The sequence below is a fragment of the Schistocerca gregaria genome, chromosome 8, assembly GCF_023897955.1.
Source record: "Schistocerca gregaria isolate iqSchGreg1 chromosome 8, iqSchGreg1.2, whole genome shotgun sequence".
In the NCBI taxonomy this organism is placed as follows: domain Eukaryota; kingdom Metazoa; phylum Arthropoda; class Insecta; order Orthoptera; family Acrididae; genus Schistocerca; species Schistocerca gregaria.
The window spans coordinates 47,972,902-48,044,990 of NC_064927.1; positions in this window are offsets into that span (position 1 = coordinate 47,972,902).

A 72,089-nucleotide genomic window follows, 5' to 3' on the forward strand; every position below is an offset into this window, starting at 1 on the left:
AAGCATGAACTACCAGCAGACAAAGGAATTGGGATAACGAATGAGAAAGAGAGTGGCGTTTCTTTACCACCACATTGCTCTCACAGACTTGAGCCGCTTGATGTTTGTTTTATGAAGCCTTTAAGCCTTCGTTATAGTGATGAGCTTCGAAAATGGCTACGAAGCCACGCAGGGAAAGTCGTAACTATCTTTCAAATTTCCATGCTTTTTGGTTCAGCTTTCGTCTAAAATGCACTGGCCCACGGACCTATCCATATTCAAGATGCAAACTGCATCCCGGCAGACACAACTGACAGCGGACTAGATAGGCCGTCAGATAAAGAGGTTATTATATCTGAACAATTGGAACTGCCTCCACCTAGCACACCAGCTAAAAAAGACGACGCCAACGGGCTGGATAATCAAGCGGAAGGGGTTTCAGCGAATTGTAACAATGATTTGCCGCCTAAGAATGACAATGTTATTGAGGCTAATTGTTCTAATCTTGGGTGCTCTTTGATGACAACTGACAACACCTCATTTCATATTTCACTTGAAATTCTGATGCCCTTGCCGAAAGTTAACGAAACCAAGAAAAGAGCGAAAAGGAAGATTCACCGTACAAAAAAAGAGTTAGAAGCCATTATTAAGGAAAAATAGAAAGAGAACTTTACCAAAGAAGGAAGTGCAAAGAAAAAACTATTTGCGAAAGAGAATATAATTAAGAAGTCAAAAAAGAAACAAAAGGCCTGAAGATAAATGGAAAAAAGGAGAGAGAATACAATACTGACGGGAGTAATTGTGAGGAAAGTTCACACTGTGAATGTTTATATTGTGATGGGTTATATTCAAAATCAGTTGAAGGTTGGATCGCTTATCCACGTGCAAAAAATGGATACACGATTCTTGTGCAGGAATAGTTAGCTAAGATTATGAGTGTCTCCTCGTGTGTGAATTTTGTAAACAGCCTTAAGAAAAGGATACAATACATGAAAACTGTAGTTTGACATTAATATTCACTTTAAACTAAACAAATATCGAGAAAGGCAATATTTTCTGCATTTGCGTTAATTTTATACGTTTTTGTAATCACTTGTACTTAGCACCCCATTCTGAAACGTGCACGCGGCAGAATGGGGCAAATGACATACATCTCTATTTTTGAGTGAAAAAATGTTGTTCTATTATTTTATGGCAATGTTCTTGTATATTTGTGATTAATACATCATAATGTGTTCATATAACAATTGGTAACTCTCTTATTTATCACTTTTGTACATTTAATCAAAGTTTTCAACTTTGTACCCCATTCTACCCCGGGTTCCCCTATGTGTCGGATAAGAAAGATAAAAATACAATCGCTACTCGTTTCTTTAACGACAATTTAAGCTGCGCTCTCGGGGTCCTCCCATCGTTCATCACGACATATTCCGAAAAAAAATCATAGTTAACGAACATTACAAATGGCGCTAGAAAGGAAGACAATAACAGGTGACATTTAATAAGGCCACTGATATCCTTCTAAACGCAAACTAATGACCGTCATGCTGAACGTCATGGGTCACGGCGGGCAGGCGGAATCGAAATATGACCTTTACGCACGATCGCTTCTTCCTGTCAAGTTGTGCCATTAATTTCTGTGCTCTCTAACCTGATTTCGTATATCCCCATCAGCTATTCGATCTAAACTGTTTTAGCGTTGTTCTACACCACCACACTTCGAAAGTTTCTAGTCCTCTCCTGTTTGAAGAACCACTGATTCGCAATATATTTATTCCCAAGAGCAGAATGAAAATAAGATTTTTTCTATTGGTGATTGTACCTGTTTGATCTACACTTAGTGCGAATATAAAAGCATTTTAGTCCAAATCCTTATTTAAAAGTCCTAAAAGGCAGCTTACTATGTGACACATGCTCTGTGACAGCTGTTCTTTGAGCTGATAAACCAAGGGACATTTTTTCCCGTTGCTTTGAGATTTCACCTATTGACTACATTGTTTCTTGTCTTGCAGTCATTTGTTTGCCATGGTAAAAACTATCAGGGGTGTTTCTTGTTTCTGAACAAAACAAAGGCCAAGATCTAGCCACAAAGTTTTCGAGAGAAATTCTAGAAGACTTGCAAGAAATAAAAATAGTGAATATCATGAAACAAATTTTTGTTTTTGTACGGCATGCATACTATTGGAAAGGAACGAAAAGCTTTACAAGCCATGTAAAAAACTAAAAAGAAAACTTTACAGTGCGCTGCTTTCAATCCTCGGGAGAGAAATCTATGACACATGCAGTGAAAGATACTATGAATTTAAATGAGTGCATGTACGTCGTTAAGTGCAATACAACTTTAAATTTTCCGTAACTTTTCTAACTAAATGTAACTTTCCTCTCAAACCATTTGTCCCAGCACCATGGTATTCTAACAGTCAGTTGTCTTACTCGAGTTCATGAACAGTCTAGGGGCATGAAAGTGGAGCAGTGGTTGGAAAGGGAGTGAGACAGGGTTATAGTCTATCCCCAATGTTATTCACTCTGTTTGTTGAGCAAACAGTAAAGGAAACAAAAGAAAAATTCTGAGTAGGAATTAAAATACATGGAGAAGCTTTATTATAAAGAACTCTGTGGTCTTTTTATTTTTGAAATTTGCCCACAAAACCTGCCTTTAAAAACTTTTTCAAAAATTTCACTAATAATGTATTATTCATGAAAAATAGTCAACTTGTTGGAAAATAGTGGAAATGTATGTAAGAAATGTTTTGTGTTTACCGTTAATATAACACAGCTTGAGATTAGGGACGTGGAAATAGATCAATTTCACAAGATGGAGATAGAAGATAGCTTCTCCCCGTGAAATTTGTCTTTAAAAACAAATGAATATTTTCAGATCAACAGCTCATTGCATGCACTCATTACTAGAAACATGAATAATCTCCACAAAAATTTGGAAGTTAATTACTTTGGTGCAAGAAAGTGTCCATCATTCAGGAAAACGAATTTTCAATAACTTGTCAGCAGCCATAAAAATTTACTACTGACAAAATTCAGTTTAAGAGCAGCCTAAAGAACTTATTAAACCATCTCCTCCGACACCATTAATGAATTGAATTTTTTAGTAGAACTAGGGCGTGCGCGATTGAGAGTGAGTGAGTGAGTGAGAAAGAAAGAAAGAGAGAGAGAGAGAGAGAGAGAGAGAGAGAGAGAGAGAGAGAGAGAGTGAGGGGGGTGGAGGGTGTCAAATAGTACGAGTACGATCAGAAGTACGTCTAAATTTTCATCCCTCATTTCACGTCCATGATCAATCCACTTGCGATCTGTGGAAGGTAAATTAGCATATTAGTTTCCCACTGAGCATCTCCTCATTATGGATCAACTACATATAGTACAATCTAACCGTCTTGTCTGTCTCATTTCTGTTGAAGGGTACACATGAGACAGATGCCTTCTTATTGTTGTTGTTGTGGTCTTCAGTCCAGAGACTGGTTTGATGCAGCTCTCCATGCTACTGTATCATGTGCAAGCTTTATCTCCCAATACCCACTGCAACCTACATCCTTCTGAATCTGCTTAGTGTATTCATCTCCTGGTCTCCCTCCTCGATCTTTACCTTTCGCGTTGCCCTCCAATACTAAATTGGTGATCCCCTGATGCCTCAGAACGTGTCCTACCAACCGATTCCTTCTTATAGTCAAGTTGCGCCACAAAGTTCTTTTCTCCCCAATACTATTTAATACCTCGTCATTAGTTCTACCCATCTGATCTTCAGCATTCTTCTGTAGCATCATATTTCTAAAGCCTCTATTCTCTTCTTATCCATACTATCGTCCATGATTCACTTCCATACATGGCTACACTCCATACAAATACTCGCTAAGACACTTCCTGATACCTAAAGCTATTCTCGATGATAACAAGTTTCTCTTCTTCAGAAACACTTTCCTTGCCATTGCCAGTAAACAATTTATATCCTCTCTACTTCGACCGTCATCAGTTATTTTGCTCCCCAAATAGCAAAGCTCCTTTACTACTTTAAGTGTCTCAATTCCTAATCTAATTCCTTCAGCATCACCAAACATAATTCGACTACATTCCATTATCCTCGTTTTGCTTTTATTGATGCTCATCTTATATCATTATTTCAGGACACTTCATTCCATTCAGCTGCTCTTCCAGGTCCTTTGCTGTCTCTGACAGAATTATAAAGTCATGAGCGAACCTCAAGGTTTCAATTTCTTCTACGTAGATTTTAATTCCCACTTCGATTTCTTCTTTTTTTCCTTGACTGGTTGCTCAATAAACAGATTGAATGACATCGGCGATAGACTAGAACCCCTTCTCAATCCCTTCCCAACCACTGCTTCCCTTTCATGCCCCTTGACTCTTGTAACTCCCATCTGGTATCTGTACAAATTGTAAATGGCCTTTCGCTACCTGCATTTTACCACTGCCACCTTCAGAATTTGAAACAGTATTCCAGTCAACATTCTCTAAGTCGACAAATGCTAGAAACGTAGGTGTACATTTCCTTAATCTAGCTCTTAAGAGAAGTCGTAGGGTCAGTTTTGCATCATGTGTTCCAGTATTTCTACGGAATCCAAACTGGTATTCCCCGAGGTCGGCTTCTACCAGTTTTTCCATTCGTCTGTAAAGAATTGGCGTTAGTATTTTGCGCCTGTGACTTACTAAACAAATAGTTCGGTAATTTTCACATCTGTCAACAACTGCTTTCTTGGAGATTGGAATTATTACATTCTTCTTGAAGTCTGACGGTATTTCGCCTGTCTCATACATCTTGCTCATCAGATGGTAGAGTTTTGTCAGGGCTTGCTCTCCCACGGGTGTCAGTAGTTATAATGGAATGTTGTCTACTCCCGGGGCCTTGTTGCGGCTTAGGTCTTTCACTGCTCTGTCAAACTCTTCACGCAGTATACCTTCTCTTATTTCATCTTCATCTACATGCTCTTACATTTCTATATTCTGTCTTCAAATACATTGCCCTTGTATAGATCCTCTATATAATCCTTCCACCTTTCTGCTTTCCCTTCTTTGCTTATAACAGGGTTTCCATCGGAGCTCTTGATATGCATACAAGTGGATCTATTTTCTCCAAAGTTTTATTTATTTATTTTTCCGTGGGACCAAATTAAGTAGAAATCTTCATGGTCATAGAACGAGTCAATACATGAAATTATAACACGATAGTAGAAACAGATAGATGAACTATAAAAACATATTCAGGCAACAAGTCGTAAGTTTAAATAAAGAAACTCAACAACATAACACTGAAATTTGCTTAATTTTTAGCTCTTCCAGGAGCTCCTCGACAGAATAGAAGGAGTGAGCCATGAGGAAACTCTTCAGTTTAGACAAAAGATTTTGGGCTACTGCTAAGATTTTTGAGTTCTTGTGGTAGCTTATTGAAAATGGATGCAGCAGAATACTGCACTCCTTTCTGCACAAGAGTCAAGGAAGTGCATTCCACATACAGATTTGATTTGTGCCTAGTATTAACTGGTTGAAAGCTGCTAACTGTTGGGAATACGCTAACACTGCTAACAACAAACAACATTAAAGAAAATATATGCTGTGACAGCAATGTCAGAATTCCCAGACTATTGAATAGGGGTCAACAAGAGGTTCTCGAACTTACACCCCATATGGCTCGATCAGCCCGTTTTGAGCCAAAAATACCATTTTTGAATCAGAAGAATTAGCCAAAAAATAATACCATACGACATAAGCGTATGAAAATATGCGAAGTAGACTATTTTCCATGTTGAACTGTCACTTCTTTCAGATACTGTTCTAATGGTAACTAAAGCAGCATTTAGTTTCTGAACAAGATCCTAAACATGGGCTTTCCACAACGGCTTACTATCTATCCGATCGCCTAGGAACTTGAACTGTTTCGTCTCGCTTATAACATGCCCATTCTGTCTGATCAAAATATCGGTCCTTGTTGAATTGTGAATTAGAAACTGTAAAAACTGAGTCTTACTGTGATTTAGCATCAAATTGTTATCCACAAGCCACGAACTTATTTCATGAACTACATTATTTGATACTGTTTCAATATTACACACAAGATCCTTCACTGCCAAGCTTGTGTCATCAGCAAACAGAAATATTTTTGAATCACCTGTAATACTAGAAGGCATATCATTTATATAAGTAAGAAACAGCAATGGCCCCAGAACCGACCCTTGGTGAATGCCCCTCTTAACAGAGTCCCATTGCGAATGATTATCACTACCTCTCTCAATATTGCGGAGGATTACCTTCTGCTTTCTGATCTTAAAGTAAGAGGCGAACCAATTGTATGCTACTCCCTTACTCCATAATGGTCCAACTTGTGCAGTAATATTTTGTGGTCAACACAGTCAAAAGCCTTCGTTACATCAAAGAAAACACCTAGAGTTCAAAGCTGCCTGCCAACCTGTATCCTGGTAAAAGAAGCCTCTGAATTATCTCCTTATTTATACAGTGCTCAAATATACCAATAATTTCAGAGTCAACACCTATAAGCAGTTCACTAACTTTATCTCTAATACCTTGTATATTTTGATGAAATATACTAATTCTCTTATTACTTGGATACTTAAGCTTTGTCAAAAGTGGATCTTTTGTTAGAGAGACTTCCCTTAAGCAGGAGTACCTATCAGCTGACTTCAATCTAAAAAAGGTGCAGCTGTAACATCCACTACTGCAGGAATTTTCCCATGAGTGATCCCACCATCCCGATCTATGCTGTCACTTTAATTTTCATGTAGGCTGTGTCTATCTTACCCATGGTGATTTGCGCGTCTACATCTTTACATTTGTCCTCTAGCCAACCCTGCTTAGCCATTTTGCACTTCATGTCGATCTCATTTTTGAGACGTTTGTATTCCTTTTTGCCTGCTTCATTTACTGCATTTTTATATTTTCTCCTTTCATCAATTTAATTCAATATCTCTTCTGTTACCCAAGGATTGCTACTAGCCCTCGTCCTTTTACTTACTTGATCCTCTGCTGCCTTCACTACAACATCCCTCAAAGCTACCCATTCTTCTTCTACTGTATTTCTTTCCCCCATTCCTGTCAATTGTTCCCTTATGCTCTCCCTGAAACTCTGTACAACCTCTGGTTCTTTCAGTTTATCCAGGTCCCATCTCCGTAATTTCCCACATTTTTGCAGTTTCTTCAGTTGTAATCTACAGTTCATAACCAATCGATTGTGGTCAGAGTACACATTTGCCCCTGGAAATGTCTTACAATTTAATACCTGGTTTCTAAATCTCTGTCTTACCATTATATAATCTATCTAAAATCTTGCAGTATCTCCAGGTCTCTTCCACGTATACAACGTTTTTTCACGATTCTTGAACCAAGTGTTAGCTATGATTAAGTTATGCTCTGGGCAAGAACCTACCACGCGGCTTCCTCTTTCATTTCTTACCACCATTCCATATTCACCTACTACGTTTCCTTTTCTTCCTTTTTCTACTATCAAATTCTAATCACTTGTGACTATTGAATTTTCTTTTCCCTTCACTATCTGAATAATTTCTTTTATCTCATCACACATTTCTTCAATTTCTTCCTCATCTGCGGACTACTTTTAAGACTGTGGTAGGTGTGGGCTTCGTGTCTATCTTGGCCACAATAACGCTTTCACTATGCTGCTTGTAGTAGCTTACCCGCATTCGAATTTTTTTATTCATAATGCGTTAGATTCATATTAGCCTTCCTAATACTTAAATCTATATTCGATGTTAACAATGACACCGGTGGATAGACTATCATGAAATTACTGACCGTCGATAAAGTCACGAATATGACCGACATGCTATTGGGCCTTTCACAGGGAAAGGTTTTTCGCCGCAAAAAGCGGGAAACTGGAATCCATCAAACAAGTAAAAAATATATATTCAGAGACAAAAAACATACACCCCAATAGTCTGGGATTTCTGTATTACGTAACACAATTTTTGTGATTGTATCTTGCAGCTTTAGTTATTTTTAATTAAAAGAGATTTAAAAAGGACAGAAAGAGCGTTTTAGACTACGCTACAGTCTTGACTTCGTAATCACTTTCGTTGACTTCGGCAACTCTCAATCAAAATCGCCAACCTAATCGAGACAATGCGCTACGATACAGCCGAGATCATGACAAGAGAATGGGCTACATCAAACTAGAAGTAATTTTATATAGATAAGGATCTCAATGACCTGTGTACGTCTAATATAAAAGATCTCCGAACCATTCTCCTCAAATAGATCGCAATCTTCACTTCACCTTTAACTGTTACTGTTTCAGAATTAAAAACTGAATTCAAAGAAAATTTGGCTACCAGTCACACTAAGAGAAAAATAGAAATAATAAAACTGAGAATGTGAAACAGGTTAGCAATAACCATAAACTGGAGATTCTACAGAAAATAAAATTGAGAAAGGAAATTATTAATAATATCGACCGTTTAGAAACTCTAGGCTACGAAAGGGATGAAACCACATATAGAATAATTGGTGGAAAAGTTAGTGTGTTTTAAGATTAAATCCAAACAAGAATTAGAGAAAAATATATCGAAGCTAGGCTTATATTACGAAAAATTGCTAAATCTCGAGACAAATTGTGTCCTCCAGTATTAGATGAAGTGTTTGTGCCCCTAGTACGGATAAAACAGGAGCTGCAGCATCAACAGAAACTTCGGATATGTGTTTCATATTTCATCCAAGCCTACAGTCTATAAATACTAAAACAAAATACCACTACAGGGAAACTACCTACGAATAAGTTCTTGGTAAAGAAACACAGGACGCAAATACGTATGTAGGCTTAATATGCAATACAACTGTGTTTAAAAAACGTTATAGTTGCCTTGGACTAACGACGAATGAATATCAATATAACCTGTACAGACTGTACGATTTCCAAAGCTGTTATCCATGAAAGAGCTAAACGACGTTTTGTGAACAAAACACAATTTAAGACCGAATCAACTAATAAAATTATCTGACAATAGGCACTGTTGAAATTTTGTGCCAGACCAGGATTACCACCCGAGTCTCCTGGTTACTAGGGAGAGGCAATGATCACTGTGTCCGAATTACGCAGTGGTCAACATAATAGCACGAACTGCCCGACCATGCCGTTCGTCAGATCCAAATTTCTCAATTTCTCCATAGACTGTTAATGCAGTGCTCCTTGAACATTATCCTCCTCGCCTTAATTAAACAGACACACAATATATACAAACTTGGCCTTACTAACATTGCAGACACCGTCTATGCAACACACGTCACACTTCAAAGAATTTACCAATACATTGCATTGTTTACTATCGACCACGAATCAAGTAACGTAAAAAGCACTGCGTCTACTGAGATCATGATTCAGAGTTTAAAAAAAATATGTCGCCTACGTATTATAGTTGCTGCCGAAAGAGGAGAATCACTATTTTCCCACAAACGGAAATATAGTTAAAATTACGCTTCTAATACGGCTAGTTGCGGCGGTTACTAAAATTTGTAGTGAAAGCTACATAGTGAACTCCCCCCTCCCCCACCAGAAACGTAGTTTTCGTCGCTGGTGTGCGACTTTTGTACACAGCCAGAGAAAGTGTGTTAAATATGGCGCGGGCGGAAACACTAGGCTACGCTACAAGGCAATCTGCTCACACAACGTTTACTCGGCATTCATAATCGTTGGCGTAAACATCTCTCAATCAATCCTAGATCTCGGGCTACACTGCCCATCCGCCTGTCATCACAACCACAATTTCAGTGTGTGTGTGTGTGTGTGTGTGTGTGTGTGTGTGTGTGTGTGTGTGTGTGTGGTGGGGGGTGGGGGGGGAAATTTCCTGTATCTCTCTCTAGGCAAAACTGTCAGTTATTGTAGATTGATTGTCAGTCTCAACTACAAGATTTACTAATGATAAACACTATTGAGGCCGCTCATAATTTTAGAATAGTCCTCTTCGTCTTACTTGGCATAAATTGTTCGCTGGCGTCCCAGCAGCTAGCTCCCTCAGTGTCTGCTTCTGCCATCGCACCACGCCAGTCTGTTGTTGTCCTAGCAGACAGAACGCACCGCACATCCGACTCCTTGGGGACCACTCACTGGCCAGTTAGCAACTGAGCCGAACACTGTTTACATCGTTAAAGGAAAACTATGCAAAGATGTACACTCCAATGACACGACTGAGTAGTACACACACACACACACATACACACACACACACACACACACACACACACACACACACACAGTACTATCTGTGGAATGTCCATCGACACGCGCAGAACTAAATTCTTCTCGCGAACGTACAGCGTCTCCGAAAAAAATCTCATGACTATATTCCGGCGTTACGGCCAGGTTCTCATTCAAATGAGCAAAAAAGGTTACATTTTTTTTTTTGAGACAATGAAAATACATTCGAAGGATCTGTTTGGGAATTACGAGTGATCATACTATGAGCTTTATTTTAGATTTTCAGTAAAAAAAAAATAATGGCGCCCGTAATGATGATTTGATCACGCAGACTGCGTGCAACGTGGACCCTCACATGTTACCTGAACTCAAAAATGGATAACATCAGTTGATACTAAATTACATCTCTGAAATTAAAAATGGAAAACATCAGTCGATATTACATAAAATTTATGGGAGAGCTTACCTAACCGCAATGAAACAACCGTAAATTTAACGATAAGGTGCTAATTCGAACTTTGAGTTCGATTTTTTGGGGGTTTATTTCACTCCTTATGCCTTCACAAAAATTAGTTAATATTAATCAATGTCATATATTATAGGTATAAGCTCCTAAGAAAAGTGTTTACTTTTCTGGGTCAGAGGTAGCAGTTAAGAGATTGAACCATTTTTAGTTAATGCTGCATGCCGTTCCGAGAATATCGTTTCTCCAAAAAAAAAAGTTCAACGTCTAGGGAAACTTTTTAGTTATATTATTTCTTCGATTTGCATGAGCTAAGTGTTACATTTTTAATGTCGATGAACACGAATCTGAAGTTAGATGTTCAATATTTAAAACGGCTACTCCAATACGGAGGGCAAAGGATTATGTTTTGACCAATTTTTACCAAAAATGTATTTTCGTTATTTACGTTTAGTCTGCAATTCAAGGAGTACTTATCAACCCCTCCTCTAGCTGGAATTGTTCCTAGATAGCAACTCCCTGTTCTTCTTGGCAGGAAAAGCCGATCTGTCTAACTTGGATATGCAGCACTCGTTATTCGTCAGTGTTTTCGGCGAGTATGTTTGCATGCATTATGCAGTATGAATCATTTTGTGCACGTGCGTCACGGGACGAACTTTGATCTACATCTATATGGATACTCTGCAAATAACATTTAAGTGCCTGGCAAAGGGTTCTTCGAATCCCCTTCACAACTGATAGTTAATTGAAACCCTCAGCTGCCGACAGGTGTTGATATACTTCGATGAGGACAGCTAAAAATGTGTGCCCTGACCGGGACTCGAACCCGGGATCTCCTGCTTACATAGCAGACGCTCTATCCATTTTTTTTAATCTCATTTTGTTCGTTTTTGTTCGTTGAATCTGATCGTGGCGGACGTCGTAAGACACCCTTTTAAATTCGTTGTTGATCTATTAACTCAGTTTTTTTGTTACAGAGGGCAGCTAACCCTCTCACCGAACACACACGCTGAGCCACCGTGCCGGCTACTCTGCAAATCACATTTAAGTGCCTGGCAAATCCATTTGAGCCACCGAGGACACAGATGAATACCGCGACTGCAGGCATTTATCCCTTACACGCTTCCCGTGAGACTCTCATTCCCAACCGTCCACAGTCCACAAACGTAATGTACGTAATAGGTATTTGCCCATCCACTCAATACTGGCCCACACTAAGGTGACGATTCCCGTAAGATTTCGGGCAATCTGTGCGCATTTGCACAGACGAAGGTCAATGGCTGGGTAGCGTTTAACCATATATATGAAGATAGTAACTGTTCTCGAAAGAACAGGCGCCACTGACGACCGGGCAGCTTCTCTAGAATACATGATAGAACGGCATATGTGGCCAAGCGGTTCTAGGCGCTTTAGTCGGGAGCCGCGCGACCGCTACGGCCGCAGGTTCAAATCCTGCCTCGAACATGGATTTGTATGATTTCCTTAGGTTAGTTAAGTTTAAGTCGTTCTAAGTTCTTGGTGACTGATGACCTCAGATGTTAAGTCCCATAGTGCTCAGAGCCATTTGAACCATCAGTCCCTGTGCTTACACACTACTTACATTACCTTATGCTAAGGGCAACAAACACACACAGCGATGCCCGACGGAGAACTCGAACCTCCAACGGGGGGAACCGCGCGAACCGTGACAAGGCGTTTGAGACATGGCGGTTACCCAGCGCGGCTCATTGCAGTCGTGACACTGCTTCAAACAATGGGCTGTAGAAACTTTTGTAAAGCACGGATTAAAAGAAAAACCTTTCCGTTCCAAGAGTCTGGACAAGTACACCTTTAATGCAACTACAAAGAAATTGAATTTTTGAACGTTTTGAATGAGAACCTGTCCTTGTGGAACACCATTGATAAAATGTCACAGGTTTCACATGTGGATTAACACTTTCTAATCAATATCCGGAATGAGCAGGGCTTAAAACTTTGAAGCGTTAAATTTCAAGGGCCGTACTCTTGTTCGCAAATTGTTTCACAGCGGAAATTTCCCTAGTGTGTTTTTTTTTTTTTCTTTGCTATAGGGAAAGAATGGAAGCAATGTGAGGAGGGGGAGGGGAGTAATTTTGCATCTCCCACCTTGGAATCTTAGTACAGAATTTTTATACATTGCGAGATTCTCAGCCACTTGCAGAAGTGATTTCCCGTGAGTCTGCAAAACTTTTCCTTTAGGCAATCGTGATAACTATATGGTTCGGTTCCTGCTGCATGACATGTCTAGGAGTTTAAACTGACCAACTCATTTGCATAAAGAGCTAGCTTATCATCCGCTTCTTTACTTGCGTAGACCGTTTATGGTCCGCAAAGAATTTTTTTCTTTAATCGTTTTTTTATGTCTTTTATAAACTGCAACACTTTTTAAACTTAACGCCAATGAAGCATGGTCTTTTAGTAATGACCAGAAAGCAATGCCGACAGCTGGAGTCGAAGGTTTTTGTTAATCAAGCCGTTCGTATTCTTGTGGTGATATCTCCATAGAATCTTCCATTCCGCAACACATATTTCTTTTCTATAATTGAGGAGTGAAATACCGGTTTTCATAGCTGCAGAATTAAAATATTTTAATATAACGCAATAAATATTTCATTAAAATTTTCATCTCCTTAGTAACGAAGTTCCAAAACCACTGAAACACATAGTTTTTAAAAATTCTAACAGAGGAGCCGAATACGAATTGTCAGTTATATTTAGTAATGCTTTCATAATGAACCATTTTCAGAAACATCTCACATACAAACATGATTTCTTCTATTTAGAACCAAGGAGCTAAATTCAAATCTTCATCCATTTAATTCTAAAAATGCTTTCATAGTGAAATATATCATAAAACTTTTCATCCCCTATTTCACTCTATTAGTGAGTTAAATTTCCAAAAGCAAGGAAACACACATTTTTTACATCCAACCGAGAAGTAAATACATATTTTCATAGATGTAGCTTTAAAAATGCTTTAGTAGTTGTTTAATAATGATTTATTTTCAAAAAACCTTCACTAATTATTTTATCCCCCCAATGGAAGAATTTCGGAATATGCTAAAAACCTGTTTTTTTTTTTGTTTCTAACTGAGAAACCAAATGTCAATTTTCATAGTTTTGTAGTTCTAACTTCAACAGTGAGATAGGGACATATTTAAAAAAAAAACCTTTCAACACATATTTCACCCCCTTAGGAGTGGAATTTCGAAAAATCTCTTCTTAAATGGTGCTTTCAGCGTAATATTTACACCTTCATCAAATTTCAAGTCCGTATACTGGGTATGTTGGGCTGGAAGGCGATGAGTCAGTGAATACATGTGCCCCTATTGCACCTCATTGGAGGTTATAGTTCCAAAAATAGTGAAACACGTATTTTTCAATAACAGAATTTTCATAGATTTAGCTTTAAAAATTCTTTCACACTGAATTATTTTCATAAAACATTTCATTCTATATTCCACCTCCTTACGGGTTGAATGTATCAAAAGCAGTGAGACATGTATTTTTTTAATTTTTACTTCAACCGAGAAGCCAAATTCAGGTTTAAATAGATTTAGCTTTAAAAATGCTTTCGTAATTAAATATTTCATGAAACATTTCAACCTCTATGTAATGGGATTGTGGTAGTGACACACCAAAATCACAATAGTAATCCGTTGTAGTTGCTACATATTTTATTACAATCAAATCATTATAAAATCACAATCACAAAAATACAAGAGACTGCCTTATAAGGCCAGATCAGTTGGACAAATAATAAATAAATTTCTTTATGCGGAACAAGACCCGTTAAACTTGAAATTTGGATATGACTAGGTAAATATACTTAGGTAAAGCTTTACTTAAATAGTACAAATGTCCATAGAATGCACAGCAGAACTCTCATTACTTCCAATCAGCAGAGAAACAGATTAAGCCTAACAACACAGATTTTTTAACAAAACTATATACAAATAATTAAAACAAGTAAGGAGGTGCTTTAATTTTAACCAAACCGACCTTCAAATTTACTTACTCAGATGATTAATCAACAATATTCTTAGAATGATAACAACTAGAACATGACCATAGGACAATACCCTTAAAATAAGGTTGCTTCAATATTTCGTGTGAATTGGCGATAGACGCGAGCAGACCAAGGATTCAAATCAATACGAGTGATCCACGAGACAGGGAGTGACATAGAAATATACACAACTTGGCAATGAAATTGAACTTTGGATGCTATAGTTCTCCACCGGAAAGGTGGAATCACGCAAAAGTGACAACATAACCCAAGATGTAAAGGAGAGGACATGGCCTTAAATATCTCTCTGCCCCCGTGGTGCTGTGCTCCCAGTAAGCTAGCGTCGACCGCTGCCAATTATCTCTAACACAACACACATCAAGGGCAGACAGTTTTCTGAGACATAAACTATACAACCTTATCCGGAGAACAGGTGAGCACTACAACTGAATTGAAACAAATGAGCCTCCGTGAGTTACTTGGCAAGTAAACTTTGATTAATAAGTTCGCTAAAAGTCATGCCGAAGTTAAGATGACAAGATTTATCTCCAGGTTCGGCATATTAGTGGCAGAGACAATGAATTGGCGACGCTCTTAGCCGTATGTTCGCGGGAGAGTCTGGGGAAGGCAAGGGCCACGTGGAGCCGGATCTTGGGGTGAATTTCCTTCGAGACACCCGGTTTCTTCTGCGACTAAGCCGGCAAACAGGCTGTGGACCCCAGGTGGGGACCGAATAGGCAGCAGTAGGCGGATGGCGACGTCGGTACTGGCTGTTGCCTTCGGGGGGGGGGGGGGGGGGGGGGGTGGAGACAACGGTGGTGAAGTGAAGGTCTGTATTCCACAGGAACGAGTTAGCATGACATATCCACGATTCGGTGGTCGGGGGTCATTTGGCGTTATACAAGACCTAGAACCGAGTTCGGGAACACATGTATTGGCCAAACCTATATCGCGATGTTGGGTGATTTGTTGGCAGCTGTGTCCAGTGTAAGCGTGGTAAGCCCGTTGTGGGGCCACGCAGAGAACTACTACAGTCGCTTAGGGAGCAGTGTCCTCTGGATCGCGAGTCAAAGATCGAAACAACGGTTGATGAAAACTGGCGCCATAAACGCAACAGGTCACCCTATTTCATCCCCTTACGGGTTGAACTTCCAAAAACACCAAAACAAGTATTTTCTTATTTGTAACCTTGAAGTCAATTACCAATTTTCGTAGATGTAGCCTTAAAAATACTTTCATAGTTCTTCCATAATTATTTATTTCAAAATAAAATGATCACCCACTATTTCACTTCATAGAGGTTAAATTCCTAATAATAATGGAACACATATTTCTCTATTTCTGACCTAGAAATGCCTAGCTTCAAAATTACCTTAATAGCTACATGTTTCAAAAATCCTATCATTTCCTTTGTCTCCCCCTTAGAGGTGGAATTTCGAAATATGCAGTATAAGCGGTATAAGATCAACACCCTTTCCAAATCTCAAGGTTTATTTTCCTTGGCGGTCTGGACTGTGTGAATTTCATAGTAATAGGGCTACACACACACACACACACACCCCTAGCAATGCCACCACCACCTCCTGGGGAAATTTCTGCAGACGCCCTTGTTCCACTGCAGTCATATTTTGCCGACGACCTACATTTAGCAGCGTGGGAGGGATAGTGTCGTGCAACAGACAGTATACTCAGTAGACAACGAACTGTTCGTTGTGAATTCAGCGACATACGAACCGAGACTGACACAGAAGGTGCTGAAGGTGAAGCACACTAGACTCGTGTCTACCACGGCTTCAAATAGTATCGATTTACCATGAACGGAAGCTCCGAAAAATGAGGAAGTAATTTTACAGCAAATTCAGTACCGATGGAGAGGATATACAACGTAAAACATTTCTATAAAATTTCAGAATTAATGAAACATTCCACTCAAGTCACGCGGCAGAACACGCAATGGATATGCTTGCACTTAAGACGGAAGGCCCCACGTGCTTACGCAGGCTTACGACAGATCGCAAAATTCGGCAGTAGGCGTAAGCCAACCTCGTGTGCTGCCATCTGTTGTTGATGCCAGGCATCAAGGTCTCAGTAGTACGGCCATGCACTGGAGAGTAGTTGCTTTGTAAGCACTCCGTCTTCAGGCCACGAGTGGCCTACTGGGACGGGACCATCCGACCGCTGTGTCATCATCTGTGGAGTATGCGAACAGGAGGGGCTGGGTCAGCACACTGCTGTCCCAGTCGTTATGGTAGTTTTCTTTGACCGGAGCCGCTACTATTCGGTCGAGTAGCTCCTCGATTGGCATCACGAGGCTGAGTGCACCCCGAAAAATGGCAAGAGCGCATGGCGGCCTGGATGACCACCCATCCAAGTGCCGACCACGTCCGACAACGCACTTAACTTCGGTGATCTCACGTGAACCGATGCAACCTCCGGGGCAAGGCCGTTGCCGCAGATATTTTAGAGTAGTTGCTAACGTTTCATAATTATCTAGTTTACGGGGAAAATGTAAAAAAGGTGATTGTCACCGAAGCTACAACTAATCTGAATTTCTGGTTAGTTATCAAGTGGTCTTGTATGCGAGCCTGAATTTTTCAACCCATGCGGTGGGAATGATTCAAACCCGTCATGTTCTTCTTATGAGGTGTTCTATGTATTTTGCACACAATGATCGTTTGTAATTGTGTTGAGTTACTACCTTGATAAACTTTTGGATGGCGCACGTATCATAACCGAGATCTGCGCTTGCGCTTAATGGCTGAAGGTGAATTAGCGTAATGAGTAGTATCGAATGTTATAGTAACATGTTTGTAAATTATTTCAGGTATATTACGTTAGTTGTGTAATATTATCCGTATACCAGTACCGTATGCGGGCCAATTACGTTAGTCATGGAATACTATCCGTATAAGACTATGTTTCCTTGATGTGCCGGAATTTGAATCAATTTTGGAATCCACGAAAGAATTGGAAATTTTCCTTTACACAGCTTTCCATATAATTTCTATTACAGTGATTCAGTCTTGTCTGTCACTCGACTTTTCTGACCGTGAAATAAATTCTATCGCTCAGGTGCTTATTACCTCTTCGTGTTTCCATTTGCCGATATTGCGCATAAACACTTACATATCTCAAAGTTGCTATGGGCAATGATGGAACGACACACTTTTCTATGGCGACACTGCAGTTTAGAGATAGAAAAACCGATCAGTTAAAACGATATGGGTATTTTAGTTCTGAATAACCGATGTCTTTCGGTATTTGTTTGCTCTCGGTTATAACAAGCATCTTTTTATTTTTTCCAGATAACCATGTAAAAACAGATATATCAATTAGACACAGCAGCCGTAGTAAAATTTTTCGTTTTCAAATAAACCTTTATTTTAAAAAAGACGAGTAATTTTTATTCATAAGATTTCCATAGCTCTGAAATACTGCGTTATTACAGAAAAAAATGGGAAAAGTGATGTATGCCACTTTAATAACACTGCTGACAGAAACGAGCAACAAATGGATTGGTCGAGCATTGCCGAGACAATATTGTGCCTGTTATACAAGCAGTGCGCGAGACTGGACGCAGTTTCTCGCTGTTGTCGAACGTCAGTTGTAACACAGAATGGCACCATCTGGAAGTCTGGAAGTATTTTACGATATGCGGTACGAGTGAAGCACAATGATCGATTTGGTCGACTTGCGACATCATACAAGGAAAAAAGTTAAAATTTTCGGGATAAAAATAGAAAGTGCCTGATCTGCTGCCTGTGTCTACGTAGTATGCCGTTATCTGCTTGTAGCCCTTGAAAAAAGAGAAATTAAAACGAAAAAGAGAGTTCTCCAGCCGCAGTTTTCACCCTTTATCGCTGGACTATACGTAACGCCCGCATAGTGCTCTGATAACCGATTACAATATAATTTTTGACCAGAGCTTCTAAAAACTAAAATCAGTAGGAGAATATTGGCAGTTTTCTGTAGTACAGAAGCACTCGCCATATTTTGAGAGAAGCAGCGAACAGCGGACAAAGTTTTATTTGACTATTTAATTTAAATTATGTCCGAAAGAACAGACACCATATCCATATAAGTATATGGTTCTGGCAATACGAGCCATGACCTTCTTGTGTGAAGATGCACACGTATTCCCCGAACTGTTACGGGACTTGGTAAGAATGTCTTCCACGAGTAATGAATGTGTTGGTGTGGGACACTACGAATGTAGTGTGTGGACATACAAGGTGAGCATGTGAGTCTCGCGGGAGACATGCGCGAGATAGTCCCTGCAGTCACTCTATCGTCTGTGCCCTCGGTGGCTCAGATGGACAGAGCGTCTGCCATGTAAGCAGGAGATCCCGGGCTTTAGTCCCAGACGGGGCACACATTGTCACCTGTCCCCGTTGATATATATCGGCACCCGTGAGCAGCTGACGGTATTAATATAATTCTAATTTCGTTCTGGACGGCTGCAGGTCATCATAAAAGTATTCAATTTAACGTGTTGATTCCATTTATCAAGAAACTGAGAAAGTCAATTTTTTTTAAATCTTTGTTTGATTTCTACGTTTACTAGAGGAAATAATGTAAATAAAAAGACTGAAAATCGGTTACTACAAGAACTGGTATTGTGACGGGCTTTAACAATTAGGTTAAAGTGAGCCGAAAACCAGTTGCTTCAGCGATAACCGACATTCCCACTTGAGTATGCGTGGTAAGATTAACGCGCAAGGACATCTAGAACAGTTTCTCAGAAAGGTTAGCCGGCCGCGGTGGTCTCGCGGTTCTAGGAGCACAGTCCGGAACCATGCGACTGCTACGGTCACAGGTTCGAATCCTGCCTCGTGCATGGATGTGTGTGATGTCGTTAAGAATGTTAGGTTTAAGTAGTTCTAAGTTCTAGGGGACTAATGACCACAGCAGTTGAGTCCCATAGTGCTCAGAGCCATTTGAACCACTTCAGAAAGGTTACTGCAGCTCTGATGTTCTCAGAATGAACGGGCCAGCCATTGGCGTCCTCGAGGGGGAGCGGTAGGGGAAGGGGAGGAGGTGGGGAGGGGAGGAGAGGCAAAGGGGCACTTTCACCCATCGCCCCCAACCCTCCCTGGAATCTGGAGTAAAGAGTTTTCATTCGTTACAGTATATTCATACTCTTCCAGATAAGAATTCTCCACAATACTGCTAAACCTTAGCTTTGACCAGTTGTAGCGCTTATAGAGTTAGGGTCTTGTAGCTTGATGCACCTCGTAACTGACCAGCTGATTTGTACACAGAGTGATAGTTTCAGAATTATGCACTCCAGCCCCGACGCGCCTCCCGCCATCCCCTCCACTGGAAATATTTCTGCAGACTCCAGACTGCCACTGTCCATATATTTTGATAACATCCTGGTTTTAATAGCATCGAAGGAACAGCATTGTGCAGTAAAGGGAAGACCTTGCACAGAACACACCATTTACATTGAAACTCATCACTTAGTAGATGGTGAAGTACTCTGAAGCTAACCAGATAGAAACAGAACCTCCTGGCACTGTATCTGACCCAAAATCTAATCTTACACTAATCTCTTGTATCTACCTACCACGCCCTCAAAAAGCCACCGATTTACTATTAAAAACACAATGATGAACGGTATTTACAATTTTTACAGGAAAAAAATGGATGACAAAATAAAGGTTTTTCAAAAAAAACGCTGGTGGACAATATTGGGCTTTTTTATGTTCATAGATGACTAGCGGAAAAGCCTGGCGTTGACCAGGCATTTATTTACAGCACTGCGTCCACGTCCGTACTATGCAGCGTCTGGCCTTGTCCTGAGTTTTTATGGTGTATCCCCTGAAACATGTGTCGTACAATGATATAATTTTGTAGGTACATTCAGCGTCATATGCGGATACTGTCTGCGTAATTTATTGCGAATATAGTATCAAAGAAGTAACAAATTTAAATGTCGCGAATGCTGTGATGCCCACACACTTGGGTGCAACTAATGTACACGGGATGCTTGGCACCATCATTATGGCTACCATCACCTGTGATCGAAATTGAACCAGCTGTGTCGACGTAGTGAAAATATAAATGTGTATAACATGGTAAACGTCCATTCTTTCGAGCCATCAGACCTGATCTACGATCAAAAATATCATGTAAAAGTGGTAGGGGCAACGGCCTTGCAACAGTGGATACACCGGTTCCCGTCAGATCACTGAAGTTTATCACTGTCGGGCGTGGTCGGCACTTGGATGGGTGACCATCCGGGCCGCCATGCGCTGTTGCCATTTTTCGGGTTGCACTCAGCCTTGCGATGCCAATTGAGGAACTACTCGACAGAATTGTAGCGGCTCCAGTCAAAGGAAACTACCACAACGAGTGGGAGAGCCAGCTCCTCCTCCACCCTCAGTGAGGATGACGTGGCGGTCGATGGTCCTGATTGGCCACTTGTGGCCTGAAGACAGAGAGCTTTTTTAAAGTAGTGCTCCCTACATGAAACTGACAGTCTAAGCTCAGGGACTGTCCACGGTAAATGCTGCATTGGACCTTTGAATACTATTAAAATAACGGTTTGAGTTCTCTTTAATTGTCCAGTCATCTGAAGTGAGTCCTTATTACAGTGCGCTGAAAAATAGATTTTACGTTAATGGTGGATAAATTTTATATTAATGGCGGCTAATTAACTTTACCCTAATGACACACAAGGTCAATGCCGTTCTATCACGTAAAGTATTCTCAGATCGAAATGTTTAGCATTACAAAATCTCCAATGTAGATTCATCATACCGCAATTATAATTCTCAAAATAAATGGAGCTTCGTTCAATGCATATTTAAATGCATCTTTCAGAACAATAACAAAATTATCATTAGATCATCATTATCAGTGGCCAGAGTATTCCTATTATTTCGTCTATCAAAAACCGCGTCTCACTATGGCTTCTTCAGTACGCTGTTTTGTTTTCCACTGCTGATAATAGAAACGAACTGGCAGATGTGGCATCGTAGATGTCCAGTAAGCGTATCTTAATGGAAATAAACCGTCTGGAACATTTACCCTTGAACGTCCCTGGAATGGGATTTCATGGAACGTTATTACTTTCCTGTGTCCATTTCTATCACACCAGCTGATCGCCACGACTGGGGAGGGGGAGGAGGGGGTGGGGTGAAAGTTGGCAGCACTTTGAGTGGCAGAAAAACCGAAGAAAACGTAACGTTTTCGTCATTTGTTTGACGTAGTGCCAGTTCGTCACATCGGACGCTTTGCTCTCGGAAACGTTTACTTTCATCGTCTGGCAATCAATGTCGCCTGCTGAGGTATCCAGTCGCACCACTCTGTACGAAATAGGTTCTAATCTGATGCAGTCGACAAGTAAAGTCGAAGCATATCGTCACCTCGAAATACATCGACACCTCGAAATAAATCAATACCTCGAAATAAACCGCCACCTCGAAATAAATCTCAAACCCAGAAATAAATCGACTCCATGATATAAATCGAAACCTCGATATAATTCGACTCGTCCATACCAAGCGATACACAGATGTGAGTCGATATCTCGAAATAGAGATGCATTTAAACTTACCAAATGGATCGTTATCTCGAAATTATAGACGTCTCGAGGTAAACCGACGATCGAAGCACATCGATATGTCGACATATATCGATACCTCATAACATAAAACTATCTCTAAAAATAGCGATATCTAGAAATTTATGGCTTACTTGAGATATAGATATATCTCGAAATATATCGATATCTCGAAAAGAATAGCTATATGAAGAGCAGCTACATTTGGAAATATATCGATACTTCGAAATATATAGACAACCCAATTTATGTCAGTATATTAAAATTAATCGATATCTCGGCATAAATGGACGGTTCAAAATCAATCTATGTCTCAAAATTAGTCGACCCCATGAACACGATAGGTATCTCGAAATAAATCGACATCTCGATATAAATGTGTGCCATGAAATAAATAGATATAACGAAATGAATCGATAATGCGAAATGTATGGATGTCTCAAAATAAATCTGACCTGTAAGAAAACGATTCTCGAAATAAATAGATATATCAAAATATATCGCTATCTCGATAAAAACCGATATCTAGTGGTCGGATATATGTTTCAAGATGACATGACATATCAGTATATTTAGATATACATGAAAATACTTTAGATTTTCAATATATCGATAGATTTCTAGACCTCGGGAAGAAAATAGCCGATCCGACCTCGGGGAAAAACGCTACCTCGGGGAAAAACGCCGAACTCGGGGAAAAATGCCGACCACAGGAAAAACGCCGATCGCGGGAAAAACGCCGACCTTCGGAAAAGCGCCGACCTCGGGAAAAATCCAGTTCCATTAATTTACACAGACAATAATCTCAGTCACCATTAGCTTCTCAAAATGCAACAAAATTTCTGGTATTTATCACCTAACACAAAAAGTGGTCATGACAGAAAAGTCCCATTCTTTAGAAAGTTTAGAATGAGATGTTCTAAATATTAGAGATAATCCATTTACAATAATCTACTAGTACTGCACAATGAGAGGAGACTGTCAACCTCAGCACTTTGAAATAGTGCACAGCCAGGAAGACAGAGGTTGCATTACTGTTTCTAATCCTCCGGTGCTTGAGATTCAGAATCCAGAACTGCCTCGAATGAGAACAGCTGGACTGAATGTCCTGCACCAGTATAGAACTAACTCTGGAACTCCACAGAAAATCACAAGGCACAATTATTTCACATCATTCTCAGCCAACTACAGAAGCCTCTAATGGACGTACAACGTCGTAATCTCCTTCACCAGTGAAAGATCTTAGTAGCTATTGAGTCAAGAGTAGGTGGCACATTAAAAATTTGTTGTTCAAAGCTAATTTCAGGGTATATGGGAATACTCAGTGGACATCTTTAACCATCATATTTTACTGTCTAAGATATGTCGACTTTCCAGACTATTAGTATAAGCAGAGCTTGGTCTTTCCCATTCCGAGTTTGTTTAGAATGTATCAAGGGAATCACATCCACTGGGCATTTAGAGCAACATGCTTTAAACAATATGAGCAAGCAGTAGACACAGAAACAGAATTTGACATTCCTCTCAGAAACGGTTACCTTCATCGTCTGCAAACTTATGTTGCGTGCTGCGGTATGAGGAGGCACTAATAGCAACAATGTAGAACACATATGAATATTATAAGTTGATGTAATAGGCCAGTAAGAAGGAGTACAATTCAAGTTTTAGTTATCGATTATTGAATTGTTTTGCCATCTTTGGTGCCTTGGACACGAGCTAGGACCTTACGATTTTGTCTGAAAGAAGGACTAGCAACCACGTTGCACGGGAGAATGTAAAACGTGTTCAAATGTAGTAAAAAGCTGAGACATCTTCCCGTTTTCGTCATCTGCTATCGAATGGACTTAATGCCAGATAGTCACATCGTCCGCTCTTCTCAAAGAAACGGTTACACTTTTCGTGTGCAAAACTATGTCGCTTGCTGCGGAGTGCGGAGAAACTAAAAGCACCATAGTAGAACTCAGAAAAAGCTTCTAAGTTGATGTATCAGCCTGTAAGATGCAGTACAATTCATGTTTTAGTTATCGATTATTGACTTTTTAGCCGGCTTTTTTGCCTTGGACATCAGGTAGGACCTTACGATTTTGCCTGAAGGGAGGACTAGCAGCCACGTTGCACGAGAGAATGTGTAAAGTGTTCATATGTAGTAAAAACCTCAGAAATCGGACCGATTTCGTCATTTGATATCAAATACACTTAATGCCAGATCGTCACATCTTCCGCTCTCTCTCTATGAAACAGTTACACTTTTCGTCTGCAAAGCTATGTCGCGTGCTGCGGTATGCGGAGACACTAAAAGCACCATAGCAGAACTGAGAAGAAGCTTCTAAGTTGATGTAATAGCCACTAAGAAGCAGAAGAATTCAAGTTTTAGTTATCGATTATTGACTTTTTAGCCGGCTTTGGTGCCGAGGACATGAACTACGACCTGAAGCTTTTGCCTGAAGGGAAGACTAGCAGCCACGTTGCACGGAAGAATGTGCAAAGTGTTCATATGTAGTAAAAACCTCAGAAATCGGACTGATTTCGTCATTTGATATCAAATACACTTAATGCCAGATCGTCACATCTTCCGCTCTCTCTATGAAACAGTTACTCTTTTCGTCTGCAAAGCTATGTCGCGTGCTGCGGTATGCGGAGACACTAAAAGCACCATAGTAGAAATCAGAAGAAGCTTCTAAGTTGATGTAATAGCAACTAAGAAGCAGTAAAAATCAAGTTTTTGTTATCGATTATTGACTTTTTAGACGGCTTTGGTGATTTGGACATGAGCTAGGACCTTATTATTTTGCCTGAAGGGAGGACTAGCAGCCACGTTGCACGCGAGAATGTGGAAAGAGTTCATGTGTAGTAAAAACCTGAGAAATCCGCCCGTTATCGTCATTTGCTGTTAAAACGACTTAATGCCACATCGTCACATCGTCCCATCGTCCCATCTACTCAATGAAACGGTTACACTTTTCGTCTGCAAAGCTATGTCGCGTGTCGCAGTATGCGGTGACACTAAAAGCACCATAGTAGAACTCAGAAGAAGCTTCTAAGTTGATGTAATAGCCACTACGAAGCAGTACAATTCAAGTTTTTGTTATTGATTATTGACTTTTTAGCAGGCTTTGTTGCCTTGACATGAGGTAGGACCTTAAGATTGTGCCTGAAGGTAGGACTAGAAGCCACGTTGCACGGGAGAATGTGAAAAGTGTTCATATGTAGTAGAAATCTCAGAAATCCGACCGCTTTGGTCATTTGCTATGAAATCCACTTAATGCCAGATCGTCATATCGTCCGCTCTTCTCAATGAAACAGTTACACTTTTCCTCTGCAAAGCTATGTCGCGTGCTGCGGCATCCGCGGACACTAAACGCACCATAGTAATACTCAGAAGAAGCTAAGTCGATGTAATAGCCAGTAAGAAGCAGTACAAATCAAGTTTTTTTATGGGTTATTGACTTTATAGCCGGCTTTGGTGTCTTGGATATGAGCTAGGAATTTAAGATTTTGCCTGAAGGGAGGACTAGCAGCCACGTTGCACGAGTGAATGTGAAAAGTGTTCATATGTAGTAAAAACCTGAGAAATCCGCCCGTTTTCGTCATTTGCTATCAAATCGACTTAATCCCAGATCGTCACATCGTCCGCTCTTTTCTATGAAACGGTTACACTTTACGTCTGCAAGGCTATGTCGCGTGTTGCGGTATGCGGAGATACTAAAAGCACCATAGTAGAACTCAGAAGAAGCTTCTAAGTTGGATTAATAGCCAGTAAGGAGCAGTACAAATGAAGCATTTGTTATCGCTTATTGACTTTTTAGCCGGCTTTGGTGCCTTGGATATGAGCTATGACCTTAAGATTGTGCCTGAAGGGAGGACTAGCAGCCACGTTGCACGGAAGAATGTGAAAAGTGTTCACATGTAGTAAAAACCTGAGAAATCCGCCCGTTTTCGTCATTTGCTATAGAATCAACTTAACGCCAGATCGTCACATCGTCCGCTCTTCTTTATGAAACGGTTAAACTTTTGGTCTGCAAAGATACGTCGCGTGCTGCGGTATGCGGAGACACTAAAAGCACCATAGTAGAACTCAGAAGAAGCTTCTAAGTTAATGTAATAGCCAGTAAGAAGCAGTACAAATCAAGTTTTTGCTATCGGTTATTGACTTTTTAGCCGGCTTTGGTGCCTTGGACATGAGCTGTGACCTTAAGCTTTTGCCTGAAGGGAGGACTAGCAGCCACGTTGCAAGGAAGAATGTGAAATGTGTTCATATGTAGTAAAAACCTGAGAAATCCGCCCCTTTTCGTCATTTGCTATCGAATCGACTTCATGCCAGATCGTCATAACGTCCGCTCTTCTCTACGAAACGGTTAAACTTTTCGTCTGCAAAGCTATGCCGCGTGCTGCGGTATGTGGAGACACTAAAAGCACCATAGCAGAACTCAGAAGAAGCTTCTAAGTTGATGTAATAGCCAGTAAGAAGCAGTACAAATCAAGTTTTTGTTATCAGTTATTGACATTTTAGCCGGCTTTGGTGCCTTGACATGAGCTAGGAATTTAAGAATTTGCCTGAAGGGAGGACTAGCAGCCACGTTGCAAGGGAGAATGTGAAAAAGTGTTCATATGTAGTAAAAACCTGAGAAATTACCCTGTTTTCTTCATTTGCTATCGAATCGACTTAATGCCAGATCGACAAATCGTCCGCTCTTCTTTATGAAACGGTTACACTTTTCGTCTGCAAAGCTATGTCGCGTGCTGCGGTATGCGGAGACACTAAAAGCACTATAGTAGAACTCAGAAGAAGCTTCTAAATTGATGTAATAGCCAGTAAGAAGCAGTACAAATCAAGTTTTTGCTATCGATTATTGATTTTTAGCCGGCTTTGGTGCCTTGGACGTGATTTAGGACCTTATGATTTCCTGAAGGGAATACTAGCAGCCACGTTGCACGGCAGAATGTGAAAAGTGTTCATATGTAGTAAAAACCTGAGAAATCCGCCTGTTTTCGTCACTTGCTATAGAATCGACTTAATGCCAGATCGTCACATCTTCCGCTTTTCTCTATGAAACGGCAACAGTTTTCGTCTGCTAAGCTATATCGCGTGCTGCGGTATGCGGAGACACTAAAAGCACCATAGTAGAACTCAGAAGAAGCTTCTAATTTGATGTAATAGTAAGAAGCAGGACAAATGAAGATTTTGTTATCGATTATTGACTTTTTAGCCGGCTTTGGTGCGTTGGACATGAGCTAGGACCTCAAGATTGTGCCTGAAGGTAGGACTAGCAGCCACGTTGCACGGGAGAATGTGAAAAGTGTTCATATGTAGTAGAAACCTCAGAAATCCGACCGCTTTGGTCATTTGCTATGAAATCCACTTAATGCCAGATCGTCGTATCGTCCGCTCTTCTCAATGAAACAGTTACACTTTTCGTCTGCAAAGCTATGTCGCGTGCTGCGGCATCCGCAGACACTAAACGCACCATAGTAATACTCAGAAGAAGCTAAGTCGATGTAATAGCCAGTAAGAAGCAGTACAAATCAAGTTTTTTTATGGGTTATTGATTTTATAGCCGGCTTTGGTGTCTTGGATATGAGCTAGGAATTTAAGATTTTGCCTGAAGGGAGGACTAGCAGCCGCGTTGCACGGAAGAATGTGAAAAGTGTTCACATGTAGTAAAAACCTGAGAAATCCGCCCGTTTTCGTCATTTGCTATCGAATCAACTTAATGCCAGATCGTCACATCGTCCGCTCTTCTTTATGAAACGGTTAAACTTTTGGTCTGCAAAGATACGTCGCGTGCTGCGGTATGCGGAGACACTAAAAGCACCATAGTAGAACTCAGAAGAAGCTTCTAAGTTAATGTAATAGCCAGTAAGAAGCAGTACAAATCAAGTTTTTGCTATCGGAAATTGACTTTTTAGCCGGCTTTGGTGCCTTGGACATGAGCTATGACCTTAAGCTTTTGCCTGAAGGGAGGACTAGCAGCCACGTTGCAAGGAAGAATGTGAAATGTGTTCATATGTAGTAAAAACCTGAGAAATCCGCCCCTTTTCGTCATTTGCTATCGAATCGACTTAATGCCAGATCGTCATAACGTCCGCTCTTCTCTACGAAACGGTTAAACTTTTCGTCTGCAAAGCTATGCCGCGTGCTGCGGTATGCGGAGACACTAAAAGCACCATAGCAGAACTCAGAAGAAGCTTCTAAGCTGATGTAATAGCCAGTAAGAAGCAGTACAAATCAAGTTTTTGTCATCAGTTATTGACATTTTAGCCGGCTTTGGTGCCTTGACATGAGCTAGGAATTTAAGAATTTGCCTGAAGGGAGGACTAGCAGCAACGTTGCAAGGGAGAATGTGAAAAAGTGTTCATATTTAGTAAAAACCTGAGAAATTACCCTGTTTTCTTCATTTGCTATCGAATCGAGTTAATGCAAGATCGTCAAATCGTCCGCTCTTCTTTATGAAACGGTTACACTTTTCGTCTGCAAAGCTATGTCGCGTGCTGCGGTATGCGGAGACACTAAAAGCACTATAGTAGAACTCAGAAGAAGCTTCTAAATTGATGTAATAGCCAGTAAGAAGCAGTACAAATCAAGTTTTTGCTATCGTTTATTAATTTTTAGCCGGCTTTGGTGCCTTGGACGTGATTTAGGACCTTGAGATTTCCTGAAGGGAGGACTAGCAGCCACGTTGCACGAGTGAATGTGAAAAGTGTTCATATGTAGTAAAAACCTGAGAAATCCGCCCGTTTTCGTCATTTGCTATCAAATCGACTTAATCCCAGATCGTCACATCGTCCGCTCTTTTCTATGAAACGGTTACACTTTACGTCTGCAAGGCTATGTCGCGTGTTGCGGTATGCGGAGATACTAAAAGCACCATAGTAGAACTCAGAAGAAGCTTCTAAGTTGGATTAATAGCCAGTAAGGAGCAGTACAAATAAAGCATTTGTTATCGCTTATTGACTTTTTAGCCGGCTTTGGTGCCTTCGACATGAGCTATGACCTTAAGATTGTGCCTGAAGGGAGGACTAGCAGCCACGTTGCAAGGAAGAATGTGAAATGTGTTCAAATGTAGTAAAAACCTGAGAAATCCGCCCCTTTTCGTCATTTGCTATCGAATCGACTTAATGCCAGATCGTCATAACGTCCGCTCTTCTCTACGAAACGGTTAAACTTTTCGTCTGCAAAGCTATGCCGCGTGCTGCGGTATGTGGAGACACTAAAAGCACCATAGCAGAACTCAGAAGAAGCTTCTAAGTTGATGTAATAGCCAGTAAGAAGCAGTACAAATCAAGTTTTTGTTATCAGTTATTGACATTTTAGCCGGCTTTGGTGCCTTGACATGAGCTAGGAATTTAAGAATTCGCCTGAAGGGAGGACTAGCAGCCACGTTGCAAGGGAGAATGGGAAAAAGTGTTCATATGTAGTAAAAACCTGAGAAATTACCCTGTTTTCTTCATTTGCTATCGAATCGACTTAATGCCAGATCGACAAATCGTCCGCTCTTCTTTATGAAACGGTTACACTTTTCGTCTGCAAAGCTATGTCGCGTGCTGCGGTATGCGGAGACACTAAAAGCACTATAGTAGAACTCAGAAGAAGCTTCTAAATTGATGTAATAGCCAGTAAGAAGCAGTACAAATCAAGTTTTTGCTATCGATTATTGATTTTTAGCCGGCTTTGGTGCCTTGGACGTGATTTAGGACCTTATGATTTCCTGAAGGGAATACTAGCAGCCACGTTGCACGGCAGAATGTGAAAAGTGTTCATATGTAGTAAAAACCTGAGAAATCCGCCTGTTTTCGTCACTTGCTATAGAATCGACTTAATGCCAGATCGTCACATCTTCCGCTTTTCTCTATGAAACGGCAACAGTTTTCGTCTGCTAAGCTATATCGCGTGCTGCGGTATGCGGAGACACTAAAAGCACCATAGTAGAACTCAGAAGAAGCTTCTAATTTGATGTAATAGTAAGAAGCAGGACAAATGAAGATTTTGTTATCGATTATTGACTTGTTAGTCGGCTTTGGTGCGTTGGACATGAGCTAGGACCTCAAGATTGTGCCTGAAGGTAGGACTAGAAGCCACGTTGCACGGGAGAATGTGAAAAGTGTTCATATGTAGTAGAAACCTCAGAAATCCGACCGCTTTGGTCATTTGCTATGAAATCCACTTAATGCCAGATCGTCATATCGTCCGCTCTTCTCAATGAAACAGTTACACTTTTCGTCTGCAAAGCTATGTCGCGTGCTGCGGCATCCGCAGACACTAAACGCACCATAGTAATACTCAGAAGAAGCTAAGTCGATGTAATAGCCAGTAAGAAGCAGTACAAATCAAGTTTTTTTATGGGTTATTGACTTTATAGCCGGCTTTGGTGTCTTGGATATGAGCTAGGAATTTAAGATTTTGCCTGAAGGGAGGACTAGCAGCCGCGTTGCATGAGAGAATGTGAAAAGTGTTCATCTGTAGTAAAAACCTCAGAAATCCGCTCGTTTTCGTAATTTGCAATCAAATCCACTTAATGCCAGATCGTCACATCATCCGCTATTCTCTATGAAACGGTTACACTTTTCGTCTGCAAATCTATGTCGCGTGCTGAGGTATGCGGACACACTAAAAGCACCATAGTAGACTTCAGAAGAAGGTTTCAAGTAGTTGTAATAGCCACTAAGATGCAGTACAAATCAAGTTTTTGCTATCGATTATTGACTTTTTAGCCAGCTTTGCTGCCTTGGACATGAGCTAGGAACTTAAGGTTTTGCCTGAGGGGAGGACTAACAGCCACGTGGCACGGGAGGATGTGAAAAGTGTTCATATGTAGAAAAAACCTAAGAAATCCGCCAGTTTTCGTCATTTGCTATCGAATCGACTTAGGCCAGATCATCACATCGTCCGCTCTCCTTTATGAAACGGTAACACATTTCGTCTGTAAAGCTATGTCGCGTGCTGCGGTATGCGGAGACACTAAAAGCACCATAGCAGAACTCAGAAGAAGCTTCTAAGTTGATGTAATAGCCAGTAAGAAGCAGTACAAATCAAGTTTTTGTTATCAGTTATTGACATTTTAGCCGGCTTTGGTGCCTTGACATGAGCTAGGAATTTAAGAATTTGCCTGAAGGGAGGACTAGCAGCAACGTTGCAAGGGAGAATGTGCATAGTGTTCATATGTAGTAAAAACCTGAGAAATCCGCCCGTTTTCGTCATTTGCTATAGAATCAACTTAACGCCAGATCGTCACATCGTCCGCTCTTCTTTATGAAACGGTTAAACTTTTGGTCTGCAAAGATACGTCGCGTGCTGCGGTATGCGGAGACACTAAAAGCACCATAGTAGAACTTAGAAGAAGCTTCTAAGTTAATGTAATAGCCAGTAAGAAGCAGTACAAATCAAGTTTTTGCTATCGGTTATTGACTTTTTAGCCGGCTTTGGTGCCTTGGACATGAGCTATGACCTTAAGCTTTTGCCTGAAGGGAGGACTAGCAGCCACGTTGCAAGGAAGAATGTGAAATGTGTTCATATGTAGTAAAAACCTGAGAAATCCGCCCCTTTTCGTCATTTGCTATCGAATCGACTTAATGCCAGATCGTCATAACGTCCGCTCTTCTCTACGAAACGGTTAAACTTTTCGTCTGCAAAGCTATGCCGCGTGCTGCGGTATGCGGAGACACTAAAAGCACCATAGTAGAACTCAGAAGAAGCTTCTAAGTTGGATTAATAGCCAGTAAGGAGCAGTACAAATGAAGCATTTGTTATCGCTTATTGACTTTTTAGCCGGCTTTGGTGCCTTGGATATGAGCTATGACCTTAAGATTGTGCCTGAAGGGAGGACTAGCAGCCACGTTGCAAGGAAGAATGTGAAATGTGTTCATATGTAGTAAAGCCTGAGAAATCCGCCCCTTTTCGTCATTTGCTATCGAATCGACTTAATGCCAGATCGTCATAACGTCTGCTCTTCTCTACGAAACGGTTAAACTTTTCGTCTGCAAAGCTATGCCGCGTGCTGCGGTATGTGGAGACACTAAAAGCACCATAGCAGAACTCAGAAGAAGCTTCTAAGTTGATGTAATAGCCAGTAAGAAGCAGTACAAATCAAGTTTTTGTTATCAGTTATTGACATTTTAGCCGGCTTTGGTGCCTTGACATGAGCTAGGAATTTAAGAATTTGCCTGAAGGGAGGACTAGCAGCCACGTTGCAAGGGAGAATGTGAAAAAGTGTTCATATGTAGTAAAAACCTGAGAAATTACCCTGTTTTCTTCATTTGCTATCGAATCGACTTAATGCCAGATCGACAAATCGTCCGCTCTTCTTTATGAAACGGTTACACTTTTCGTCTGCAAAGCTATGTCGCGTGCTGCGGTATGCGGAGACACTAAAAGCACTATAGTAGAACTCAGAAGAAGCTTCTAAATTGATGTAATAGCCAGTAAGAAGCAGTACAAATCAAGTTTTTGCTATCGATTATTGATTTTTAGCCGGCTTTGGTGCCTTGGACGTGATTTAGGACCTTATGATTTCCTGAAGGGAATACTAGCAGCCACGTTGCACGGCAGAATGTGAAAAGTGTTCATATGTAGTAAAAACCTGAGAAATCCGCCTGTTTTCGTCACTTGCTATAGAATCGACTTAATGCCAGATCGTCACATCTTCCGCTTTTCTCTATGAAACGGCAACAGTTTTCGTCTGCTAAGCTATATCGCGTGCTGCGGTATGCGGAGACACTAAAAGCACCATAGTAGAACTCAGAAGAAGCTTCTAATTTGATGTAATAGTAAGAAGCAGGACAAATGAAGATTTTTGTTATCGATTATTGACTTTTTAGTCGGCTTTGGTGCGTTGGACATGAGCTAGGACCTCAAGATTGTGCCTGAAGGTAGGACTAGAAGCCACGTTGCACGGGAGAATGTGAAAAGTGTTCATATGTAGTAGAAACCTCAGAAATCCGACCGCTTTGGTCATTTGCTATGAAATCCACTTAATGCCAGATCGTCATATCGTCCGCTCTTCTCAATGAAACAGTTACACTTTTCGTCTGCAAAGCTATGTCGCGTGCTGCGGCATCCGCAGACACTAAACGCACCATAGTAATACTCAGAAGAAGCTAAGTCGATGTAATAGCCAGTAAGAAGCGGTACAAATCAAGTTTTTTTATGGGTTATTGACTTTATAGCCGGCTTTGGTGTCTTGGATATGAGCTAGGAATTTAAGATTTTGCCTGAAGGGAGGACTAGCAGCCGCGTTGCATGAGAGAATGTGAAAAGTGTTCATCTGTAGTAAAAACCTCAGAAATCCGCTCGTTTTCGTAATTTGCAATCAAATCCACTTAATGCCAGATCGTCACATCATCCGCTATTCTCTATGAAACGGTTACACTTTTCGTCTGCAAATCTATGTCGCGTGCTGAGGTATGCGGACACACTAAAAGCACCATAGTAGACTTCAGAAGAAGGTTTTAAGTAGTTGTAATAGCCACTAAGATGCAGTACAAATCAAGTTTTTGCTATCGATTATTGACTTTTTAGCCAGCTTTGCTGCCTTGGACATGAGCTAGGAACTTAAGGTTTTGCCTGAGGGGAGGACTAACAGCCACGTGGCACGGGAGGATGTGAAAAGTGTTCATATGTAGAAAAAACCTAAGAAATCCGCCAGTTTTCGTCATTTGCTATCGAATCGACTTAGGCCAGATCATCACATCGTCCGCTCTCCTTTATGAAACGGTAACACATTTCGTCTGTAAAGCTATGTCGCGTGCTGCGGTATGCGGAGACACTAAAAGCACCATAGCAGAACTCAGAAGAAGCTTCTAAGTTGATGTAATAGCCAGTAAGAAGCAGTACAAATCAAGTTTTTGTTATCAGTTATTGACATTTTAGCCGGCTTTGGTGCCTTGACATGAGCTAGGAATTTAAGAATTTGCCTGAAGGGAGGACTAGCAGCAACGTTGCAAGGGAGAATGTGAAAAAGTGTTCATATGTAGTAAAAACCTGAGAAATTACCCTGTTTTCTTCATTTGCTATCGAATCGACTTAATGCAAGATCGTCAAATCGTCCGCTCTTCTTTATGAAACGGTTACACTTTTCGTCTGCAAAGCTATGTCGCGTGCTGCGGTATGCGGAGACACTAAAAGCACTATAGTAGAACTCAGAAGAAGCTTCTAAATTGATGTAATAGCCAGTAAGAAGCAGTACAAATCAAGTTTTTGCTATCGTTTATTGATTTTTAGCCGGCTTTGGTGCCTTGGACGTGATTTAGGACCTTGAGATTTCCTGAAGGGAATACTAGCAGCCACGTTGCACGGCAGAATGTGAAAAGTGTTCATATGTAGTAAAAACCTGAGAAATCCGCCTGTTTTCGTCACTTGCTATAGAATCGACTTAATGCCATATCGTCAAATCGTCCGCTCTTTTTTATGAAACGGTCACACATTTCGTCTGCAAAGCTATGTCGCGTGCTGCGGTATGCGGAGACATTAAAAGCACCATAGTAGAACCCATAAGAAGCTTCTAAGTTGATGTAATAGCCACTAAGAAGCAGTGCAAATCAAGTTTTTGTTTTCGGTTATTGTCTTTTTAGCCCGCTTTGGTGCCTTGGACATGTGCTAGGACCTTGAGCTTTTGCCTGAAGGGAGGACTAGCGGCCACGTTGCACGGGAGAATGTGCATAGTGTTCATATGTAGTAAAAACCTGAGAAATCCGCCCGTTTTCGTCATTTGCTATCAAATCGACTTAACCCCAGATCGTCACATCGCCCGCTCTTTTCTATGAAACGGTTACACTTTACGTCTGCAAAGCTATGTCTCTTGTTGCGGTATGCGGAGACGCTAAAAGCACCATAGTAGAACTCAGAAGAAGCTTCTAAGTTGGATTAATAGCCAGTAAGGAGCAGTACAAATGAACCTTTTGGTATCGCTTTGGTGCCTTGGATATGAGCTATGACCTTAAGATTGTGCCTGAAGGGAGGACTAGCAGCCACGTTGCACGGAAGAATGTGAAAAGTGTTCACATGTAGTAAAAACCTGAGAAATCCGCCCGTTTTCGTTTTTTGCTATCGAATCGACTTAATGCCAGATCGTCACATCGTCCGCTATTCTCTATGAAACGGTTACACTTTTCGTCTGCAAATCTATGTCGCGTGCTGAGGTATGCGGAGACTCTAAAAGTACCATAGTAGAACTCAGAAGAAGGTGCTAAGCTGATTTAATAGTCACTAAGAAGCATTACAAATCAGGTTTTTGCTATCGATTATTGACATTTTAGCCAGCTTTAGTGCCTTGGACATGAGCAAGGACCTTAAGACTTTGCCTGAGGGGAGGAGTAGCAGCCACGTTGCACGGGAGGATATGAAAAGTTTCATATGTAAAAAAAACCTTAGAACTCCGCCAGTTTTCGACATTTGCTATCGAATAGACTTAATGCCAGATCATCACATGCTCCGCACTTCTCTGTGAAACAGTTACACTTTTCGTCTGCAAAGCTATGTCGCGTGCTGCGGTACGCGGAGACACTAAAATCACCACAGTAGAACTCAGAAGAAGTTTCTAATTTGAGGTAATAGCCAGTACGTATCAGTGCAAATCAAGTTTTTTGTTATCGGTTATTGACTTTTTAGCTCGCTTTGGTGCCTTGGACATGAGCTAGGACCTTGAGCTTTTGCCTGAAGGGAGGACTAGCAGCCACGTTGCACGGGATAATGTGCAAAGTGTTCATATGTAGTAAAAACCTGAAAAATCCGCCCGTTATCGCCATTTGCTATCAAATCGACTTAATGCCAGATCGTCACATCGTCCGCTCTTTTTTATGAAACGGTCACACATTTCGTCTGCAAAGCTATGTCGCGTGCTGTTGTATGCGGTGACACTAAAAGCACCATAGTAGAACACAGAAGAAGCTTCTAAGTTGATGTAATAGCCAGTAAGAAGCAGTACAAATCAAGTTTTTGTTATCGGTTATTGACTTTTTAGCCGGCGTTGGTGCCTTGGACATGAATTAGGACCTTAAGCTTTTGCCTGAAGGGAGGACTAGCAGCCACGTTGCACGGGAGAATGTGAGAAGTGTTCATATGTAATAAAAACCTGAGAAATCCGCCCGTTTTCGTCATTTGCTACCGAATCGACTTAATGCCAGATCGTCACATCGTCCGCTCTTCTCTATGAAATGTAAGTAGGATGTTTAGATTTTTTTATTGGTAACGCCAACGCCACGTAGCGCTCTGTAATAAAAGCACTGGCTGTGCTATGTGCAGTCTGTGGCTGGTTTGCATTGTTGTCTGCCATTGTAGTGTTGGGCAGCGGCACCTGGAAGCTAACAGCGCGTAGCGTTGCGCAGTTGGAGGTGAGCCGCCAGCAGTGGTGGACGTGGGGAGAGAGATGGCGGAGTTTTGAAATTTGTAAGAATTGGTGTCATGAACTGCTATATATATTATGACTATTAAGGTAAATACATTGTTTGTTCTGTATTAAAATCTTTCATTTGCTAACTATACCTATCAGCAGTTAGTGCCTTCAGTAGTTTGAATCTTATATTTAGCTGGCGGTAGTGGCGCTCGCTGTATTGCAGTAGTTCGAGTTACGAAGATTTTTGTGAGGTAAGTGATTTGTGAAACGTATATGTTAATGTTAGTCAGGGCCATTCTTTCGTATGGATTTTTGGAAGTCAGATTGCGTTGCGCCAAAAATATTGTGTTTTAGTTTAAGCGCAGCCGAGTACAAATTTTTCTAAGGGGACGTTTCATATGTCGACCCTTAGCCGCGGATACCTCACTGGAATCTTCTGATTTTTTCTTGTAGATTGTGTAATAAGTGTAAACTTTGTTTATTGCTAGTGCGTAATTGTAGAGAGAATCTCCTTTGTAGTTGTAGTCTTTCGTTGTTGTACAGTAAAACAGTTGTGGCATGCATGTAGATTTGCACCAAGTATTTCGCAGCTGCGCTTGCAATTAACTAGATATTATTTTCAGTGCTATATTAATGTGTTCTCTTATTTTTGCTCTTCAAATTGTGCTTTTCTGTGTTATCGTGTGATATATTGTGACAATAATGGCGTGTGAAAAACGTAACACTAGGCTACAAAGTAAACTGAGAAATGACAGTGAAGACGAAAGCAATGTGTTAGCGCCACCATGTAATGAATTCACAAATGTTCAAAGTAGTAATTTTTTTAATAGTGCATAGGGAAATGGAGCGGGCTGCAAATAATGGTGTAGGAAGTGAAACAGTTAGTGAACAGGGAAGCATTATCGATCGATCGGTCGGCAACAGCTCGCGTCAGGAATCCGATATGACAGGACACAATCTTGCAAATACTGTACATTCAGGTTTTGCGTCCTCACCGTTTTCTCAAATAAGTCGAGACACATTTTCTGCTTGTCAAACTGTGAATGTTGCCGGTGCAAATTCACTGCCGAAAAGCATAGAGGATCAGATTCCAGACACTAATACATTATTATTGCAATTAATGCAACAAATGAAACAAAACCAGAGACAAACACAGCAACAGTTAGACACAATGGAACAAAATCTTGAAAAGTTTGACACAATGGAACATAATCTTCAAAAGTTAGATACAATGAAACAAAATCAGAGACAAACACAGCAAAAGTTAGACGCAATGGAGCAAAAGCTTCAAAAGTTAGACTCAGTGGAACATACACTTGAACAAACACGTGAAGATTTAATTACTAAATTACATAAAATCGAATCGAAATGTCAAAAAGTCTGTAATGACGTAAAAACACAAATTTGTGAGCATTTCCAACCTATTTTTTCGCGGCATGAAAATGCATTACAGAATCGCGAAGCAGCCATAAAAGAACTGCAAACTATTGTTCATGAAAATCATGAGACCTTGCAAGCTAAAATTGACTCAGTTGCATCTACCGATTCGGTTACGCAACTGGCAAAAACTCAAGAAAACTTAAAGTAGATACTCTGAAAATTGGTTCAGAAAGACACATGGAGGACATTAGTTCATTATCAGAGAAAGTAGTTGAACTTTCGGATCAGTTAAATAATTTATCTACGAAGGTAGATGATAATCTGAATGACACAAAACCGGTAGTCTTTAATGACACAGAAGAGTTCGAACAAATTAGGAAATTCAAACAAAATCAGAATCAAATTAATACGCAACACCAAAGAGAAATCCGGGAAGTACAAGATCAGTTGACACAGGTAATACAAGAATTACGTATTTCAGAGGACACTCGCACTCCAATACGGGAAGAGGGACATAAAAATACGGAACTGCCACAAAATAACAACACAGGGCACTTTGGAGATTATGAAAGAAATTGGCAAAGTACACCGAATTTTGAGATTGAACCGCCGAAACGACGTAACAATGGCCGATATGCGACCCGCCGACACGATGATTTTGACTATAAGCTGTTCATTACTACATGTAAATTCAAAACATTTAAGAATTCTGGCAACGACATTCATCCACAATCGTGGCTCCATCAATTCTCTCATTGTTTCCCTCCCAACTGGTCATTGTAGGACAGGTTAGAATTTATGTGTGGCTACTTAGTGAATGAACCAGCTGTAAGAATGCGATCGGTCATTCACGATTGCCACAGTGAAGGAGAATTTTACCATGCCTTCCTCTCAGCATATTGGTCTCAAGCCACACAAGACCGAGTAAAACATGGCATCATAATGATGAAAAATTTCGAACAATCTGAATTTTCAAGTCTTGTGAAATATTTTGAAAACATGTTACATAAAAATCAATATCTTTCTAACCCATACAGCCCCTCAGAACTCATCCGCATGTGCTTAATCAAGTTGCCTGAACATTTACGACACATTATTTTGGCAGGACGTTGCAAAGACGACATTGAAGCTTTTCAGGGGCTCTTACAACAAATAGAAATTGACACTGACAATCGCGGAACGCGAAAACAGGAACACAACAATTACAGGTCACATCCGTCGCAATTCCGCGATGGAAGAAATAATAACAGGACACGACAAGGCTATTCTCACAATACAAATCGTGACCAAAACAGACACCACCCGTATGACAACCACTGGCAGGGTAATAGATACAGAGGAAGATCGTATTTCCGTAGTAATGAACATGACAGAGACAATCATAGAAACAGACAATTTGGGAACCAAAACAATTATTATCACGGGAGACAGAATAATTTCAGAGGCAACGGTCCACCGTGCAGTGATAATTCAGGGAGAAATTCTCCACCACGTGACCAACAACAAATTAATTACAGAAATTACCGACATGACAACAGACGATATGATCGTAACGACAGACCTGAATTGCATCAGAACTGGCGGGATTCAAACAGAGCAGGGCCTTCTCGTCAAGGCGAATTTGTAGAAGTTAGGTCTCCTAATCCCAATAACGACGCGCGCCAACAAAGAGATAGACAATGACTCGCACCGCAGGCAGCCACGTGCGCCGGCTGGCTCCGAGAAAAATAACATAAGCTAAACTTGAGCAAAATTCCAGTGTTCCTTACCGACGTAACCACATGATAATTGCTTTTCAGTTGACAGTCTGCGTACTAGGAAGAGTAAAGGTTTACACCACATTTCACATGTAAAACCGTTTATTGAAATATAATCTGCTTTTTAACTTTCTCTTTGCCATGAAGCTGTTCACTTCACGTTACTAGTATGCTTTGTCACACTGAGAAACTGTTAACATGCAACAATGTTTTGAAGTTAACTATACAGTCTAGAACCTAGGGAACATTTTTAAACAGAAATTACGAATGCATTGTTATAGTGAAAAGAAGACACAGTGTTGTTATTTGTACATTCTTGCTTGTTAGTTGCACGATTACATAACGACTATAAGGCTCACATACTTAGAACATTTACCAGTATTGCTAATGGGATTTTAATGCAACATTTTGGTTTACTTGAAAATACATTCTGGACTTAAAGTACTTTCTGTGAGATACCAGATGATGCAGTGGTTAGTTTATGTAACAGCTACACGATTTTATGACGACGCTACTAATGAGTGACAATTTACAATTTTGCTTTTGCACTGTATCTGTTTTATATCTGCACAGTTTTTCTGTATTATTCTGGAAAGTAAAACATGTTTTAGTAGTAACTTTTGTCGTATAGCTACAAGGAGACAGTCTTTTCTGTAGCACAACAATACGTTACAGCACAGTACTTTCTTCATCACGGCTATAAGCGTAATAACTAAGATATCTATACCCAAAGTATTTCACTTTTGTTTATCATGAGGTAAGTACATTGACTTCTGCAGAACTTAGCTATCGGAGGACAATAACTACGACACTTCCACAGAGATTATCTTACAACATGACGCACAGTTTAGCGCTACAGTACACGTGTTTGAGTGATTAATTTTGTACTTAAAACATTTATTTTTAAAGATATTTGAAATACAATGATACAAAGGTTTTCCGTGATCCATTTCATTCCATTGCTGTAACCTGTAGCATCTGAGGATACAATTGCATTAATCCTCAGGGGGGTACACGCCTACTTTGTGTACCATGCGTCTGGCAAGCAGAAGGAGCCCTAGCTAATATGGTATTTGCTTATACAACTTTACACACCGGTACCATATTTCTCTAAAACATAAATTACACAGCTATCTGGTCATTTAACTGAGAGAGACAAACATTTATTTTACTTCATCAGTGACAGATGTTTACGTAATTACACCGTTGGATAACGTCATACTTATGAAATTGTATTTGTCTGTACTTTGTGAACTGTTCATATTTTTTCGGAACCATTGTGATACTATGAGAGGTCTGAATGATGTATTTGGTATGGGATCATGATTTTTAAAGTACGTTTGAGGTAGATGACACTTTTGACATGAGCAGAGAATATTTTTTAAGTTTCGAAATTATTGCAGAAAGCTATGACGTTTGAGATTTGACTGAGATGTTATGATATTATTACGACGACGATGTGAATTATGCTGCTGAGGTATGTTTAAGCTGATGCTATATGAGTTATTTGATTATGCTACGTATCTGTTATGATGAAATATTGAAGAAGTGTCGACGAATAAGGTAAGTAATAATGAGTAGTGGTTAGGGACTCTGGTTTGTGAAAAAGGTTATTGAAAACCAAGAATCGTACTTTAAGAGTTATGAAATGTATGTAAATGCTTGAATGTATTACAATACCGACGAAAACTTTTTGGACACTGTTATATTAATAGAATTTTGTTTCTACACATTTATAACGCAAATTCCCAACCTGTGAAAATATTTTTATAAGAGACTGCCACTGTAGCGGAAACTGCTGTCGTAAATTTTTCAGTAAGAAAGGTAAGTGACCACCTGCAGGTAATGCGTCGTGGGCACCCAGCTACGCTACAGGCGCCTGGAAAAAAAGCCATTAGTGTGTGCCTGTCAGAGGCACAGGTGGAGAAAAAAAAAAAAAAGAGGCCATTATCCTCGCTATTGACATTCCTTTGTAGAAAGCATCGTAAATACGACACCCTCAAACTTGAAAACATGATTACACTGTAGAGTTCTTAATTTACGATATTTACTGAAATGAAATGATGAGAAACGTTTCATGTCTATTGTCTTGCTAGCTGGAAGATTGTTTACTGCATTATGAAATGCCTTATGGCTAGCGAATGACGTGTCACGCCTTGCTTTGCCTACTTTGTTTACTATCTAGTTTCTTGTTGCAATGCAGCATTGATTAAATTAAAATTTAATACATGTACTAATAAAACTACTTTCTGTCTATAGACCCAGTAAAGAATCATTTTATGATATACTTCCAAAAAATGAGAGAGCACAAAAAGACATTTCCCTTCACAGGAACTGCATACATAATTTTCTTTTCAAGTACTTGGTAATTTATTTCATAGTTTTTGTGGTGCACCACTTTAATTATATAGAAATTAAGATGAGAATATACATTTCCCTCATCTGCATTGTTGTCTTTAGTGTAATATTTTTTCTGCTTGAGCTATGTCATGTTTAGATATAAGTTATTACATTTATTGCTGCTTGCTTTGCTTACCTGCACCTTTTTTTTCATTGCTGTTTGTATTAATTGTTTTGATCTGCTGCATTGCCTCGTCCTTAGTTAAGCATCTGAGCTCAGTAGATTTAAGTTAGCTTAAGAGGGGGTAGCCTATATAAGAGAATGAGTTGCGATGGATTTGAAGAAATGCACTGAGAGGTTATATGAGAAAAGTACAGAAAGCAGGTATAGATAGGACTTTTTGGAAATAATGAAGAACAAAGGGAGATCTCCGAGAAGTAAAGAAAGTTTTGTTTGCAAAATACTGCAGTAAAACAAACCCTGCCCTTTCCTTGTGTTATCCCACTATGTGTTTGTGTACCCTTGTGTATTTATGTTCTTCCTGTCTTTATATGTTTATCTGATAAGACCTATGTGGCAGATTTTTTCTGATACTAAGCTACATTCACTATGGTGAGGAATACTGTTATCGTCAAATATAATTTGCATTAATAACATGTTATTTACTTTGTAAAGATGTTTACACATTATTTATTCTGTTTTGTTCTAATGCTCATGTGTGAAGTTGATGTTTCAAAAGTTATTCTGATCTTTTATGTATGTACCTATGTCGTAATTTTTGTAACACTGATGTATTTGCTATTTTGATTCTTTTGCAAAGCCTGTACTACTACAAATGATAACTGTATTGTTATGTTCTTTAAAGATGTATTTTGTACCTTTGTTATTGCATTCTTATGTTATAAAATTGTAATTGACACCAGTTCAACAAATTAAGTAACTTGTAAATTACATTTCATTGCACACGTTTCTGTTGGTCATAGTATATGGACAATATGTGAGAAGTAGGGACTGATAGTGTTTGCACGTGTGTTAATAATTCAGTAAGGGACTGGATAACAGCATTGCTGGTTGTAAGAACATTTCAAAAACAATTTTTGTGAGTGCACAAATAGTGGTTATGGACTTGCTATATTCTCCGCAAGACCCTTCGAGGGTGATTGTGCACCTGCACAGTCGCAACAGATGGCTGTTGGCCATCTCTACAAGAACTACAGTGGGTCTAGACCTTTGATGACGCACCAATACCATTATTTCTACAAGGACTGCAATGGGTCTGCACCTCTGGTGGCCCACCAATATTAATCTCTACCAGGACAACAGTGGGTCTGCTCTGTGATGACCTAAGTACCAATAGTCTTCAACGTCGACTGACTCTGCTGTGGCCTATTACCGGTCTGCATGTCAAGAGTAAGCACTGTCTCTCGTTGGAAGGACAACACTACTTCTTCAAGACTGCTTTAGAAATCCACTACTTCCAAGTGCAATTTCTTTTACTACTCAGACTTTGAGAAAAACACTGCAATTTTACTTTGATGAATGATCAGGACTGTCTTTATGGACTGTGAGAGAATTTCAGCTTTTGACCAACACTGTATCGATAAGTGTGTGCATTTCATTTCTTTGTTATTATAATTATGAAAAAAAAATTCAAATCTGTAGTGGCCACTGCCCAAAACAATTTGAAAATTTTTTGTGGGAATCATGAGGGCTATGTAAGTTGGATGTCTAGATTTTTTTATTGGTAACGCCAACGCCACGTAGCGCTCTGTAAGAAAATCACTGGCTGTGCTATGTGCAGACTGTGGCTGGTTTGCATTGTTGTCTGCCATTGTAGTGTTGGGCAGCGGCACCTGGATGCTAACAGCGCGTAGCGTTGCGCAGTTGGAGGTGAGCCGCCAGCAGTGGTGGACGTGGGGAGAGAGATGGCGGAGTTTTGAAATTTGTAAGAATTGGTGTCATGAACTGTTATATATATTATGACTATTAAGGTAAATACATTGTTTGTTCTGTATTAAAATCTTTCATTTGCTAACTATGCCTATCAGTAGTTAGTGCCTTCAGTAGTTTGAATCTTTTGTTTAGCTGGCGGTAGTGGCGCTCGCTGTATTGCAGTAGTTCGAGTAACAAAGATTTTTGTGAGGTAAGTGATTTGTGAAACGTATAGGTTAATGTTAGTCAGGGCCATTCTTTCATATGGATTTTTGGAAGTCAGATTGCGTTGCGCCAAAAATATTGTGTTTCAGTTTAAGCACAGTCGTGTATAAATTTTTCGAAGGGGACATTTCAGAAACGGTTACAATTTTCGTCTGCAAAGCTATGTCGCGTGCTGCGGTATGCGGAGACACAAAAAGCACCATATTAGAACTCAGAAGAAGCTTCTACGTTGATGTAATAGCCAGTAAGAAGCAGTACAAAACAAGTTTTTGTTATCAATTATTGACGTTTGAGCCGGCTTTGATGCCTTGGACATGAGCTAGTGCCTTAAGATTTTGTCTGAAAGGAGGACTAGCAGCCACGTTGCCCGGGGAATGTGAAAAAAGTGTTCATATGTAGTAAAAACCTGAGAAATCCGCCCGTTTTCCTCATTTGCTATCGAATCGACTTAATGCCAGATTGTCACGAAACGGTAAAACTTTACGTCTGCAAAGCTATGTCGCGTGCTGCGGCATGCAAAGACAGTAAAAGCACCATAGTAAAACTCAGAAGAAGCTTCTAAGTCGATGTAATAGCCACTAAGAAGCAGTACGAATCAAGTTCTTGTTATCGATTATTGACTTTTTAGCAGTCTTTGGTGCGTTGGGCATGAGCTAGGACCTTTAAATTATGCCTGAAGCGAGGACTAGCAGCCACGTTGCATGGGAGAATGTGAAAAGTGTTCATATGTAGTAAAAACCTGAGAAATCCGCTCGTTTTCGTCATTTGCTATCGATTCGACTTAATGCCCGATCGACACATCGTCCGCTCGTCTCTATAAAATGGTTAAACTTTTCATCTTAAAAGCTAGGTCGCGTGCTGCGGAATGCGGAGACACTAAAACCACCATAGTAAAACTCAGAAGAAGCTTCTAAGTTGATGTAATAGCCACTAAGAAGCAGTACAAATCATGTTTTTGTTATCGATTATTGACTTTTTAGCCGACTTTGCTGCCTTGGACATGATTTAGGACCTTACGTTTATGCCTCAAGGGAGGACTAGCAGTCACGTTGCATGGGAGAATGTGAAAAGTGTTCATATGTAGTAAAAACCTGAGAAAACCGCCCGTTTTCGTCATTTGCTACCGATCGACTTAATGCCAGATCGTCACTTCGTCCGCTCTTCTCTATGAAACGGTTACACTTTTCGTCTGCAAAGCTATGTCTCGTGCTGCGGTATGCGGAGACACTAAAAGCACCATAGTAGAAGAAGCTCCTATATTGATGTATTAGCCACTAAGAAGCAGTACAAATCAAGTTTTTGTTATCAATTATTGACGTTTGAGGCGGCTTTGGTGCCTTGGACATGAGCTAGTGCCTTAAGATTTAGTCTGAAAGGAGGACTAGCAGCCACGTTGCACGGGAGAAAGTGAAAAGTGTTCATATGTAGTAAAAACCTGAGAAATCCGCCCGTTTTCGTCATTTGCTATCGATTCGACTTAATGCCAGATCGTCACATCGTCCGCTCTTCTCTATGAAACGGTTATACTTTTCGTCTGCAAAGATATGTCGCGTGCTGCGGTATGCGGAGACACTAAAGGCACCATAGTAGAACTCTGAAGAAGCTTCTAAGTTGATGTAATAGTCAGTAAGAAGCAGTACAAATCATGTTTTTGCTATCGATTATTGACTTTTTAGAAAGTTTTACTGCCTTGGACATGATTTAGGACCTTACATTTTTGCCTGAACGGAGGACAGGTAGCCACGTTGCATGGGAGAATGTGAAAAGTGTTCTTATGTAGTAAAAATCTGACAAAATCGCCCGTCTTCGTCATTTGCTATCGAATCGACTTAACGCCAGATCGTCACATCGTCCGCTATTCACTATGAGACGGTTATAGTTTTCGTCTGCAAAGCTATGTCGCGTGCTGAGGTATGCGAAGACACTAAAAGTAATACACTAGAACTCAGAAAAACTTCTAAGTTGATGTAATAGCCAATAAGAACAAGTACAAATCAAGTTTTTGATATCAATTATTGACGTTTGAGCCGGCTTCGGTGCCTTGGACATGAGCTAGGACCTTATGATTTTGCCTCAAAGGACTACTAGCAGCCACGTTGCACGGAAGAGTGTGAAAAGTGTTCATATGTAGTAAAAATCTGAGAAATCAGCCCGTCTTCGACATTTGCTATCCAATCGAATCAATGCTAGATTTTCACAATGTCCGCTCTCCTCTATGAAACGGTTGCAGTTTTCTTCTGCAAAGCTATGTCGCGTGCTGCGGTATGCGGAGACACTAAAAGCACCATAGTAGAAGAAGCTTCTAAGTTGATGTATAAGCCACTAAGAAGCAGTATAAATCAAGTTCTTGTTATCGATTATTGACTTTTTAGCCGTCTTTGGTGCTTTGGGCATGAGCTAGGACGTTACAATTTTGCCTGAAGGGAAGACTAGCAGCCACGTTGCCCGAAAGAATGTGAAAAGTGTTCATATGTAGTAAAAATCTGAGAAATCTGCCCGTTTTAATAATTTACAATCGAATCGACTTAATGCCCGATCGTCACATCGTCCGCTCTTCTCTACGAAACGGTTACACTTCTCGTCTGCAAAGCTATATCGCGTGACGCGGCATGCGGAAACACTAAAAGCACAATAGTAAAACTCAGAAGAAGCTTCTAAGTTGTTGTAATAGCCACAAGGAAGCAGTACAAGTCAAGTTTTTGTTATCGATTATTGACTTTGTAGCCGGCTTTGGTTCCTTGGACATGAGCTAGGACCTTAAGATTTTGCCTGAAGGGAGGACTAGCAGCCACGTTGCACGGTAGAATGTGAAAAGTGTTCATATGTAGAAAAAACCTGAGAAATCCGCCCGTTTTCGTCATTTGCTATCGAATCGACTTATGCCAGATGGTCACATCGTCCGCTCTTCATTATGAGACTGTTATACTTTTCGTCTGCAAAGCTATGTCGCGTGCTGCGGTATGCGGAGACACTAAAAGCACCATAGTAGAAGAAACTTCTAAGTTGATGTATTAGCCACTAAGAAGCAGAACAAATCAAGTTCCTGCTATCGATTATTGACTTATTAGCCAACTTTGGTGCGTTGGGCATGAGCTAGGACCTGTAAATTTTGCCTGAAGGGAGGACTAGCAGCCACGTTGCACGGGTGAATGTGAAAAGTGTTCATATGTAGTAAAAACCTGAGAAATCCGCACGTTTTCGTCATTTGCTATCGAATCGACTTAATGCCAGATCGTCACATCCTCCGCTCTTCTCTACGAAACGGTTACACTTCTCGTCTGCAAAGCTATGTCGCGTGCTGCGGTATGCGGAGACACTAAAAGCACTATAGTAGAAGAAGCTTCTAAGTTGATGTATTAGCCACTAAGAAGCAGTACACATCAACTTCTTGTTATCGATTATTGACTTTTTAGCCGTCATTGATGCGTTGGGCATGAGCAAGGACCTTAAGATTTTGCCTGAAGGGAGGACTAGCAGCCACGTTGCCCGGAAGAATGTGAAAAGTGTTCATATGTAGTAAAAACCTGAGATATCCGCCCGTTGCGGATTTGCTGTCGAATCGACTTAATGCCAGATCGTCACATCGTCCGCTCTTCTCTACGAAATGGTTACACTTCTCGTCTGCAAAGCTATATAGCGTCCGGCGGCATGCGGAGACACTAGAAGCACCATAGTAAAACTCAGAAGTAGCTTCTAAGTTGTTGTAATAGCCACAAGGAAGCAGTACAAATCAAGTTTTTGTTATCGATTATTGATTTTTAGCCGGCTTTGGTGGTTTGGAGATGACTTAGGACGTTAAGATTTTGCCTGAAGGGAGGACAGGCAGCCACGTTGCACGGGAGAATGTGAAAAGTGTTCATATGTAGTAAAAACGTGAGAAATCTGCCCGTTTTCGTCATTTGCTATCGAATCGACTTAATGTCAGATCGTCATATCGTCCGCTCTTCTTTATGATCGGTTACACTTTTCGTCTGCAAATCTATGTCGCGTGCTGCGGTATGCGGAGAGACTAAAAGCACCATAGTAGAAGAAGCTTCTATGTTGATGTATTAGCCACCAAGAAGCTATACAAATCAAGTTCTTGTTACCGATTATTGACTTTTTAGCCGTCTTTGGTGCGTTGGGCATGAGCTAGGACTTCACAATGGTGCCTGAAGGGAGGACTAGCAGCCACGTTGCACGGGTGAATGTGAAAAGTGTTCATATGTAGTAAAAACCTGAGAAATACGCCCGTTTTAATAATTTACAATCGCATCGAATTAATGCCCGATCGTCACATCGTCCGCTCTTCTCTACGAAACGGTTACACTTCTCGACTGCAAAGCTATATCGCGTGCTGCGGCATGCGGAGACACTAAAAGCACCATAGTAAAACTCAGAAGAAGCTTCTAAGTTGTTGTAATAGCCACATGGAAGCAGTACAAATCAAGTTTTTGTTATCGATGATTGACTTATTAGCCGTCTTTGGTGCGTTGGTCATGAGCTAGGACCAGTAAATTTTGCCTGAAGGGAGGACTAGCAGCCACGTTGCACGGGTGAATTTGAAAAGTGTTCATATCTAGTAAAAACCTCAGAAATCCGCACGTTTTCGTCATTTGCTATCGAATCGACTTAATGCCAGATCGCCACATCGTCCGCTCTTCTCTACGAAACGGTTACACTTCTAGTCTGCAAAGCTATATCGCGTGCTGCGGCATGCGGAGACACTAAAAGCACCATAGTAAAACTCAAGAGAAGCTTCTAAGTTGTGGTAATAGCCACATGGAAGCAGTACAAATCAAGTTCTTGTTAACGATGATCGACTTCTTAGCCGGCTTGGGTGCCTTGGACATGAGCTAGGACCTTAAGATTTTGCCTGAAGGGAGGACTAGCAGCCACGTTGCACGGTAGAATGAGAAAAGTGTTCATATGTAGTAAAAACCTGAGAAATACGCCCGTTTTAATAATTTACAATCGAATCGACTTAATGCCCGATCGTCACATCGTCTGCTCTTCATTATGAGCCGTTTACACTTTTCGTCTGCAAAGCTATGTCGCGTGCTGCGGTATGCGGAGACATTAAAAGCACCATATTAGAAGAAACTTCTAAGCTGATGTATTAGCCACTAAGAAGCAGAACAAATCAAGTTCCTGCTATCGATTATTGCCTTATTAGCCGTCTTTTGTGCGTTGGGCATGAGCTAGGACCTGTAAATTTTGCCTGAAGGGAGCACTAGCAGCCACGTTGCACGGGTGAATGTGAAAAGTGTTCATGTGTAGTAAAAACCTGAGAAAACCGCACGTTTTCGTCATTTGCTATCGAATCGACTTAATGCCAGATTTGTGACATCGTCCGCTCTTCTCTACGAAACGGTTACACTTCTCGTCTGCAAAGCTATATCGCGTGCTGCGGCATGCGGAGACACTAAAAGCACCATAGTAAAACTCAGGAGAAGCTTCTAAGTTGTTGTAATAGCCACATGGAAGCAGTACAAATCAAGTTCTTGTTAACGATTATCGACTTCTTAGCCGGCTTTGGTGCCTTGGACATGAGCTAGGACCTTAAGATTTTGCCTGAAGGGAGGACTAGCAGCCACGTTGCACGGTATAATGTGAAAAGTTTTCATATGTAGTAAAAACATGAGAAATCCGCCCGTTTTAATAATTTACAATCGAATCGACTTAATGCCCGATCGTCACATCGTCCGCTCTTCTCTATGAAACGGTTACACTTTTCGTCTGCAAAGCTATATAGCGTCCGTCGGCATGCGGAGACACTAGAAGCACCATAGTAAAACTCAGAAGAAGCTTCTAAGTTGTTGTAATAGCCACAAGGAAGCAGTACAAATCAAGTTTTTGTTATCGATTATTGATTTTTAGCCGGCTTTGGTGGTTTGGAGATGAGCTAGGACCTTAAGATTTTGCCTGAAGGGAGGACTGGCAGCCACGTTGCACGGTAGAATGTGAAAAGTGTTCATATGTAGTAAAAACCTGAGAAATACGCCCGTTTTAACGATTTAAATTCGAATCGACTTAATGCCCGATCGTCACATCGTCCGCTCTTCCCTATGAAACGGTTACACTTTTCGTCTGCAAAGCTATGTCGCGTGCTGCGGTATGCGGAGTCACTAAAAGCACCATAGCAGAACTCATAAGAACGATGTAATAGTCAGTAAGAAGCAGTAAAAATTAAGTTTTTGTAATCGATTATTGAGTTTTTAGCCGGCTTTGGTGCGTTGGACATGCGCTTGTACCTTAAGATTTTGCCTGAACGGAGGAATAGCAGCCACGTTGTCCGGGAGAATGAGAAAAGAGTTCATATGGAGTAAAAATCTGAGAAATCCGCACGTTTTCGTCATTTGCTATTGAATCGACTTAATGACAGATCGTCATATCGTCCGCTCTTCTCTATGAAACGGTTACACTTTTCGTCTGCAAAGCTATGTCGCGTGCTGCGGTATGCGGAGACACTAAAAGCACTAGAGTAGAAGAAGCTTCTAAGTTGATGTATTAGCCACTAAGAAGCAGTACACATCAAGTTCTTGTTATCGATTATTGACTTTTTAGCCGTCTTTGGTGCGTTGGGCATGAGCTAGGACCTTACGGTTTTGCTTGAAGGGAGGACTAGCAGCCAAATTACACGGTAGAATGTGAAAAGTGTTCATATGTAGTAAAAACTTGAGAAATCCGCCCGTTTTTGTCACTTGCTATCGAATCGACGTAATGCCGGATCGTCACATCGTCCGCTCTTCTCATTGAAACGGTTACATTTTTCGTCTGCAAAGCTATGTCGCGTGCTGCGGTATGCTGAGACACTAACAGCACCACAGTAGAAGAAGCTTCTAAGTTGATGTATTAGCCACTAAGAAGCAGAACAAATCAAGTTCCTGCTATCGATTATTGACTTATTAGCCGTCTTTGGTGCGTTGGGCATGAGCTAGGACCTGTAAATTTTGCCTGAAGGGAGGACTAGCAGCCACGTTGCACGGTAGAATGTGAAAAGTGGTCATATGTAGTAAAAACCTGAGAAATTCCCACGTTTTCGTCATTTGCTATCGAATCGACTTAATGCCAGATCGTCACATCGTCCGCTCTTCTCTACGAAACGGTTACACTTCTCGTCTGCAAAGCTATGTCGCGTGCTGCGGTATGCGGAGACACTAAAAGCACCATAGTAGAAGAAACTTCTTAAGTTGATGTATTAGCCACTAAGAAGCAGAACAAATCAAGTTCCTGCTATCGATTATTGACTTATTAGCCGCCTTTGGTGCCTTGGACATTTGCTAGGACCTTCAGATTTAGCCTGAATGGAGGACTCGTAGCCACGTTGCACGGTAGAATGTGAAAAGTGTTCATATGTAGTAAAAACCTGAGAAATCCTCCCGTTTTCGTAATTTACTATCGAATCGACTTAATGCCCGATCGACACATCGTCCGCTCTTCTCTATTAAACGGTTACACTTTTCATCTGCAAAGCTAGGTCGCGTGCTGCGGTATGCGGAGACACTAAAAGCACCATAGTAGAACACAGAAGAAGCATCTATGTTGATGTAATAGCCACTAAGAAGCAGTACAAATCAAGTTTTTGCTATCGGTTACTGAATTTTTAGCTGTCTTTGGTGCCTTGGACATGAGCTAGGACCTTACGATTTTGCCTGAAGGGAGGACTAGCAGCCACGTTGCACGGGAGAATGTGAAAAGTTTTCATATGTAGTAAAAGCCTGAGAAATCCACCCGTGTTCGTCATTTGCTATCGAACCGACTTAATGCCAGATTGTCACATCGTCCGCTCTCCTCTATGAAACGGTTACACTTTTCGTCTGCAAAGAGGACTTGCAGCCACGTTGCATGGGAGAATGTGAAAAGTGTTCATATATAGTAAAAACGTGAGAAATCGGCCCGTTTTCGTCATTTGCTAACGAAACGTCTTAATGCCAGATCGTCACATCGTCCGCTCTTCTCTATGAATCGGTTACACTTTTCGTCCTCAAATATATGTCGCGTGCTGCAGTGTGCGGAGACACTAAAAGCACCATAGTAGAACTCAGAAGAAGCATATAAGTTGATGTAATAGCCACTAAGAAACAGTGCAATTTTAGTTTTCGTTATCGATTATTGAATTTTAGCCGTCTTTGGTGCCTTGGACACGAGCTAGGACCTTAAGATTTTGCCTGACGGGAGGACTAGCAGCCACGTTGCACGGGAGAATGTGGAAAGTGTTCATACACTCCTGGAAATGGAAAAAAGAACACATTGACACCGGTGTGTCAGACCCACCATACTTGCTCCGGACACTGCGAGAGGGCTGTACAAGCAATGATCACACGCACGGCACAGCGGACACACCAGGAACCGCGGTGTTGGCCGTCGAATGGCGCTAGCTGCGCAGCATTTGTGCACCGCCGCCGTCAGTGTCAGCCAGTTTGCCGTGGCATACGGAGCTCCATCGCAGTCTTTAACACTGGTAGCATGCCGCGACAGCGTGGACGTGAACCGTATGTGCAGTTGACGGACTTTGAGCGAGGGCGTATAGTGGGCATGTGGGAGGCCGGGTGGACGTACCGCCGAATTGCTCAACACGTGGGGCGTGAGGTCTCCACAGTACATCGATGTTGTCGCCAGTGGTCGGCGGAAGGTGCACGTGCCCGTCTTCCTGGGACCGGACCGCAGCGACGCACGGATGCACGCCAAGACCGTAGGATCCTACGCAGTGCCGTAGGGGACCGCACCGCCACTTCCCAGCAAATTAGGGACGCTGTTGCTCCTGGGGTATCGGCGAGGACCATTCGCAACCGTCTCCATGAAGCTGGGCTACGGTCCCGCACACCGTTAGGCCGTCTTCCGCGCACGCCCCAACATCGTGCAGCCCGCCTCCAGTAATGCCGCGACAGGCGTGAATGGAGGGACCAATGGAGACGTGTCGTCTTCAGCGATGAGAGTCGCTTCTGCCTTGGTGCCAATGATGGTCGTATGCGTGTTTGGCGTCGTGCAGGTGAGCGCCACAATCAGGACTGCATACGACCGAGGCACACAGGGCCAACACCCGGCATCATGGTGTGGGGAGCGATCTCCTACACTGGCCGTACACCTCTGGTGATCGTCGAGGGGACACTGAATAGTGCACGGTACATCCAAACCGTCATCGAACCCATCGTTCTACCATTCCTAGACCGGCAAGGGAACTTGCTGTTCCAACAGGACAATGCACGTCCGCATGTATCCCGTGCCACCCAACGTGCTCTAGAAGGTGTAAGTCAACTACCCTGGCCAGAAAGATCTCCGCATCTGTCCCCCATTGAGCATGTTTGGGACTGGATGAAGCGTCGTCTCACGCGGTCTTCACGTCCAGCACGAACGCTGGTCCAACTGAGGCGCCAGGTGGAAATGCATGGCAAGCCGTTCCACAGTACTACATCCAGCATCTCTACGATCGTCTCCATGGGAGAATAGCAGCCTGCATTGCTGCTAAAGGTGGATATACACTGTACTAGTGCCGACATTGTGCATGCTCTGTTGCCTGTGTCTATGTGCCTGTGGTTCTGTCAGTGTGATCATGTGATGTATCTGACCCCAGGAATGTGTCAATAAAGTTTCCCCTTCCTGGGACAATGAATTCACGGTGTTCTTATTTCAATTTCCAGGAGTGTATGTAGTAAAAACCTGAGATATCTTATGACGAACCGGCGCCGATAACCTGACGATGACTTGGATGTTTCTTCTGATGACGTTTCTCTGTCCCAGGAGCGCATGCTCGTTCGCATGCACTAGCTTGCGGATGGGGGTGACTACCCCGGTCGTGAGGACGACGTAGCTGCCGTGCTTGCTTACTGCAATATCCGTAAGGCTGCTGCACTGCCGGGCACGGGGCGACAGGTGGCAGTTGAGCCGGTGGGGGCCTTGCCGGGTGCGTTGTCTGCGTCCCTGGCGACGGCGGTCTCACTGGGTGCGCCACGAGGGCCGGCCATGTAAGAGGTCGGTTCTCTCGTGGCTGCTCCTACGGCCCTGCAACAGCAAGAACCCGTTGTCACGCCAGTTACTGCCCCGTTCTACTCGAAGGGCACTACCGCGGTCTGGGCGGGTGCAAAGCCAGCTCAAGAGGCCGCCGTGATTGTCGGCGACGACTACTTACCAGACGCTAATCTTGCGGAGGCTATTGCTGACGCAGACCGACGTGACGCTGACGATGCTCCTGCGCTCCGGAAGCGCCGTGCAGACGCGGCTGACGACTCCGATGTCCGCTCCCAAGCCTCCGACACTGCTCGGCCGCGGAAGAAGGCCCCTAAGGCCTCCCGACCCGCCGCTGCCGCCGCGGCCCAGGTGGTCGCGACGGCGATGCGCGCGAGGGGGCAGCAGCCCTCCACAGGGCCTCCTGCCGTGCGCCACCCTGATGAGGACGGGCTCATCACCCCTGCCAGGCGGCACACGGCGCGGGCGGCTGTCCTACAGCCTGCGCAGCCACTGCCGACCGCCAACACCTTCCAGGACGCGTCTGCTGACGTCGCGGATGACGCTGGGGTTCCGCCCCGGAAAGCGGCGCCGCGACCCCCGCCGATTGTGGTCCAATGGGACGGCCCTTATAAGCCGTTCGAGCAGAAGATCGCTCGGGCGGCCCCCACTGCCACTGTCAGGACTGCTGGCAATGACCTTTACCGTCTCTCCATGACCAGTATCGAGGACTACCGTGCAGTCATGGATGTCATCTGCAAAGATGGCCTCCGTTGCTACACACATCCTTCAGAGCCGCTCAAGCTGTTGAAGGTGGTGTTCCGCCGCCTCCCACTACAGTTTGGGGCGGATTACCTACGTGAAGAACTGGAGGACATGGGCTTCGGCATCCGCCACACGGGCCTCATCAACTCCCCACGCACCCACCGCCCCATGCCGCTGTACCAGGTCTTTCTTGTCGACAACCTGGCAAATCGCAAGATCTTTCAGGTGCGAAGGGTTGGGCATGTCGATGTCGAAGTGGAGCCACTGCGAGCCAAAAGCAGGAGGGCCCAGTACTTCTCTTGCCAACGGCTCGACCACGTGTCCCGATACTGTTCGATGCCTCCCCGCTGCGTCAAGTGCGGAGCCCAGCATCAGAGCAAGGAATGCTCGTTCAAACGTGAGGATAAACCGACGTGCTGCAATTGCAGTGGCGCGCACGTCGCGAGCTACCATGGATGTCCGGCCTTCCAGCGTGGAAGCCATCAGCACCGTGGCCGGGCTGCCACTTCCCGCAAGGTGCAGCCTGGCACCAGCTTCGCTGATGCCGCTAAGGGGAGAGCGCCCAACCCTACCCCTCCGCGGCCCGCTGCCTCCGCTGGTGCTGCGCCGCAGCGGCCTGCCTCATCCGCAGTGGCTGCTGACCCTCCACCCACGCCTGTCTCTCCCGCTGCCGCTCCCCGCCGGCGCCGACGACGGCCGCGACGTACCGCCCCGCGACGGTTCGTCCGGCCACTGATGCCCCTCTGGAGCGGCGGCGGCCTGACCCCCAGGCTGTGCCCCAGCCGACACCGCCTCCTGCGATTCCACCGCCGCCTGCTGTTCCTGCTTTGGAGGCCGCCCCAGAGGCCCCAACGGCTCCCGATGCCGCTGAGCTCTGTACGCTACTGCGTTCGTTGAGCCAGCTGCTTGAGCAGCTCCCGGTGCTCGTCACCGCCGTCACGTCCGCCCTCCAGGCCGGCGTTGTTCCTGCTGACCGCCATGGATAATGAGCACTTCCATGGGCTCACGGTGTGCGGTTTCAACGCACGCGGTTTGGTTCCCCAACAAGGGGAATTCCGACAATTCCTCTGCGATGAGGCGATCGACGTCTGTCTCGTCTGCGAGACGTTTCTGAAGCCTTGTGTGGCCGTAGGGGTGGCGAACTATCGCTGCTACCACACCGACCGGCCCACCCATGGCGGAGGCACCGCCATCTATGTGAAGGCTTCGCTGAAGCACCATGAAGTCCTGATGCTACCTCTTGCTGCGGTGGAGGCCACTGGGGTGGCTGTCTCCACCACGGCGGGGGTCATTACCTTCATCGCCGTCTACAGGCCGCCGAGGGGCCATCTCCTGGAGGCCGACGTTGATGCCCTGCTGACGCTGCGTGGGAAACTGTTCATTGCGGACGACCTGAACGCCAAGAGCCCGCAATGGAACTCTCGCGTCACCAACGTCAGTATGCGGCGCCTTATCCGCATCACTCAACGTCATGGCGCTGACGTCCTCGGTCCGTTTGACCACACCTTCCTCCCCAACAGAGGCCAGTCCGACGTGCTCGACGTCGCGGTCCTGAAGGGTGTTGGGCACTTTACGTCGGCTACCGTAAGCTGTGCCCTGTCGTCCGACCACCTTCCGGTTGTCTACGACATGGACATCGCCGGCACCTCCCTTCTACCTGACCGCCGCACCTTCCGCGGCATTGACGAGGCCCGTTTTCGATATGAACTGCTCGGTCGCTTCGTCGATGCCCCAGATCCTGCCCTGGATGGGGCCGATGCTGCGCTGGCCTTTTTTACGCGGCACACTCTCAACGCTGCTGCAGCTGCGTCTCCCCGTCAGCTGAGGCGGCCTCGCGAGATGTCCCGGCAGCTTCCGCCTCACATCTTGGAGGCTATTACTGCCAAAAACCGTCACTTCCGTGAGTGGCAGCTCACTCGCCAGCCTGCGACCAAGCGCAGCCTCAATCGGGCACGGCGTGAAATCCGGGCCGCTATCGACCAACACCAGAACCGAGACTGGGCTGGCCTTGTGGCCACCCTCACCACGACTGATGGGAGTGCCTGGCGGACCGCCAAGCGCTTCCTCAGCCGCCATCAGCCTGTTCCTCCGCTCCACGTCGGCGGCGAGGTTGTCTGTGCCCCGGACGCCAAGCCCAACGCCCTCGCCGACGTGTTCGCCGACGACTTTTTAGCCGGCTTTGGTGCCTTGGACATGAGCTAGGACATTAAGATTTTGCCTGAAGGGAGGACTAGCAGCCACGTTGCACAAGAGGATGTGAAAAGTGTTCATATGTAGTAAGAACCTGAAAAATCCGCCCGTTTTCCTCATTTGCTATCGAATCAACTTAACGCCAGATCGTCACATCGTCCGCTCTTCTCTATGAAACGGTTACACTTTTCTTGTGCAAAGCTATGTCGCGTGCTGCGGCATGCGGGGACACTAAAAGCACCATAGTAAAACTCAGAAGAAGCTTCTAAGTTGGTGTAATAGCAACTGAGAAGCAGTACAATTCAAGTTTTTGTTATCGGTTATCTACATTTTAGCCGGCTTTGGTGCCTTGGACATGAGCTAGGACCTTAAGACTTTGCCTGAAGGGAGGCCTTTTTGCGACGTTGCACGGGAGAATCTAAAAGGTGTTCATATGTAGTAAAAACCTCAGAAATCCGCCCATTTTCGTCATTTGCTATCGAATCGTCTTAATGCCAGATCATCACATCGTCCGCTCTTCTCTATGAAACGGTTACAAGTTTCGTTTGTAAAGCTATGTCGCAAGCTGCGGTATGCGGAGACACTAAAAGCACCATAGTAGAACTCAGAAGAAGCTTCTAAGTTGATGTAATAGCCACTGAGAAACAGTGCAATTTAAGTTTTTGTTATCGATTATTGACTTTTTAGCCGGCTTTGGTGCCTTGGACATGAGCTAGGACCTTAAGTTTTGCCTGAAGGGAGGACTAGCAGCCACGTTGCACGGGAGAATGTGAAAAGTGTTCATATGTAGTAAAAACCTGAGAAATCCGCACGTTTTCGTCATTTGCTATCGAATCGACTTAATGCCAGATCGTCACATCGTCCGCTGTTCTCTATGAAACGGTTACACTTTTCGTCTGCAAAGAGGACGAACAGCCACGTTGCATGGGAGAATGTGAAAAGTGTTCATATGTAGTAAAAACCTGCGAAATCCTCCCGCTTTTATCATTTGCTATCGAATCGACTTAATGCCAGATCGTCACATCGTCCGCTCTTCTCTATGAAACGGTTACACTTTTCGTCTGCAAAGCTATGTTGCATGCTGCGGTATGTGGAGACACTAAAAGCACTATAGTAGAACACAGAAGAAGCTTCTAAGTTGATGTAATAGCCAGTAAGAAGCAGTACAAATCAATCAAAATATCCACTGGTGAACTTCCTGGTCTATAGTGTCCCACAGGCACAATATTTCGGCGATCAAACATGTCGCCATCATCAGGTGAACTGACGGACTGAGCTCCTGTGAACGCGCCGGCACGGAGATCAGTACGCTATGGCTGCTCAGGGGGAACTGGGTTCGGTCGCGGCGGCGCGGACGGAGGAGGGAGCGCGCCGCGGGTGGAGGGTATTTAAATCGGCCGGATGGCGAATTTCGTCAGCTGCTGCGAGATGAAGCCGTTGACATTTGCCTCGTCTCGGAGACTTTTCTCAAGCCTGGAGTTCACGTCCGAGCAGCGAACTACGTGTGCTGTCGGACTGACAGACCAACTCATGGCGGTGGTACTGCGGTCTACGTCCGGACTTCACTGGCGCACCATCAGATTCAGCTTCCGCCATTACAAGCGATGGAGGCAACTGCTGTAGCTGTTGACACCTCACATGGGTGCATCACGTTTGTGGCTGTCTACCGTCCACCTGGCAGGCAGTTACTCCAACAGGACGTTGAAGCGCTGCTGACATTACCTGGAAAGGTCTTTGCCGGCGGTGATTTTAATGCAAAACATACTGAATGGCATTCTCATCTTACCAACAACTACGGACGAAAACTTCTCCGAGTCGCACAGCGGTGGAACGCCATCATCCTCGGACCTCATGATCCCACCCACTTTCCTAACAATGGTGGACTTCCAGACGTGCTCGACATTGCGGTGGCCAAGGGGGTGCCCTATGTTATATCTGCCAGCACTCGCAACGCCTTATCCTCGGACCATGTTCCAGTTATCTTTGACATCGATGTCGATGCTCAGCCAGTGTCGCGGAGAGGAATCCAGACCAGGAACACCAACTGGATCCGATACCAGGAGCTGATCGCTGAGGGCCTCCGAGATGCACCAGATGCTGCTGAGGTTGGAGTTGATGGCTATGCCCGATTCCTTCAAGACTGTGCTATACAGGCGGTGCACCTGGCCACACCGCGGCCGCGATCTGAACCACCTGACAGATCTCGGCAACTGCCACCACATCTAATGGAGGCGATAACCGCCAAAAATCGCTTATTCCGTGAATGGCAGCTGACACGAAACGCAGCAACGATGAGGGCACTAAACCGGATGAGGAGAGAGATAAAGGTTGCCGTTGCAAATCACCGCCATCAGGAATGGTCCAACCGCCTGGCCACTCTTAGGGTTGATGATGGTACTGCTTGGAAAGCCACGCAGTTCTTCCTCCGCCGACGACAGAGGATACCGCCGCTACAAGTCGGTCAAAACATCGCCAGCAGCCCAGCGGACAAAACCAACGCCATCGCTGATGTTTTTGAACGAAATTTCCAGGCCATCATGGACCCCATGGATCCGGATCACATTAGACTGGTTACACAACGTCTTCCAGTATTCCTCAATGCACCTGTGGGCGACGATCACATCGAAGAGGTGGATGCTGATGAAGTCTCCGTGGAACTTCGGCGACTCAACAATCGCAAGGCGGGAGGCCCTGACCAGCTCACAAATGAAATGCTGCAACAGATGCCACCAGCAGCCACAGAACACCTGGCTCGACTTTTCAACAACATTCTCCGCACTGGACACTATCCTCAAGCATGGAAACATGCGGAGGTAGTGCTCATCCAGAAGCCTGGGAAGGACCATCGTTTACCAAGTAGCTACAGGCCCATCAGCTTACTACCAGCGGTCAGCAAGGTCTTTGAAAGACTTTATCTCAGACGCTTACAACGTCACATTCAGGAAGAACGTCTACTGCCGGACGAACAATGTGGTTTTCGCACTGGTCATGCAACAACGCACCAACTGCTTCGACTAGTCGAAGAGGCCCTTGATGCCATCGAACGACGGGAGTTTTTTGGGGCCATCTTCCTGGATGTCTCACGGGCATTCGATTCTGTATGGCATGAGGGGCTCCTTTTCAAGCTTCTGGACCTCGGTGTGCCCCTGCCGCATGTCCGCCTCCTACAATCTTACCTCGCCGACAGAAGCTTCCATGTCCGCACGGAGGACTTGTCGACGCGCCGTCTGGTCAGGGCTGGAGTTCCCCAAGGCTCCGTCCTCGGCCCCATACTCTACATCCTGTATACTGCAGACATGCCGCGGATGGTCAGAGTCCACCTTGCCCTCTAGGCAGATGATACGGCGATGTACGCAAGGAGCATGAATGCAGCTCTACTCCAAAGACGCATGCAAGCAGCAGCTGACACACTTAGTCAGTGGGCCAGGAGGTGGCGCCTCAGCTTCAATGGGACTAAGACGCAAGCCCTCCTCATCACGAAGAAACATATTCCAGCTGCTCTACCGCAGATTACCATTAGGGGAACCGCCGTACCTTGGGGCACTACAGCAAAGTACCTGGGTGTGACGCTGGATAGAGGACTCACTTGGAGACAACACATCGATGATATAGTCAAAAAGGTCAGGGGTAGAATGACACAGCTCTACCCCTTCCTCAATCCATCAACTGCACTCCCGCCTGACCTGGGTGTTGCGATGTATCCGACTCTAATCCGTCCACTCATCGACTACGCCGCTGTGGTTTGGGGCAACGCCGCAGCGAGCCACGTCGGAAGACTACAACGACTCCAAAACCGGATCCTACGGCTGGCGTTGCCTCCCTCGGGACTTCCCGTGGGACGACCTTAACCGAGTCTCGAACATTCCAACTGTTAGAGAGAGGTTTCGCCAGGCTGCCCGACTCTTCTACGAGAAGACCATGCAGTCAACAAATCCGCTCCTCCGAGCACTAGGCCACCGTGTGCAGCGTCTCAACGCCACCAGATGGCCACACCAGCTTCGCGACCAATAAGTTGCAAGCACGCCAGGAACGCCGTCCCAGCAGACTGAAAGGACATACACACAACGAAAGGACAACCCACACACACCGCCAGCTTGGAGGAATAGCCAACCAGCTTAGACTCCACCGAACAACAGAGATCAATCTGTCTCTGCCAGGCTGAAGCTAGGACGAACCCAGTTCCCGCTGAGCAGCCATAACGTACGGATCTCCGTGCCAGCGCGTTCACAGGAGCTCAGTCCGTCAGTTCACCTGATGATGGCGACATGTTTGATCGCCGAAATATTGTGCCAGTTGGACACTATAGACCGGCAGTACACCTGTGGATACTTTGATTATCAAATACGCCGGGAGAAACTCAAGAATCACACACTACAAATCAAGTTTTTGTTATCGATTATTGACTTTTTAGCCGGCTTTGGTGCCTTGGACATGAGCTAGGACCTTAAGATTTTGCTTGAAGGGAGGACTAGCAGGCACGTTAAACGGGAGAATGTGAAAAGGGTTCATATGTAGTAAAAACATGAGAAATCCGCCACATTTCCTCATTTGCTATATAATCGACATAAGCCAGATCGTCACATCGTCCGCTCTTCTCTATGAAACGGTTACACTTCTGCAAAGCTATGTCGCGTGCTGCGGTTTGCGGAGACACTAAAAGCAGCATAGTAGAACACAGAAGAAGCTTCTAAGTTGATGTAATCGGCCACTAAGAAGCAGTACAATTCAAGTTTTAGTTATCGATTATTGCCTTTTTTCGGTTTCGGTGCCTTGGACATGAGCGAGGACCGTAAGCTTTTGCATGAAGGGAGGCCTAGCAAACACGTTGCACGGGAGAATGTGAAAAGTGTTCATATGTAGTAAAAATCAGAGAAATCCGGACGTTTTCTTTATTTGCTATCGAATCGACTTAATGCCAGATCGTCACATTGGCCGCTCTTCTCTATGAAACTGTTTCACTTATCGTCTGCAAAGCTATGTCGCATGCTCCGGTATGCGGAGACACTAAAAGCACCACAGTAGAACACACAAGAAGCTTCTTAGTTGATGTAATAGCCAGTAAGAAGCAGTACAATTCAAGTTTTAGTTATCGATTATTGACTTTTTTAGCAGGCTTTTGTGCTTTGGACATGAGTTAGTTCCTTAAGATTTTCCATGAAGAGAGATCTAGCAGCCACGTTGCACGGGAGAATGTGAAAGGTGTTCATATGTCGTAAAACCCTGAGAAATCCGTCCGTATCATCATTTGCTATCGAATCGACATAATGCCAGAACGTCCTATTGGCTGCTCTTCTCTTTCAAAAGGTTAGACTTATCATATTCAAAGCTATGTCGCGCGATGCGGTATGCGTAGACACTAGAAGCACCATAGTAGAACACAGAAGAAGCTTCTACGTTGATGTAATCGGCCACTAAAAAGCAGTACAATTCAAGTTTTAGTTATCGATTATTGTATTTGTAGCCAGTTTTGGTGCCTTGGACATGAGCTTGGACCTTACGATTTTACATGAAGATGGGTCTAGCGGCGATGTTGCACGGGAGAATGTGAAAAGTGTTCATATGTAGTAAAAACCTGAGAAAACCGCACGTTTTCGTCATTTGCTATCGAATCGACTTAATGCCAGATTGTCACATTGGCCGCTCTTCTCTATGAAACGGTTACAATTCTGCAAAGCTATGTCGCGATCTGCGGTATGTGTAGACACCAAAAGCACCATAGTAGAACACAGAAGAAGCTTCTTAGTTGATATAATAGCCAGTAAGAAGTAGTAAAATTCAAGTTTTAGTTATCGATTATTGACTTTTTCGCAGGGTTTTGTGCTTTGGACATGAGCTAGGGCCTTACGATTTTGCATGAAGGGAGGTCTAGCAGAAACGTGTCACGGGAGAATGTGAAAAGTGTTCATATGTAGTAAAAACCTGAGTAATCCGCCCATTTTCGTCATTTTCTATCGAATCCACTTAATGCCAGATCGCCCCATTGGCCGCTCCTCTCTATGAAACGGTTACACTTATCGTCTGCAAGGCTATGTCGCGTGTTGGTGTATGCGGAGACACTAAAAGCAACATAGTGGAACACAGAAGAAGCTTCTAACTTGATGTAACAGCCAGTAAGTAGCAGTACAATTCAAGTTTTAGTTATCGATTATTGTATTTTTATCCGGCTCTGGTGCCATGGACATGAGCTAGGTTCTTAAGATTTTGTATGAAGGGAGGTCTAGCAGCCACGTTGCACGGGAGAATGTGAAAAGTGTTCATATGTAGTAAAAACCTGAGAAATCTGCTTGCTTTCGTCATTTGCTATCGAATCGACGTAATGCCAGATCGTCACATTGGCCCCTCTTCTCTATGAAACGGTTACAATTCTGCAAAGCTATGTCGCGATCTGCGGTATGTAGAGACACCAAAAGCACCATAGTAGAACACAGAAGAAGCTTCTAAGTTGATGTAATCGGCCACTATGAGGCAGTACAATTCATGTTTTAGTTATCGATTATGCCTTTTTGCGGTTTTCAGTGCCTTGGACATGAGGTAGGACCTTAAGATTTTGCCTGATGGGAGGACTAGCAGCCACGTTGCACGGGAGAATGTGAAAAGTGTTCATATGTAGTAAAAACCTGAGAAATCCGCCACATTTCCTCATTTGCTATATGATCGACATTATGCCAGATCGTCACATCGTCCGCTCTTCTCTATGAAACGGTTACACTTCTGCAAAGCTATGTCGCGTGCTGCGGTTTGCGGAGACACTAAAAGCACCATAGTAGAACTCAGAAGAAGCTTCTAAGTTGATGTTATAGCCACTAAGAAGCAGTACACTCAAGTTTTTGCTATCCATTATTTACTTTTTAGCAGGCTTTTGTGATTTGGACATGAGCAAGGACCTTAAGATTTTGCCTGAAGGGAGGACTAGCAGCCACGTTGCACCGGAGAATGTGAAAAGTGTTCATTGGTAGTAAAAACCTGAGAAATCCGCGCGTTTTCGTCATTTGCTATCGGATCGACGTAATGCCAGATCGTCACATTGGCCGCTCTTCTCTATGAAACGGTTAAACTTATCGTCTGCAATGGTATATCGCGTGATACGGAATTCGGAGACAAAAAAAGCACCATAGCAGAACACAGAGGAAGCTTTTATGTTGATGTAATAGCCAGTAGGTAGAAGTACAATTCATGTTTTATTTATCGATTATTGACTTATTAGACGGCTTTGGGGATTTGGACATGAGCTAGGACCTTAAGATTTTTCATGAAGGGAGATCTAGCAGTCACGTTGCACGGGAGAATGTGAAAAGTGTTCATATGCAGTAACAACCTGTAAATTCCTCCGTTTTCTTCATTTGCTATCGAATTAACTTAATGCCAGATCGTTACATTGGCCGCTCTTCTCTTTGAAACGGTTACACCTATCGCCTGCAACCTATGTCGCGTGCTGAGGTATGCGGAGACACTAAAAGCACCATAGTAGAACACAGAAGAAGCTTCTAATTTGATTTAATAGGCTGTAAGAAGTAGCACAATTCAAGTTTTAGTTATCGATTATTGACTTTTTAGCCGCCTTTGGTGTCTTGGACATGAGCTAGGACCTTAAGATTTTGCGTGAAGGTTAGTCTAGCAGCCCCGTTGCACGGGAGAATGTGAAAAATGTTCATATAAAGTAAAAACCTGAGAAATCCGCCCGTTTTCGTCATTTCCTATCTAATTGACTTACTGCCAGATTGTCACATTGGCCGCTCTTCTCTATGAAACGGTTACACTTATCATATTCAAAGCTATGTCGCGTGCTGCGGTATGCGGAGACACTAAAAGCACCATAGCAGAACACAGAAGCAGCATCTAAGTTGATGTAAACGGCCAGCAATAGGCACTACATTCCAAGTTTTAGTTACCGATTATTGACTTATTAGCCCGCTTTCGTGCCGTGGACATGAGCTAGGACCTTAAGATTTTGCAAGACACAAGAACTGTCAGCCATGTCGCACGGGGAAATGAGAAAAGTGTTCATTTGTATTAAAAATCTGAGAAACACGCTCGTTTTCGTCATTTGCTATCGAATTGACTTAATGCCAGATCGCCACATTGGCACCTTTTCTCTCTGCAACGGTTACATTTATCGTCTGCAAAGCTATGTCGTGTGTGGCGGTATGCGGAAACACTAAAAACACCATAGTAGAAAACAAGAGAGGCTTCTAAGTTGATGCAATCGGCCAGTAAGAAGCAATAGAATTGAAGTTTTAGTTATCGATAGTTGACTTATTAGCCGGCTTTGGTGCCTTGGACATGAGCTAGGACATTAACATTTTGCATGAAAAGGGGTCTGTCAGCCACGTTGCAGGAGAGAATGAGAAAAGTGTTCATATGTAGTAAAAGGCTGGGAAATCCGCACGTTTTCGTCATTTGCTATCGAGTCGACTTAACGCCAGATCGCATACTGTCAGCTCTTCTCTCTGAAACGGTTACATTTATCGCCTGCAAAGCTATGTTGCGTGCTGCGGTATGTGGAGACACAAAAACCACCATTGTAGAACACAGAAGAAGCCTCTATGTTGATGTAATCGGCCAGTAAGGAGCGGTACATTTATCGTCTGCAAAGCTATGTCGTGTGCTGCGGTATGCGGAAACACTAAAAACACCATAGTAGAAAACAAGAGAAGCTTCTAAGTTGATGTAATCGGCCAGTAAGAAGCAATAGAATTGAAGTTTTAGTTATCGATAGTTGACTTATTAGCCGGCTTTGGTGCCTTGGACATGAGCTAGGACATTAACATTTTGCATGAAAAGGGGTCTGTCAGCCACGTTGCAGGAGAGAATGAGAAAAGTGTTCATATGTAGTAAAAGGCTGGGAAATCCGCACGTTTTCGTCATTTGCTATCGAGTCGACTTAACCCCAGATCGCATACTGTCAGCTCTTCTCTCTGAAACGGTTACATTTATCGCCTGCAAAGCTATGTTGCGTGCTGCGGTATGTGGAGACACAAAAACCGCCATTGTAGAACACAGAAGAAGCCTCTATGTTGATGTAATCGGCCAGTAAGGAGCGGTACAATTCAAGTTTTAGCTATCGAATATTGACTTATTAAACGGCTTTGTTGCCTTGGACATGACCGACGACCTTAAGATTTTGCATGAAACGAGGCCCTGGAGCAACGTTGCACGGGATAATGTGCAAAGTGTTCATATGTTTTAAAAACCTGAGAAATCCGCCCGTTTTCGTCATTTGCTATCGATTCGACTTAATGCCATGTCGTCACATTGGCCGCTGTTCTGTCTGCAACGGCTACATTTATCATCTGCAAAGCTATGTCGTGTGCTGTAGTATGCGGAGACACAAAAGCACTATAGTAGACCACAGAAGATGCTTCTAAGTTGATGTAATCCGCCGTAAGGACCTCTACAATTAAAGTTTAAGTTATCGATTACTGACTTATTAGCCGGCGTTGGTGCCTTGGACATGAGCTATGACCTTAATATTTTGTATGATACGAGGTCTGACAGCCACGTTGCGTGGAAGAATGTGAAAGTTTTCAATGTAGTAAAAACCTGAGAAATCCGCCAGTTTTCGTCATTTTCTATCGATTCGACTCAAACCCAGGTCGTCACATTGGCCGCTTTTCATCCGTGCAACGGTTGCATTTATCATCTGCAAAGCTACGTCGGGTGCCGCGGTAATGCGGAGACACTAAAGCCACCATAGTAAAACACAGAAGTAGCTTCTAAGTTGATGTTGTCAGCCAGTAAGAAGCACAACAATTTAAGTTTTAGTTATCGATTATTGAATTTTTAGCCGACTTTGATGATTTGGACATGATTGACGACCTTACGATTTTGCATGAAACGAGGTCTGTCAGCCACGTTGCACGGGAGAATGTGAAAAGTGTTCATATGTAGTAAAAACCTGAGAAATCCGCCCATTTGCTTCATTTGCTATCGAATCGGCTTAATGCCAGATCATCACATTGGCCGCTATTCTGTCTGCAACGGCTACATTTATCATCTGCAAAGCTATGTCGTGTGCTGTAGTATGCGGAGACACAAAAGCACTATAGTAGACCACAGAAGATGCTTCGAAGTTGATGTAATCGGCCCGTAAGGACCTCTACAATTAAAGTTTTAGCTATCGATTACTGACTTATTAGCCGGCGTTGGTGCCTTGGACATGAGCTATGACCTAATATTTTGTATGATACGAGGTCTGACAGCCACGTTGCGCGGAAGAACGTGAAAAGTTTTCAATGTAGTAAAAACCTGAGAAATCCTCCCGTTTTCGTCATTTTCTATCGTATCGACTTAATGCTAGATCGTCACATTGACCCCTTCCCCCTTTGCAACATTTATCGTCTGCAAAGCTATGTCGTGTGCTGCGGTAATGCGGAGACACTAAATGCACCATAGTAAAACACAGAAGAAGCTTCTAAGTTGATGTAATCGGGCAGTAAGAAGCACTACAATTCAAGCCTTAGTTATCGATTATTGACATATTAGTCTTCTTTTATTGCCTTGGACATGAGCTAAGACCTTACGATTTTGCATGAAACGAGGTGTGTCAGCCACGTTGCACGAGAGAATGTGATAACTTTTCATGTGTAGTAAAAACCTGAGAAATCCACCCGTTTTCGTCATTTGCTATCGATTCGACTCAAACCCAGGTCGTCACATTGGCCGCTTTTAATCCGTGCAACGGTTGCATTTATCATCTGCAATGCTACGTCGTGTCCTGCGGTAATGCGGAGACACTAAGACCACCATAGTAAAACACAGAAGTAGCTTCTAAGTTGATGTTGTCGGCCAGTAAGAAGAACTACAATTTAAGTTTTAGTTATCGATTATTGAATTATTAGCCGACTTTGATGATTTGGACATGATTGACGACCTTACGATTTTGCATGAAACGAGGTGTGTCAGTCACATTGCACGGGAGAAGGTGAAAAGTGTTCATATTTAGTAAAAATCAGAAATCCGCCCGTTTTCGTTATTTGCTATCGAATCGACTCAATGGCAGATCGTCACATTGGCCGCTTGTCTCTCAGCAACAGTTACATTAATCATCTATAAAGGTATGTAGTGTGCTGCAGTAATGCGGAGACATTAAAAGCACCATAGTAAAACACAGAAGAAACTTCTAAGTTGATGTAATCGGCCAGTAAGGAGCACTACAATTCAAGTTTTATTTAACGATTATTGACTTAATAGCCGGCTTTTGTGCCTTGGACATGAGCTAGCACCTTACGATTTTGAATGAACCGAGGTCTGTCAGCCACGTTGCATGGTACAATGTGAAAAGTGTTCATATATAGTAAAAACCTGAGAAATCCGGCAGTTTTCTTCATTTGCTATCGAATCGACTTAATGGCATATCGGCCTAATGGCCACTTTTCTGTCTGCAACGGTTGCATTTATCGTCTGCAAAGCTATGTCGTGTGCTGCGGTAATGCGGAGACACTAAAAGCACCATAGTAAAACACAGACAAACTTCTAAGTTGATGTAATCGACCAGTAAGAAGCACTTCAGTTCAAGTTTTAGTTATCAATCATTGACTTATTATCCTTCTTCGTTGCCTTGGACATTTAGATTTTGCATGAAACGAGGTCTGTCAGCCACGTTGCACGGGAGAATGAGAAATGTGTTCATATGTAGTAAAAACCTCAGAAATCCACCCATTTGCGTCTTTTGCTATCGAATCGACTTCTACATCTACATCTACATCTACATCCGTACTCCGCAAGCCACCTGACGGTGTGTGGCGGAGGGTACCCTGAGTACCAGATCGTCACATTGGCCGCTTTTCTCTCATCAAGAGTTACATTCATCGTTTATAAAGCTATGTCTTGTGCTGCGGTAATGCGGAGACACTAAAAGCACCATAGTAAATTACAAAAGAAGGTTCTCAGTTGATGTAATCGGCCAGTAAGAAGCACTACAATTCATGTTTTAGTTATCAATTATTGACTTATTAGCAATCTTTGTTCCTTGTACATCAGCTAGGACATTAAGATTTTGCATGAAACGAGGTCTGTCAGCCACGTTGCACGGGAGAATGTGAAAAGTGTTCATATGTAGTAAAAACCTGAGAAATCCGCATATTTGCTTCATTTGCTATCGAATCGGCTTAATGCCAGATCGTCACATTTTGCCGCTTTTCTGTCTGAAACGGCTACATTTATCATCTGCAAAGCTATGTCGTGTGCTGTAGTATGCGGAGACACAAAAGCACCATAGTAGACCACAGAAGATGCTTCTAAGTTGATGTAATCGGACCGTAAGGACCTCTACAATTAAATTTTTAGTTATCGATTATTGACTTGTTAGCCGGCGTTGATGCCTTGGACATGAGCTAGGACCTTAGGATTTTGCATGAAACGAGGTCTGTCAGCCACGTTGCACGGGAGAATGTGAAAAGTTTTCATATGTAGTAAAAACCTGAGAAGTCCGGCCGTTTTTGTCATTTGCTATCGAATCGACTTAATGCCTGATCGTCACATTGGCCACTTTTCTCTCTGCAACGGTTACATTTGTCGTCTGCAAAGCTACGTCGTGTGCAGCGGTAATGCGGAGACACTAGAAGCACCATAGCAAAACACAGAAGAAGTTTATAGGTTGATTTAATCGGCCAGTAAGGAGCACTATAACTCAAATATTAGTTACCGATATTGACTTGTTAGGCGGCTTTGGTTCCTTGGACATGAGCTATGACCTTAATATTTTGTATGAAACGAGGTCTGTCAGCCACGTTGCACGGAAGATTGTGGAAAGTTTTCAATGTAGTAAAAACCTGAGAAATCCGCCCCTTTTCGTCATTTTCTATCGTATCGACTTAATGCCAGATCGTCACATTGACCCCTTCTCCCTTTGCAACATTTATCGTCTGCAAAGCTATGTCGTGTGCTGCGGTAATGCGGAGACACTAAATGCACCATAGTAAAACACAGAAGAAACTTCTAAGTTGATGTAATCGGGCAGTAAGGAGCACTACAATTCAAGCCTTAGTTATCGATTATTGACTTATTAGTCTTCTTTTATTGCCTTGGACATGAGCTAACACCTTACGATTTTGCATGAAACGTGGTGTGTCAGCCACGTTGGACGAGAGAATGTGATAACTGTTCATATGTAGTAAAAACCTGAGAAATCAGCCCGTTTTCGTCATTTGCTATCGAATCGACTTAATGGCATATCATCACAAAGGCCGCTTTTCTCTCTGCAACAGTTACATTTATCGTCTGCAAAGCTGTCTCGTGTGCTGCGGTAATGCGGATACACTAAAAGCACCATATTAAAACACAGAAGAAGCTTCTAAGTTGATGTAATCGGCCAGTAAGAAGCACTACAATTCAAGTTTTACTTATCGATTATTCACTTATTAGCCGGCTTTGGTTCCTTGGACATGAGCTAACACCTTGCGATTTTGCCTGAAACGATGTCGTGACGCCACGTTGCACGGGAGAATGTGAAAAGGGTTCTTTCTTTAGTAAAAGCCTGAGAAATCCGCCCGTTTACGTCATTTGCTATCGAATCGACTTAATGCCAGATCATCTCATTGGCCGCTTTTCTTTCTTAAACGGTCACATTTATCGTCTACAAACTTATGTCGCATGCTGCGGTATGCGGTGACACTAAATGCAACACAGTAGAACACAGAGGAAACTTCTAAGTTGATGCAGTCGGACAGTAAGAAGCAGTACAATTCAAGTCTTAGCATCGATTATTGATTTATTAGCTGGCTTTGGTGGGTTGTGTATGACCGAGGCCCTTAAGATTTGGCATCGAACGATGTCTGGCAGCCACGTTACAAGAGAGAATCTGAAAAGTGTTCATATGTAGTAAAATTCTAAGAAAACCTTTCGTTTTCGTCATTTGCTATCGAGTCGACGTAATGCCAGATCGTCACATTGGCCGCTTTTCTCTCTGAAACTGTTACATTTATCGTCTGCAAGCTTATGTCGCGTGCTGCGGTATGCGTAGACACTAAAGGCAACACAGTGTAAAACACATGAAGCTTCTAATTTGATGTATTCGGCCAGAAAGAACCAGTACAATTCAAGTTTTAGTTATCGATTATTGACTTATTAGCCGTCTCTGGTGCCTTGGACGTGATCGAGGACCTTAAGATTTTGCCTGAATCTATGACTAGCAGCCACGTTGCACGGGGAAATGTGAAACGTGTTAATATGTAGTAAAAACCAAAGAAAACTTTTCGCATTTATTTAAGTTCCGTTAGGATAATAAGAAACTGACTACAATAATCATAATCTTGCTCTACAAGGGAAGTAACTACTATTATTAACAGTATTTATCAACAGCTAATACAACAAAAGACAAAACAGAAAGATAATCACGCGTCTAATGACACAGTAACGAAACTGAAAACAGTTCGCGAAAATTTCTTCTCAAATTATTTCACGAGAAGACAACAAGAACACCGATTAAAGACTTCTAAAGTTTTAAAATAAACCACTATACACAAACAAGTAATTAGTACTTAGCTTTGGATGCGCCGCTACAGCTGCATCTGGTCAGCGCGGAATGTAAACACAGGTAAGAAGTTAAGTTGCTCGATACGAAACACTCACAAAGATCAGGTCACAACACAAGAAAGGCGGAGGTGAATGAAGAAACCACTAATAAGTAACTTACATATTAAATATTATCACAAAAGCCGTTAAAATATGTATCTGAAACCTAAAAATGTAGCGATTTCACACGCACTCACGCGCCTAATCGTAATGCCAGATCGTCGCAGTGGCAGCTTTGCTCACGGAAATGTTTACATATACATCTGGAAACTTACGTCATGTGCTGAGGTATGCGGTGGCACCACAACCAACAAAATAGGAGCTTCTAAGTTGATGCAATCGGTAGGTAAGAAGTAGTACTACTCAAGTTTTAGGTATCGAAAATTCAACTGCAGGTCGGTTTTGGTGCCTTGCATTTGACCGAGGACCTTAAGATTTTGCATGAACCGAGGTCTGGCAGGCACATTACACGAGAAAATGCGAAAAGTGATAATATGTAGAAAAAACTAAGAAAACCT